Below are 71250 nucleotides of genomic sequence, written 5' to 3' on the forward strand. Positions count from 1 at the left end.
GATTTCACTTTTATTATACATTAATCACAACATGTCATATTAATAGTTGTGAAAGATGTTGTATTGCTAGACTTGATGGTAGGTCTAGTAGGATTGAAAAATCAATGCGCACCTTCCTAAGCACATAGCCTCGTACAAAAAGGAGCCAATAATTGCAACTAGAATTGCACTTATTGGACTAAAAGTAGTCACAAAAACATGTCTTTTTTCCTTATTATTAGTCTTTGAATGTAAATGGTGAGCCCTGAATTTACTCTGCCCTACGTAATTTCACTTGTGAGTATAAATGCAAGTCTTAAATAGGTCATATAACTAAAAGTACAATGATTATCTTTTAAATCATCCACGTAATGGGTTGGAGAAATATTCCTCTCCAAACTGGTTTTTGGAAGTAAATCTTAGAAAAAAAAAAGTCATAATAATTTTGGTGACAACAATAATGATGTTGATTACTATTATAACATTTTAGATGTTGAAAAATTTTATGTGACAAAACTTGCGTCAAAGATGGTTGCAATTTTTTCTGTTTGAGTCATTGATGTTGGTTTCTAGAGTTTGGAGTTGCAAAAAAGGTTCATTCGCGGAGGAAATTCGTGTAGAAGAATTCCAGTGGTTTTGGAACCAATGGAAAGTGGAGCATGATATTTGCTAAGATTGCATAGAGTGTCTATGTTATATAAAGGTTTTAATTGGGTTAAGATAGTTTGACCCCGGTTAATTAATTCAATTATCCAAATTGATTAATTAGGTCAAATTATATGCAAATTGTGGAGGCACCAAAAAATCTCCAAATAAACTAAGTGCAGCGAAAATTAAATTGACACGGTGTTTTGTTGACAAATGGGGAAAAACTTTCGCAAGGCAAAAACCTCACCAGGTGAATTTAAGGTCACCACTCCCAAGAATCCACTAATCAATAATTAAGCAGTTACAAGTATAAGGAATCTTACCACTACTCTAACCCATCCTAAAATACCAACCTACAGTTGAACCTTTGCTCCAATACCCAATTGGACTTGATCTTGTAATAAACTTCTTTCCTTTGTTACACAAATCTCCAATTTGTGACTAACTCCTTTGCACGGATCCCAGTACGTGACTAACTCCACAGCAACCCCTTTGATTGTTGTAGTTGATTTGCAACAGCTTCACATAGAAACACCAATAAGATCTTCAATGTTGGTGCTAGACAATTTGCTTGATTACAAAACCCAAAGGCGTACAAGAAATGCAACAACTCTTTCTTCTATAGAAAGAGGCTAGGGTTTCAAAAAGAAAACCTTAGGAGGGTTTTCTTTCTCCACCTCCATATTTAATTAGGAGCTTAATGGGCCTTTTGAATAGGCTCTCATATTCCAATTAGGTTTACACAAACCTTGGGCTTTTATAGTCCTATAAAGATTATGCAAACCCATAAACAAATAGCCTTTAGGAATCAAAACGTTGTAGATTATATTGGAAATCTCGTAAGCTCGATAGATCAAGACATATCGAGACAGATATCGAGCTTTAATAAATCTCAATAGATCGACAAGTATTGAGGAAGTATCGAAACCTGCTAATTCAGTTTTTCTTAAACAATTCTTGAGTAATCTTCATGTCTTCAATGTAACCACTTGTAGGATCATCTTGAACCTATTTTGATTTACTCAAATACAAATAAAGTGTGTTTTGTCATAAGATATACCAATTACATAAAAATATGAACCTAACAGTTTTGTATGTTCTAATTGATTATAACTATTTCTTTTGGCAGATTTTCTTCGGGGTTTGATCACCTGGAGTGATTTTATTTCTTTTGAATAGTTTATTTATTTGTTTTCCATTTCATAATTATCAACTGCATCACTGTTTGGGTACGTTATTATTGCTTTAGATTTGGTACGTTATAACTATGATTGGATTCTTGTTTTGATGGGTTCCAGTTAGTTCAACCGGTAAAATTTTTTATAATTGTATAAGAGATTTGAGGTTTAATCCTCGCCTACACCAAAAACTAATTGGTGTCTTAGTCTGATGATAGTGATAAAGAGCTATCATTAGGAACATACGCCATAAGTTGAAACTTTCTTAAAAAAAAAAAAAAAAATTTCTTGTTTTGGAATATCTATTATGAACATGCATATTTTATTCTATTAATCCACTGCATGACTACTGTTTGGGGTTTAAATCAAATTTTCCAATGACAACAAACCTGATCCACTTGTTCGTGCGTGTGCTCATTTTAAACTGAAATTGCAAATTAAATTAACGCCGATTAGACTCTTACTTGAAGAATAATGAAACCAGACCAGCCGACCGAACCTGCTAGTATCATGAGAGCACCTTTGATGACATCTTGCTTATTTGCTGCCTTAGTAGATTCTTGATGGCCATTTTCATTTGTAAATGGCAGATTCAACTTAGGTCCTTTAACCAGAGTCATAAGCATGGCTCCCCCAACCGTGACTATGGTCCCCAATACCTTTGCCTGGCCACGCCGTCTCCTAATATTTACTTTCTCAAGACTGCAAAAACATTCACAAATATTTGTAGCACTCCGTATATTTAATACAACATGTATATGCATGCTCAAACGTGAATGGGACTAAAGGAACCTCAACTAACAAAATTAGTCATATACACGTCTAACCACTTTAACCACTTAAGTCATTTTGAGTTTATAACTAAATTAGTCATATACACATTTAGTTATAACCACTTTAACCACATTTGCATTGTATTTTAGTTATAACCACTTTAACCACATTTGCATTGTATTTTAGTTATAACCACTTTAACCACATTTGCATTGTATTCCAAAATGACTAATTTAGTTATAAACTCAAAATTGAGGTTCTTTGTAATTGTTAATGTGGCTATTACCAATCTAGTATAAACCCGATATGGGACTCATCATACACTTACTTAACAAACACTTTATCAATAGCCAATTAATCTGGAACATCAAAATTATTGTGATACCACAAATTGGATTGTTTAAGTGTGTTGAGTCTCACATCAAGTGTTATTAATGGATTTTGAGTTTATAAGAGATTTCAAAGAGCCCCAATTGCAACTAAACTAGTAGTTTAGGGGTATTACGCATATGTGATTAGTGCTTTTCTCGAGCCATTACAAATTATATCAAACCCAATTTGGTAACCCCATATGGACTACGAAAATTTAAGTGGGAGAGATTGTGATTGATTTGGGTTTTGAGAAATTAACAACTATAAAAACTTAAAAAAGTCTTAATTGGTACTAGACTTGGATTAACAACTACAAAACTTCTTCATTGCGATTGGATAATTAACAATTACAAAATAATCTATATATATATATATATATATAAAACCGAAGCTTTGGAAGCTCCCACAATTTTCCACATCAGCATTAATTAAATTTTAAAAAAAACATTAATTAAATTATAAAAAATAATAATATGAAGCCCAAAATTTTTTCCAAAATCATAAAAAGCAAACCCGATACCCACAAACCCTACACTGAATCCTCTCTCTCTCTCTCTCTCTTTCTCTACCTTTCTCCCCAAAACCCAACTCTGAATTTCAATCCCAAACGCCATCTTCTTCTCCTCTCTCTTCTCTAAAACCTTCCCTAAAACCTTCTCTTCTCACTTCCCTTGGAAACCAAATTTAATCATCAATCTGTATCTCCTATATTCCTCCCCAACGCAAACCCTATACCTAAGGCAGCCAACGTGCTAGGCCTATGCAGGAGTTTCCTTGGTCTCCACTCTCAGCCTCTTTTCTCCATGGACGAATTCAACCACAGAGCTGATTAGGTTAAATAACTCCCCCTCTGTCATTCTCTTTCCTATTTGATTGATCTGCTTCTCAAGAAATTCTTTCTCTACGATTTTCTCTAAATCTTATTTTTTGAGCTTCGATTTCAGGTAATGATGATGATGCCAATTACTCAGTCCCAACGCCAACTGAATCCTAGCAGAGGTGTGGTTGCCTTTTCGGTTGTCACCGTTGGCATCACCAGGTCTATCTCTATCTCTCTTTTTCTAATTTTAGATTGTTTAATAAATAATGGAAACCCGTAGTCCTAATAGTTCTTCATTGCATGAGAAGAGAAAAGAGGCCAACCCCATCATCCTCAAAGTGTTCGACAAAATGCCTGGCTTGGAGGCATGGCTTATAAAGATAGCTTTTGACCTTAACATAGTCCAAGTTTGTTTTGGATTGTGTTTATCAGTGAATAACTAATGGACTAAGAAAGCTTAGTTATAATCTATAATCAATTCAATTTAGTAGATTCTTTTTTAATTCTCAAATATAAAATTGTTTGCTTATTGTCTTCCTTGATTTTGTACTCAACCGTATATCATGGTTTAGATTGATTTTATTAGGTATGCATTTATTTGTTTAATTGATTGAAAAAAAAAATTAAAAGTCTTTGTTTCTCCATAATTTATAAGATCCTTCTATAGTGGTGGCTATTTCAAGAGATGCTTGCCAAAGCATCCGACAACTATAATTATGAAAAACAATAACTCAGCCCTCAAAAAATGTTTGAATTTTGGCAGTGTTTAAATTTTCAATGTAGATTTAACAATGTTTCTTTCTCATTGTAATTTGTGATATATGTTAATGATGATTTTAGGGTCCTCCAACTCATGAAAGTATGCAAGATTTATGTTTCTTTCTCATTGTGTTTCTTCCAACCCAGATGGATACAAGAAGAGAGAAGTTTTGATGCTAAGGTTGACAGTCATAAGTGGAGAGATTCCTAATCCAATTAAGTTTCCAATATATATTCTCTTTGGATCTGCTGATTTTTCATACTTTACATTGTTTTTGGGCAGTACTGGTAACTGGTAAGTTCAAAATGCTCGTTTTCTTTTTTAGTAGCTTTAATCTTGTGCTTTCTCTGTCATATGTCTCTTCTGTTGTTGACCATTTAGCGAGGCCATTTATAAGTGAAATGAACCTTCTGTGTATTCTTGCATTGCCATCACTATGTTAGTTCTATTTTTTTTAGTGTATTACATCAATGTTGGTGTGTATCATATTTCTATGTTTCTTATTTTACTCATTGATTGTTTAGTGAAATATGATACCGAAACATTGAGCATGTGTGTGAATTTAATTAGTAATGTATATATGAAAAGTTAATTGTTTAATTTTCTTTTAGTGTTATTAGTGTGTGGTTGATGCATTGCTGTCTATATAAAAGGTTTTAATTCTGCATTGTTTTGGTTTGTGACTTTTAATATCTCCCCCAAATTCCGATACTTCCTACCCATGGACCTCTACATTTTTCAAGTATGTTGGCAAATACAAAACCCTATATTATAAATAGTGTTTTTTTAGAGATTATTTGTTACAATCGCAATTCACGGCTTAAAATTTGTATAGTTTGATAGGTGATTTTACTAATAGGCTTTGGCTTTAGGATTTATTTTATTTATGTCAAGTTCTATAAAAGGAGCATTGTGATTTGTTCCTATGATTTAATTTGTTGTATTGGTTGGTATGTGATTTTACTAATAGGTTTTGGCTTTGGGATTTTTGTTTCTAACATGCATTCGAATCTAAATAAATTAGGTTTCGTATGTCAAGTGCTATAAAAGGAGTAATGTGGGTTTGAAGGTTTTGTCTTGGTTATCTTTGTGTTTGTTCTCTATGTGTAAAATTTGGTCTATGGATCCAATTTGTTAAAAAGTTTTCTTCTTCAAAACGTTATTTTTCTGCACTATTTTTCTACATAAAATCTGCACTATTTTACATCTAAAATCTGCATTTTTTTTTACAACCAAAATTTGCACTGCACTGTTTCATAAAAATCTGCACTGCACTATTTCATAAAATCTGCATTGTTTTGAATAACTTTCTGCATTGTTTTTAAATAACTTTCTGTATTAAGTACTTTTTAGCACCTATGATATAACCAATTTTCTGTTTCGTATGTCAAGTTCTATAAAAGGAGCAATGTGGGTTTGAGGGTTTTGTCTTGGTTATCTTTGTGTTTGTTCTCTATGTGTTTGTTTAAATTTCTCAGCGAATATGTAGAACATATTGAGAGTGTGTGTGTGTGTGTGTGCCTTGGATGATCTTAATTTGAATTCCTTTGACATTGTTTCCTTCATATTCAAAATCAATAATGATTAGATTACTAGGACTCTCCTCTATGTGTTGGACTGAACTTTTTACTTTAGCTCCCAAATTTAGTAGCAACCCTCAATTGTATTTGGTATGAAGGGAGGTATTACCTATGTGATTGATAGGAAGTGTTTAGCCATTCCTAACTATGACTTGGATGATTTTTATGTTCTAAATGCTTTTGTTGTACTTTTTTCTCTGCATTTGTAGTTCTTTTCCGGCTACAGTTGGTTTATTTAATTTGTTCTATTCTATTAATGTTTCTTGAATGTTGGCTGAAAATTGGATTTTATTGTTTTGTAGATAGGTATTTGGCAATTTTTTATCTGGGTTATTTGGAACTGTGGATCCTTCTCTGTGTAAGACTCTTAATACGACAGCAAGATGAGAAAAGCCAGGTATTTACCAGTCTTCTCCTTTATTCTGTATTGTTTCTTGCATATTTATTGGTAATATGTTTCTAGAAAGAATTTGAAATTGGAATGTGATTTCATACTTCAGTTTCTTTGTTATCTTAAACTTGGTTTTATGTTTGGTTTAATTAGCAAAATTACAAATTTGATATTTCACTTCTATATGCTGTAATAGATTTCTCAACCTATTCTATTGACAGGCTTACATCAGTGGTATTTCAAATGAATGTGACAATAAGATGCTGATTCTACAAAGTTTCAAAAAGTTGGTGTTGAAAGCAATGTACAACTTACACCAACATCTGTAATCAAGGAAAATAAAAGGAGTTATTCAGTGGCTACTGTGAAGCAACAAAGGAAGAAAATACAAATAATACTTTAAACTTGGCTTTCAATTTATTTCAAATATTAATTAAGTAGTTCTTTAAATTTGTGTTTCATATATTTATTGGATAATTAAGGATGTTAAGGATTGGAATCTTAATTTTAATTTTAATTTAAGTTTGATTTATATTTTTCATTATGTAATTTAATGTTTTATATCAAGGATAGAAAATTCTGAGGCCGGAATCTTAATAAACAATCAAAGAGGAAGAGACAAATAATTGTTAACATCTACATACATAATAGCTTTCCCGTGCATCACACGGGTTAGCGACTAGTAATAATAATAATTGTGACTAGACTTTTTACAATTAAAAATCAATCACAACACTTCTACCTTTTTAACTTGTTTGGGAGAAGAGAATAGGGGGAATGGAATGTAAAGAAAATAATTTTAAATAATATTCTTTTCACTCGTCTATTGGGAGAGAAAAAAAAAATCCATTTCTTTCTATCATAAGTCCATTTTTTTATCTCTCCAAAATTAGGAGGAATTAAATGAAATGAAAATGTTTTATGAAATTGTACTGAAGTTTTTATAATAAATTTTTTCACTTAAACGCACAGCAATTTTTTTTAAAAAGAAATGGCATAATATTAATAATGATGATGATGATGATGATGGGTTAAAATTATTTTTTTCTATTCAAATCCCAAACATGATTATATTTACATTCACTTCATTTCCTTTAAAACATTTGAACAAAAAGTGGTAAAAACCGTCCACATTTGTTTAAAACGTAACTGAGGATGAATCAGACTACATTTAATTAAGGACGGAAATTTTTTATTTATCTTCTTAATTTGGTGGGGAATTCTTCTTTTACACTGTACTCTATAATATAAAATTAAATTGTAAAGACACAAAAAGTGGTAAAAACCGTACACATTTGTAAAAATTAGATATTATTTAGCTATTTAATTACCACATTTTGCAAAATCAAGTATTACGTCTACAACATTTTTACAACATTTATCACTTTTTGTGTGTCTACAATATTTTTTTTGAGAATATATTGTGTGTCTACAATATAAAGATAAATATGTCCTTTTAATTTTTAAACTTTGCCAATAAGAGTTTCGGTTAAGTGAGTCAGGAACAAACAGTGGCTGATCATTAATAGGACCAAGGGAGGCCTTGGCCCCCCTAAAAATTTTCAAAAAAATTAAGGACTTTTTTTTTTAAGAATTATCCTAAATGATTTGAAATTTTTTAAAAGAACCTTATCATTTTGGCCCCCCATATCCGACAATATACATATATATATAAGAAAGTCTAAAAATAAACATAACTTTCATTTAAATAGAAGAATAATACTAGAGATACAAACTATTTTACAAAAAATATTACAAATTACAAATGTAATTAGTGATTATTGGTAAATGAAAATGTGATATTAATGGTGGGTTTAAATAAAAACCAATAAACGGTTGGCCACATCAACATTTTGTAAAAATATTGTAAAATAAAGGTGTAAATGCACTTTTAGTCCCTACATTTTGACTTTTTTCCATTTTAGTTCCTACATTTTAATTTTACCACTTTTAGTCCCTAAACCAATTAACACGTGTTATTTTCGTCCTTTCTGTCAGTCAACCAATGGAAATAGCTAAGGAGGCAGCCGGAGGAATTAAAATAATATAAAATTGCCACATCACCCATGACACATTAGCATATAAATTTAAAAAATTAATTTATTAATTTTAACAAAATTAAAAAACATAAAAACAAAATTTAAACATTCAACATCTTTAAAATGAACACGTAGGTATTGTAACAATTACCTCTACAAATAAAAGGGAAAAATTTTTGATTTTCATCCCAACACATCTAAGGCTTACTTGTACCACAGCAGTAGAAAAATTGAAGGGCCAGCAGCTTTGTTGATTCACCACACCACCAAGTCCCCACACAATTGCAAAAAAATTTGCTTACAATGCTCTCACAAGTGACTCTCTCTCTCTTGCTCTCTCTGTCTCTATTAGCATTTGCCTTCTTCTTCTTCTTCTTCTTTTCCTCAATTCTTTCCTTTTCCCATTGCTTCCGCAGTTTTGTGTCTACAATATAAAAGTAAAAGTTCTATGTGACTAGACTAGACAAGAAAGAGTGAAAGACAAGCTTAAAGCTTCTGTAGGCCCCTTAACCCTGTACAGTGCACTTGTGTTGCTTTTCTTTTCATTTGCTTTCTTTTGATTTCTTTACTTTACTTTTCATTTGCTTTCTTTTTTATTTTCATTATAATATATTATTTGTTATTGTAATAATCAATATATTATATACCATATAACATTATAATTTATAAATGTACTTGATTAGTTTGATTAAAATATACAGTATATACTACTATATTAACATGTATTTAGCACTTCAAAAAAAAATTAACATGTATTTAGTTGTTGTTTATAACACATATTGAGTTATGAAATAATGTACATTACTATTTTAGATTTCATACACAAAAAGAAATTTATATATGGCCCTCCAAAGATAAATTCCTAACTCAGCCACTAGGAATAAATGTAATTTTTCTATTAGTTGTTAGAACCCTATACTCCAAACATGTTTAGAGCCAAACATTTTGCATGTAAAAGCTCCATTCCTGACCTCTATTGAAGAGTTTGTCGATTATATTATACACAATAAGGCTATGGTACCGGTGAACGAAGCTCAAGAGCGGCTTCTAGAGTTCCAAGATCACATTATCAGCTCTCAAGTGGTTCCTTCTCATCCAAGTTATGTGAAATGGATTGCTCCGGTAGAAAGGCATTTCAAAATTAATTTTGATGGAGTTACATTTGAAGTGTCCAACATGAGAGGTATTGGGGTCGTCATCCACAATCACAAAGGTCTGGTTATTGCTGCACTCACTCAAAAAATCCTTCTACCTCACTATGTGGATGTTGTGGAAGCTCTTGCAGCGAAGTCGTGCCATTTTGTTTTATAGGGAGATCGGACAGTCAAAAGTACTTTTTGAAGGCAATTCTTCATTGTTCCAGCATTGCAGAAAGGGTTGGCTCTGTTTACACAGTTTGGGCAGATTACTGATGATGCCATGGTGTTAGCTCAAGATGTGAAGGTTTGTAGCTTCAAGCATGTAGGGAGAAAAGGAAATGCAGTAGATCTTGTTGTTGAAATCAAGAATCCAAGCTCGAAGAAGGATCAACAATGGAGGAAAGCATGCAGAGACGGAGGAAAGCATGCAGAGAGAAAGTGAATCTTCTAGAGCTTCTGTGTGAATGATTTCGTATATTAAAATAACTGACTCTGTTCCTTTTATATAGCAGAAATAGAGGACCAAGTCAAGCTATACAATCAACCAATACAAAATGACAAGTGGCCTAACTAACTAAGTATAAAACTACTAAACTAATATCTACAAGATAATATCCACAAGATATTCTATGTGACAAATATCTACAAGACTAGATATTTACAACATATTCAACAATGTCATGCTAGTCTAAACTATCTAGTTGTACGTTGTAGCATGGGCAGTAGACATTTTAATAATCCCCCTCAAGATGAACCGTATATATTCATCAAGTTCATCTTGGAAAGAAGATAAAAGAACTGCCTCTGTCCAAGAGCTTTAGTGAAGCAATCTACTATCTGGTGCTTTGTTGGAATGTGGAAAGTCTTGATAACACCAGCTTGGATTTTCTCTCTAATGAAATGACAATCTACTTCCACATGCTTTTTTCTCTCATGACATACCGGATTGGCAGCAATGTACAGAGCAGCTTTGCTATCACAATACAGGTAAGCAGCTTGTGTATGATGCACCCCAAAGGTTTTGAACAAAGCAACTAACCATACAATTTCACTAGTTATTGTGGCCATAGCTCTGTACTCAGACTCGGCTGAGGATCTTGAGACAACTTGTTGTTTCTTGCATTTCCAGGAAATTAGAGAATCCCCTAGAAAAACACAAAAACCTGAAACAAATCTTCTTGTATCAATGCAAGCTACCCAGTCAACATCATAGTAAGCCTTTAGTTGTATACTTGAATCTGCTGAGAGAAACAAACCCTGCCCTGGTGTTTTCTTCAAGTATTTGATGATTCTATATGCTACTTGTAAATGAGGGACTTTAGGAGAGCTAAGAAATTGGCTCAATTTATGCACTGAATAGCATATATCAGGTCTGGTCAAAGTTAAGTAAAGAAGTTTGCCAATTAGTCTTCTATACTGTGACACATCTGAAACGAATTGACCAACAGAGTTGCTGAATTTTGCAGATGGCTCCATAGGTGTGCTTGCAGGTTTACTAGCCAACAAACATATATCAGCAAAAAGATCCAAGGTATATTTTCTCTGACATAAAGAGATACCTTTGGTAGTCCTAGCCACCTCAAGTCCAAGGAAATACTTCAATGTACCAAGATCCTTAAGCTTGAACTTAGTATCCAAAAGCTGTTTGAAAGAATTCACTGCATCCACATCATTGCTTGCAATCAAGATGTCATCAACATATACCAAAATGATAATGATAGAGCATCCCTGAACTCTAGTGAAGACTGAATAGTCAGATTTGGATTGTACAAACCCATGATCAACAATTGTGGTAGACAATTTAGCAAACCATTGTCTGCTAGCTTGTTTAAGTCCATACAATGACTTGAGCAATTTACAAACCTCCCCCTTGCTGCCAAAACCAGGTGGTGGATGCATGTAGACCTCCTCATAAAGATCACCATGGAGGAAAGCATTATTGACATCAAGCTGTGTCAAATGCCAACCAGAAATTGCAGCAAGAGCAAGTAAGGTCCTGACTGTGACAAACTTAACCACAGGAGAAAAGGTCTCAAAAAAACCAATGCCCTCAGTTTGAGTAAACCCCATAGCCACCAAACGAGCCTTATACCTCTCCACAGAACCATCAGCTTTCAACTTCACTCTGTAAACCCATTTACACCCAATGGGAACCTTACCAGGTGGAAGGGGACACATAACCCAAGTGTTGTTAGCCTTAAGAGCATCAAACTCAGCTTGCATTGCCTCTTGCCATCTAGGATCAAAGATGGCTTCAGCATAAGAATCAGGCTCCTTAGAAATAGAAAGGGAAATGGCAAAAGCTCTATGACAGGTAGAAAGTTTATCATAAGTCAAAGTGGATGAAATGGGGTAGAGAATACCTGAAGGAGCAGAAGCACTGGAATCAAGAGGTTGAGTAAGTGAAGCTGAAGCCAACACATGTGAAGAAGCTAGATTGCAATGATAATCAAGGAGATAAGAGGGTGCTTTGTGAGGTCTAGAAGACTTTCTTTAAGGCTGAGGTAAATGAGGAGAAACAGAAGTGGGAAGCACAGGTAAAGTAGGATCGGAATGAGGTTGCTCTAAGGTAGAAGGAGGAGAGTCAAGATCTGGAAACTCATCAGAAGGGGTTGCAATGTCTATGGTAAAAGCAGGAGTGAATTCTGCAGAAACAAGAAGAGTGAAAGATTCTGCAGAAACAGGTGATGAATGAGATTCAAGCACAACAGATTGGGATGGAAAGACTGAATCAGTGGGTGTTAAAAAAGGAATGGGGTTGGATTTAGAAGTCCAATGTTTAAAAGGAAAACATAACTCTTTGAAGACAACATCCCTGGAGACAAAACAAGTCCTAGAAGCCAAATCATAAAGCTTGTATCCTTTGGTACCAAAAGGATAACCAAGAAAAATACAAGCCTTGGCCCTAGGATCAAATTTGGACCTGTCTCTAGCCAAGGTAGAAGTATAACAAAGGCATCCAAAAGATTTAAGATGAATATATGAAGGAGGCTTACCTAGCAATATTTGAAATGGAGTGAGATCATGCAAAATAGGACTAGGAATTCTATTAATAAGGTAAGTTGCAGTGAGAACACAATCACCCCAAAACTTCAAAGGAAGATTAGCTTGAAACTCAAAGCTCTAGCAACAGCAAAAGATGCTGATGCTTCCTTTCAACCACTAAGTTTTGTTGTGGTGTTTCCACACAACTAAGCTGATGTATGATGCCTTTAGAAGCATAAAAAGAGTTTAAAGCAAACTCAAGTCCATTATCAGATCTAAGCATCTTAATAGGAACCTTAAATTGTGTAAAAATCATATTATAAAAGGTTTGAATCAAGCATGAAGTCTCAGACTTGTGTTTCATTAAGTAGACCCAAGTACACCTACTATGATCATCTACCAAAGTAAGGAAATACTTGGAGCCATTTAAAGAAGGAGTAGAATAGGGGCCCCAAATGTCAGCATGAATCAGATCAAAACAAGAAGAAGAAGAAGAAGAAATAGATGCAGGAAAAGGCAACCTTTTTTGCTTGGCTAGAGGACAAATAGAACAGTCAAAAGTTTTATTGATATTGCAATTAATGACATCTGGTACAAGAGAATGCAACAAGACTAATCTTTGTGGGGAAGGGTGACCTAACCTACAATGCCATAGGCTAGTGTTGTCAACATCAAATGTACAAGAATTGAAACAAAAGGAAGAGATTTTAGAAAGTTTAGCAAGTACAGTAGACACGGATTCAGGTAATGAAGCAGTAGACTGACTTCTTTGTAATGTGTAGAGCCCACCTTGCTTTTTACCCAACCCAATCATCTTCCAGTGCTATAAGTCCTGAATAAGACAAAATTGTGAGAGGAAGATGCAACAACGAGAAGAGGATTGAGTCAGTTTACTAATGGAGATTCAATTAAAAGAGAATGTGGGAATGCAAAGCACATTTTCTAACAGCAAAGTGGGAGAAACTTGAACAGTTCCAATATGTGAAACCTTAGCCATGTCACCATTGGGCAATCTAACAGAGATGTGAACTATGGAGGTAATGGAAGTAAAGGATTGGATGGAATGAATCATATGGTCTGTAGCACCATATCTAAAATCCAGTCACTGGAACTAATGTGAGTTGTGACTATACTGGAAGAAAAAACAGAATATTCTAAAGAAGGAGCTAACCAAATACCTGAAACCTCATGTCCCTGAAGAGCAAAGGAAGACTGAGTAGGCTGAGTGATGATGTTGGCAACTTGGTGTGTGTCAGAACCTCCTCCTGGTGTTGCTTGTGTACCAAAGTGACTGTGAGAATTCAGCAAGCCAAGTAATTATTGATACTCGGATCGGGTTAAGTTGACACTTTCATCAAGAGAAGCATCAGCTGTTACAACATTATTGGCAAAGGAAGCTGCTTGTGGAGCCTTATTTTTAAACTTGTAACCAGGGGGGTATCTGTGAAGCTTGTAGCACTTGTCAACAACGTGGCCTAAAACACCACAATGAGTGCATTGTAGTCTACTAGATTTAGCTTTGTTGAATGACCAGCCAGAACCACTAGTCTTGACTGCTAGAGCAGAAGACTCAATAGTATTCTTCTTGCCAACCTTTCTTTGTTTCTCATCTTGAATCAAGAGAGAAAACACCTTGCCCATGGGAGGAATGGGATCCATCAGTAGAATCTGCCCTCTAACTGTGGTATAAGTTTCATTAAGCCCCATCAAAAAAGACATAACACAATCTTCAGCCTGATGACCACAGGAGCAAATCCTATAATCTGAAAGTTCTTGCCACAGTGACTTAAAGTTGGTGTAATAGCTACTGATGCTCAAATCTTCTTGTGCGAAGGAGCATATTTCTTGTCTTAACTCAAAGATGCGTGGTCCATTGCCTTGAGAGAATCTGTGTTGCAAGTCCAACCAAACTTCCCTAGCTGTTTTGAAATAAACCACATTTGGTTGAAGATCCTTAGACACAGAACTGAATAGCCAAGATAGAACAGTGCTATTGCATTTGCACCAAGCAGTGTAAAGAGGATATTCCACAAATTGAGGCTTCAACAGAGAACCATCAATGAAACCTATTTTGGATTTGGCATCCAAAGCTATGAGAACAGCCCTACTCCAGGTGCTGTAGTTCTCCTCAATGAGATGTTGCACAACCAATGATACACCAGGATTGTCACTGTTTAACAAGAAATATAGGCTGGAAGAGTTCTCCCATGGCTGAATGGTTGGAACTGTGGCTGTGGTTCTTGGCGTGCTATCACTCATTTCTTCAGATCAAAGATCAAGAATTGATGAACTACAAACAAGGCCAGGAACAAATACTCCACAACTAATAATGATGAATTCTAAATCAGAATTCAACAAGAACAACAACAAAAGCCACAAAAATCCTAGAATTCAATAAGAACAGTAACAAAAGATTCAAAATTCTCAGAATGAGAATTGAACCAAGAATTGTATGTAAATCTTTGAAGAATTAAAGATTTCGACAATGAATTCAATCATAGAAACCCTAAGTCTCTATTATAAGAATCGAGAATTGAATTTTCAACGATCAAATCAAGATCCAAGTGAAATTCAATTATTGAAACCCTAATTTCTGATTTTAATTTGCTAAGAATTGCAAAGAAAATCAAAACATAGGGGAAAGAAAATTGTGCGCAAATCAAGAGAAAATACAAAGAAATTTCTACTCGATCTAAAAAAATGCACAAAGAAGAGAAAGAATTGAACGAGGAATTGAACTAGCAAATACAGAGTGTACCAAGAATGAAGACTCTGATCTAGTTCGGCTCTGATACCATGTTGAAATCAAGAATCCAAGCTCGAAGAAGGATCAACAATGGAGGAAAGCATGCAGAGACGTGAAGGAAATCATGCAGAGAGAAAGTGAATCTTTTAGAGCTTCTGTGTGAATGATTTCGTATATTAAAATAACTGACTCTGTTCCTTTTATATAGCAGAAACAGAGGACCACGTCAAGCTATACAATCAGCCAATACAAAATGACAAGTGGCCTAACTAACTAAGTATAAAACTACTAAACTAATATCTACAAGATAATATCTACAAGATATTCTATGTGACAAATATCTACAAGACTAGATATTTACAATATATTCAACAATGTCATGCTAGTCTAAACTATCTAGTTGTACGTTGTAGCATGGGCAGTAGACATTTTAATACTTGTGCTTGTACGGAGGGCAAATTTGTGTTTTGATATTTAGTCTGAATGTGGAGGATGTTCCCCTAGAAATTGATTTTTTGTTTCATCTGATTTAGCTTGTATTCGATTAAATGAAAGTTCAGACTTTCTTCTCAAAAAAAAAAAATATATATATATATATATATATATTAGTGGCTCTAATTATGTACATGTTTGAAAATTATTTATTTTTGGTAGCTTATTTGTATAATGTGTGACAACAAGCTAAAAATTAATTTATTTTTAAAAACCTGAAACTTATATTATTTGAAATAAAATTAAGACAAAAGGTAGTATGAGACCCACAAACAATAGATAATTTAAACAAAAAAACTAACTTATAATCGATTGCGAAAGCACACTTAAAGCAATAGAGAGAAGAGAGGCCATGCCATCTCTATCTTGCCCTTTTTTTAAAAAATTAAAGGTGATAATAGTTTTGTTCAGCTGTAATGACAACGCAATCCATCTCATAGTTAAAGGCTTAAGGTAGTGTTTTCATGGCGTGTTTGCATTTGTTGCTATATTTTATTATGATTGTTAGGACATATGTGATTTACTTGTTAGGAACATATATCACTATTTTATGTAATTGACTAATCTTTTGACAAAACGCACTTTACTTGTATTTGGATAGATCTAGGATGTGTTTAATACTTCAAGAAATTTTGTTTCAAGATCAAGTGTTAAAGCTATGCGAGTCTGTCCAAGAAACAAGCTGAAGAAGTGCCTATCATTAAAGCTCGACAGCTAGCCATCTATCGAGCTTAAGAAGCTGTTCCAGTCCCATGGCTCTACAGCTGCTCGATAGATAAGCATCTATCGAGGTTTATGAAAAACAGAGTTTCAGTTCTATTTTGACTCCAATCCGTGATTATGTGTTTGGGCTTTCTTTTCTCACAACCCTAGACATATAAAAGGATTATTTTAAGGGCTGTCAAAGTGTTCACAAGTTGCACAAATGTTGAGCAAAGTTTGTTCAAGAAAATTGTGATCGAAGACACAGTTTTGCCCTAGTTCATCATTCTTGTGAAGAAGTTGCTGTGTTTGTGCACCATAGGGTTTTGTGACCAAACTTCTTCTTGATCTTCATCGTTGGGATGAACTAAAGAAATTTGCAGCCAACAACCTTCTCTAGTTGGTGATTGAAGTCACGTATTGAGATCTGCGCAATTGGTTAGTCACATACTAGGAGCCGTGCATGAAAAGGAGAAATTGTCACTACAGAACAAGTCCAATTGGATATTGGGGTAAGGGTTTAACTATAGGTTGGTATAAGGTACTGAGATTCCTTTACTTGTAACCGCTTGTTGTGATAATAGTGGAATTTCGGGAATGGTGATCTTAAAATCACCCAGTGGGGTTTTTGCCGTATTGGTTTTCCCCATTTGTAAACAAATCACCATGTCAATTTATTTTCCACTGGATACTTAGTTTATTGGTGATTTGTTTGTGCTACCATGCGTTTGCATGTTAATTAACTTAATTAATTCACTTGGCTAAATTAATTGGTTAATTTATTATAAGGGGTCAATTCGTTTTTAGCCTATCAATAAAAAATATTATTATTTATTTATGGAAAAATACACTTTTTCACTTTAAACGATACCGCATTCTATTCTTGCCTCCTAAACTACAAAAATGTACAATCAGCCTTTAAACTAAAACTCGTGCAATGCTTTACTGCCTCTTGTCACTTTCTCAGTTAAATCTAACGAAATGTAGTATTAAAAGATCAATTTACCTTCAACCATCTATTTTGTAGGGAGAGGTAAATTGGTCTTTAATTCTCAATTTCATTAGAGACTTTACCCCAAAACAAATGGAAGGGGGTAAAATGCTTCGCTAATTTTAGTTTAAGGAGCCAATCATGCATTATAGAAAAAAAATAAAAATAAAAAATAAATAAATAAAATTGCTTTGGAAAAGTTTCAACTCATGTGACCTACAGCGCTTTACTCCCTTCTGTCACTTTCTCAATTAAATCCAATGAAATGTAGCATTAAAAGATCAATTTACCCTCAACCATCTATTTGGAGGGAGGAGTAAATTGGTCTTTTAATGCTCAATTTTGTTAGAGACTTAACCCCAAAACAAATGGAAGGGGGTAAAATGTTACGATGATTTTAGTTTAGGTAGCCGATCATGCATTACAGGAAAAAAAATGCTCTGGAAAAGTTTCAACTCATGTGACCTACAAATTGACCCAACTAGCCATTTTAGTGGTTTGGGTATAGGATGACCAATTTTTGTTCACGGGTCCAAAAATCTCTATCCATATATCTATATTTTTCCTTCAGATTCAAGAGGATTAATGAGTTTGGGTCTAATTTTTCCCAATCTTGTTGTTTTTTACTCTCTTTTTCTTTCCGATTCGGATAAATACATTTTGATGGGCTCAAGAAAAACACCCAATTACCCCCTGTTTTCTTTCCTCTATTTTTTCAATCTAACCAAACAAAGGAAAACTTAAAAACCTCATGCATTTTTTCCTTTGATTTTTTATTTACCCCCATTTCACCCTAACCAAACGAACTCAATCAAAAATCACTCTCTTCAGATTCTGTCCAGTCCAGTTTTTTTTTTTTTTTTTTTAAATACCTATAAACAAACATATTACACAAGCTTAGCATCCTGCACGTGATTTTTAGTCAACAAATCATATATGTAGTATGTACTTTCCTTCATTCATTGCCTAAAGAAGAAGTGAAACGTAAGGCCTGAATTCAATGCTGAGAAAGTAACGTACAAAACCAAATAATGGAGATGCAACAATCTTTTGGTAGAAATGGAGATGCAATTCGTGCACATACCTTAAAATTCAAGCCATATATATAACACTAGAGGTGCAAAAACAAAGTATTACAAATGATACAATCATACTAAGGGTCCATTTGGATACAACTTATTTTGCTGAAAACTGAAAACTAAAAACTGAAAATACTGTAGCAAAATAATTTTTAAATAGGTGAAAAATTACTGTTCACTCTTTTTTTTACTGTTCATATGCCTTGATGCACTGTTCATGTGTCTTGATGCACTGTTCATGTTCCATGAACAGTGCACCAGGCACTGGTCTTTAAAAAAAAAAGCGCTGAAAACGCGCAAACACAAGGAAACGTGAACGTGAACGTGGATCCAAACCCACACTAATAGTATGCTCGTCTGGCTGATTAATTAAAAATTTTATGTAAAAAAATATTTTACAAATATTATTGAAATTATTATTATAATAATTAGTGAGTCACTTGAAACTAAATTACCTACCCTACTACATACTCATTTGACCCACTTACAATATGTAGGGTACGTTTAGTACACTAAATGGGGATTACGACATGAATTGTAATCTTTATTATTGGTAATAAAGTGTGTTGTAATGTAATAACTAAACCTATTCATTAGTTTATGTAAGGACACGATTCGTGGCGGACCGTAACAGTGTCGGGTTCGCACGTAAAAATGCCCTAACAATATCATTTGTAGAGCGTGGGTTTGAAAGGCTAGGCCTTGATCGCCAGGCGGTGGGTTTTTCGTGGTATTCGTGCGTGTCTAGGTTATCTTCACCCATGGAGTCTTTCTCCTGGAGGTGGACTGGGAGACTCTGGTTTTTGGCCATTTTTCCCAGCCCCCCGGTTGGTGTACCTTCCTTTTTATTATATAGTCCGTCTTGGCTGATCCTGACCCTCCACTTGTAGGTCAGGCAGGAGCTTATTTCTGTATCCATCTCATCAACCGTCTCGTCTAACTTTCTATTAGTTGCATGGATCGAAGTTTACACCGTCCAAACGTCTTTTCTCATTAATCAGTTCTGGGTATTGGCAGGTGCATTTACTGAAGAGGGGACGCATTTTCCTTGATCCAATTTCACACCCTGCTTCCCTATGGGCCCCATTCCGTTCACATCCCCTTGAGGGGGCTGTTTGGGGATTGCGTCCACCATGATGTTGGTCTTCCCATTGAAGCTCTGGAATGCCGAGGACAGGGTAAGTTCTCAGCCGTTCCCCTTGCTACCCCAGCCACTGATCATTCGTCCTCGGCAAGATACCTCCTCGGCACGGGCCCTGGGCCCAGATAGAGTTTGGGCCGGATTGCAGACCTCTCGGACCCACAGTTTAGTTGTGAGTTATAACATTAGAATGAAACTTAACATTTATTTTAAGAAATATCTTACTTATACAATTATATTTCCTTAAAAATTGTTATTTTTAAATTCAAGAGAGATATGTGTTATTTTTTATGATTTTTTATTTTTATAATTGTTAGATGTGTATAGAAAGTTTTTTTATTTGGAAATATATTAAGTTTTGAAATTATTGCACTTACTAAGAAATAGCTAATACAACTTTTTAAAGAGGAATAATTATTCCTCATTTTGAAGAATAGCTATTCATAAGGAATGACTATTCATTATAATAAAAACATAACCAAACTAAAAAATAACTAAACTCTAGGAATAACTATTACATTACAATGTCTATTACAGTCTACCAAACATGCCCATAATTTGCAAGTTTTATTACATCAAATATAGGATTATGATAGATGATTAAAACAAAATAAAATTTTAGTTTTAATATCTTGAAATTTTAAGAAATAGATATTTATAGTTAGGGAAGAATTTTTACTTTCTTAAAACTTATCAGGTAATAGAGTTTTAGCTAAATTAAACTGTCTTAACAATAAATGAGATAAACAAATTTAATAATTAATGAAAGTGTAACCACTTGTCATGGAGAAAAAATAGCCACTTAGTGCACTACTACTATTAAAATCCAAATTTTATTATATAGCATTTTTTTTTTTTTTTTTTTTTTGAGAATCTATTATATAGCATATGATTTCACAAGGAATTGAACATTTTTCATATAGAAAACTCCAATTACAACAATAAGCATATAATATATCATATCCGCTATTTTCATGCAGTTCCATCGGTAGATTTTGTACTTGTCATATTGATGGCCATAAATTCTTGATTTGAAGTCGTCATCCGCTCATCTGCAGTAGCCGTATTTTGGGCAGTTGGTACTACTACCCTTTCAGCACCTGACTTCTGATCCTGGTTCTTGCCCCATAAAAACATATATAGGCCAACAATAATGACAATCGCTCCAATAACGCTAAAAATAGTTCAGATGCCTAAGTTAGTCCATAGTCATACAATATTTATAATTCTAAATCTTTTTCCAACAATTTTCTTTAACCAAATAAAGCGTATCAACTACAATAATTAAATAATGTGTTTTTTTGATGAATGTCCCAAATGAAACAAAAGATTTTGAATCAAAATTCTAAACACTTTTTTTCTCTATGCATAATTGTAATGCTAGGGACAATTTCTTTTTACAACTATTAATATGGCATATTATGATTAGAGCAACATTACTTTCTCATTATTGATACCACTTTTATTATGCACTAATCACAGCAAGTCATGTTAATAATTGTGAAAAATCTGATGCTGCTAGGCTTATTAGTAGGCCTAATAGGACAGAAAAATCAATGCGCACCTTCCTAAGAACATTGTCTCGACCAAAATGAAGGAGCCCATAATTGCAACTAGAATTGTGCTTAGTGGACTAAAAGCAGTCACGAAAACAGGTCCTTTTTCCTTTATTACCATTCCATAAATGTAAATGCTGAACGCTGTAGTTACTATGCCCTGCATAAAATTTCAGTTGAGAGTATAAATGCAAGTCTTAGACATAGCTAGAGCTTCAAAATATTTTTGAAAGAAGCATTGTGAAGAGAAAAGCACATCAAAAGAAAATGTAATTGAACGTAGAGTTTCTCACAGCATATACAACAGCTATGAGCTTAATATCAAAGCGCATTGACCAAGCCGTAAGGTTCCTCCATTCCATAGCAAAAGCCACTATGGTACTTTCTAGTGTGCCCATCAAACTTATTAAAGCTGCTAGGGAAAGCTCTGTGGGGTATGATTCCAGTGTAATTGCCTACAAAGCAACAATTATATCTCATCACTAATTAAGTCTAACTAAAACTTTTTTGGAATGCTAAGAACATCGTAGTTCAATTGGCAATTTTTAGTATTTCTAACGGAAACTTCTAGAGTGTACAATCCCCTTTTTTCCATCATTGTAACTATCAAATTATAAAATCAAAAAGGGAAAAAAAATACATTTTGGAAAGCCTTGTGCAAGAAGATCAAGTTGATTGTAATGTATAAAATTAGATTCATTTATCATACTCTGATTTTGGTGATTATTAAAAAAAAAATGGATAGAGTTTTCTTCCAAATTTTTGTGGTGATTTGTAAAACCATACATATGTTAAATATGACTCATTAAATATGTCATGTGACTGAAGTACAATGATTGTCTTTTGAATTGTTCATGTAATGGGTTGGAAAAATGTTCCTCCAAACTGGTTTGGAAGTAAGCTCTAGGAAAAAAATGAGTCATAATAACTTTGGCAACAACAATAATCATGTTGCTTACTATAATGTTTTAGATGTTTACAAAGGTCATGCGATAAAAATAAAAACTTGCGTGAAAGAATGGGTTGGAAAAATGTTCCTCCAAACTAGTTTGGAAGTAATCTCTAGGGTAAAAAAAAAAGAGTCATAATAATTTTGGCAACAACAATAATTATGTTGTTTACTATAATGTTTTAGATGTTTACAAAGGTCATGCGACAAAACTAAAAACTTGCGGGAAAGAGGGTTGCAAATTTTTGTGTTTGAGTCATTGCAAAAAAGGTTCATTTGTGGAGGAAATATGTGTAGAAGGTTTTGGAACCACTACGGTGGAAAGACAAGCAGGACTTTTGTTGAGATTGCATGGTGTTTATGTTACAAAGGTTTTGTATGTTCTAACAGATTGTGAGTACTGTTTCTTTTGTTTACTACTTTCATTATTATTTCTTTAGATTTGGTATGTTATACCAATAATTGAATTCCTCCAGTGTTGGAATATCCGTTTGGAACATGCATAATTTATTCAATTAATCCACTGCATGAGTGTTTGGGGTTTAAATTAAATTTTCCAATGGCCACTAACCTAATCCACTTGCTCGAGCATGCTCACTTTAAACTACTGAAGTTGCAAATTAAATTAAATTAATTAATGCTGATTAGACTCTTACTTGAAGAATAATGTAACCAGACTGGCAGAAAAAACCTGCTAGCATCATGAGAGCACCCTTGACATCTTGCTTATTTGCTGCACTTGCAGATTCTTGATGGCAATGTCCATATGTACATGGCAAATTCCACGAAGGACCTTTAACCAGAGTCATAAGCATAGCTCCTCCAATCGTGACTATGGTCCCCAATACCTTTGCCTGGCTACCCCGTCTCCTAATATTTACTTTCTCAAGACTACAAAAGCATCCACAAATATTTGAAGCACCCCGTATATTTAATACATCATGTATATATATGCATGCACAAACGTACGTGAATGCAACTAAAGAGAATTACCGTAAAATCCAAGCCATTGCAAATGTAAACACAGGAACAACATTGAACAATGCTCTTGAATAAGTTGCTGAAGTAAGCTTCACCCCCTCGTAGTACAAGTTCTGGTATGCTACAGGCCTGAGTAGTAAAAAATGATAGTTTAAGTGTAATCCAACTGGGCAAAAAAATATATATGTGTAAAATGTTTCGGTTGAAGCTTAAGACCAAAAGCTTAAATTCTTACCCCAATAAGGCAAGCAACATAATCTTGGCAAAGACAGAGTAGGTCAACTTTGCCCTTTTCTTCCTGTTAAGAGCATTAAATTAATGTGATTAGCTTTTTCATCTACATGTAATTGAAGAAAAGAGTAGAAATCCTGTAAATTTAATAAGAAGGGAAGAGATGGAGACCTATCGTAGAAAATGGCGAAAGGAGCAATGACCATAGTGGCGACGGCATATCGGTAGGCTATGAACACACGTGGATTCATTCCCTTGTTTAGGGCAAGCTTAGCGATTATGGACATCCCTGCATGGCCAAGTTGCACTAAAATTATTGCCACAAATGGCTTCACCTTCTTATACAATTGAGTCCTAGCCTCCATAGACATGTTAAGCTAAATCTCTCTTCTTTCTCTCTAGTCTCTAATGTGAAAAGGTTCAAGCAAAATGAAGTATGAAGTTCACTATATAGACACAGTCCTTTTTTTTCTTTTTCTCATGGATAAAAATCAATCATAATACTTCCACCTTTATAACTTGTTTGGGAGAGGGGAATTAAAAGGGGGAATGGAATATAAAAAATAATTAAAGAAATAAAAAATTATTTTCATTCCTGAGAGTTTAATAGGAGAGAAAAAATAAAACCTTTTTGTTATTTCTTTTTGTCATAAGTCTTTTTTTAATCCCTCCAAAATTTGGAGGAAATGATGGAAAGAAATATGTTTTACAATATTTTTTATTAAAGGAATGACATAAAACATATTTTTTATTAAAGGAATGACATGATGATGATGATGATAATGATGATGATGATGATGATAATGATGATGATAATAATAAGAATAATGTCATAAAATTATTATTTTTTCCACTCAAATCCCAAATATTGTTACTTTACAGTTCTTTTCAAACATTTAAACAAAAAGGAGGCAAGTATATAATTCTTGTGTGTTCTTTTTCTTTCTTTTTTTCCTATTCTATCAATGGCAGCTCCATGAAACTTTTTTCAATGGATTATTAAGGAATTTAAATTAAATAAAATTTAATAAAAAGCGAACTTAAATATATTGAGTTATCGACAAAATAATAACATGTAAATATATAAATTTTTACAATTTCCTTCAAAAACTTTTTATATTTTAAAATCGTTATATGATAATTCATTACCAGTTGTCATTATCTATTATCAATGTGAATCGGAGTTACAATTTTATTTTGCAGTTGTCATATCTATTTGTCATAGTTTTTATAAAAATATTGTAAGCTAAATGATAAAATTCAATTCAACTTCACAGTATTAATTACTGACCTATACTATCATACATAAACAATATACTAAGTAGCTACTTAAACAGTCAAATGCTTAAACGATCACTAACTTTACTTTTTTTTCTAGAATCACTAATGTAGGGGTAAGGGCCCAAGATCGCATATTAGGTCTTGGGCTTTATCCGAGGGGATAAACAGGTCCGAAGAGAAACCACAAATGATGAGGCATTCTCAGACCGAGACCTATAAGTAGAGAGCAAATTAGTGGTTGTCCGAGGAGTACATACTCCTCGGACTTAGTGAATATGGTTCAAAATATATAACCCAACAATTAAAGCAGCCTGCCGAGAAGGTTCAATGATAGAGACGTATTTCATGGGCATGAGAGAAGGAAGAGAACCTAAAAATATCTAAGAGAAGGCTGACACCACCGCATTAAATACACAACAATTACTTTACTAACCGTATTTATGTGGATAAGACTTATAAACAGTACTACATTGGCTACCACAACTCACAAAATGCCAAGGAAAGTGGCTGATGGGATAAGCACTCGAGTGGGGGTTCAAATAATCAACAAGCGGAGAGTAAAGATGACACCAAAAAATATATATAAGGTAGAAGACCCTTCATGGAGAGGGGATCAAAAAATAGAAAGAGAGAACACTGTAGCAATCAAAATTGTCTTAATATCCTACTGTGATCAATATACAATGATTGTGGTCTCCTCGGACTAAAAGTCCATTGATATCAACATCTCTTATCTGTGCTTGACTGCTATTTAATCCAATACTAGCCATTATCCAATTCGCTAGGTTTTAGTTCTTTGGCTCATTTTCTACAAATTCATTATTTCAGGCTCATTAAACCAAGACTCCATACATTTTGGATTTGGGCCTCAAATTGTGGCCTTACAACTAACTTTATAACAAAAATTTATTATAACGTGATAATTATACACATATATTTAACAAACCTTTTGTATTTTCTAATTATTAAATTATGTAAAATTATAAAGTTATATTATATTTATACTATACATGCACACATTCATATGAGAGAGAGAGAGAGAGAGAGAGAGAGAGAGAGAGAGAGAGAGAGAGATCTTTGTACTTTGTGTTGTTATTTGGTTTTGGGATTAATTGATATGTGTTGTTATATGGTTTTGGAATTTGCTAATATTTGTTATTTTTTTATTTTAGGCAGAACTGATTTGAGATTAGGGTGTGCGAGATTTAATTCAGGGTGTACAAAAATATTTTTATAGGTAAATTTAACTAGTGAAGTATATTTTATATGTGTATATATATATATATATATTTTTTTTTTTTTTTTTTTTCAGGTAAGAGGGTTCAAACGTGCTTGTAGCGCCGCCCCTGCATTAGTGTATTCTATCCGTTTCATATCATTGTTTATAAATTTCTTAAGTGTTAAGAATCTTGACACTCCCCGTAGTAAACCTGCAATCTTTTCCTCATACCACGCTAGGCACTGTGACTCAGCGCTATCTTTTCCTCATACCACGCTAAGCACTGTGACTCAGCCCTAACCAAGGAGAGGAGTGAGGACTCAGTGCACCAAGAAAACGTGTCCATATGCAATGTGGGGGATTAGTTGAATTTGCCTAAACGTAACTGAGGATGAATCAGAATTGAGTTTAATTATTGATGCAAGACATTATTTTTGCGTTTAATTTTCAAACTTTACCCATATATAAGAGTTTGAGTACCTCAAGATATTATAAGATCTATAAAGCTTCATTTCTGGAATCTAATGTTGAGTTTGCCGATTATATATTAGTGGCACTAATTAAAGCATCGGAAGAGGCCAAGCCATCCTCTGCAGCCTTTTTTTAACTAGTGGTGATAATAGTTTTTTAACTGTCTTTGTTGAATGAAAATGCCATCCATCTCATACTTAAAAGCAATGTCTTCACGTGTTCGCATTTGTTGCATTTTTTTTTTTTCTTTCCTTTTTGAGATATCTAGATAGTGGGGTAGGGCAGGAGGAGGATGATTTTGAACTATAGACATGGGAGGTAAGACATCATAAAAAAAATGCTAATTACCACTAAACGAATCATTTGAATCACGCTTATTGCGCTATTTCTAATATATATATGCTTAAAGGTTTTTTTTTTTTTCCTTCAAATTCCCATTTGTGTAATACACTTTTTTTTTTATATAAATTATAAAAAAAAAAAAAAAAAAAAGTTTCAATGACTCCCTAATCTTGGGTAAGATTCAAAATAAGATTAATAAAAAACTAGAAAACATTATGAATGCTAATTGTGGTTCCACTCAACTTATTAAAACGTAATTGGTGCCATACCACCTGAATCCACCAATCAAGCAATAATTCTCAAAAGCCAAATCGAAAAGTGCATCAAAGTTGGTGAATACTTATCAAAATAAATCACCCCCACTATTCAAGACGACAAATTTCGACATAACTAATAGCCAAAAGGGGGGAAAAGAAGACAGAAAGAGACCCCAACACTCACATAAAGAAAGTAAAAAATAAAAAATAAAAATTTGCCTTTAATTTGCCAGGTGTAGGCTAAGGGGCACTTGTTCAACACGCCCCTAGTTTTGTTTATAATGCATATGGAAACCTCTTTATCTGCCACCCAATAAAGAGCAAAACCACATTAGGAATTCAAGATTCTTGTCAGTTATTCAGATAATTTTTTTTTTTTTATCACCCCAGGTGACCTAATCTCATTGGATAATTTTTCCTTTTTATGCCACATGGCGTAATCTCATTGGATAGTTGCCCAGTCAACAATTAAAAAAAAAAGGACCAAAAATGAGGGTAAAAAAGGGACCCAATAACATCACTCCCTACACTTCCCGGGTTGGTCTTTGCCCAACACCCTCCTCTCTAATCACTTCAGAATTTTTGGACCCACATCCATATAAGTCTCTACACGGAGTGGGCTAGAAAACCCATGAAACCAAAAGCCCAAAAATTCCCTAAGAGAACCAAAGGGGCTAAAAGCCTCATTATTTTCAACAAATCATACACCACAATCTCCTACATATATCAACACGCACAACTCCCTTAAATAATCAAGTGAAAGGCTCGTGGATTGAGAAGTCTATCATCACACCACTTGAAAGAGGTTGTGCATGCAGGTTTAAAACTGAATCTTATATAATTTTCATGGTTGATATGGATTAATTAGCATTTTTATGGATATAATCATATGATCATGTATTAGATTAGATTTTAATTTCTGACAATATCACATGGTGGAGCATTTTTAAATTCAAGCATTGCATGCATAATGACATGTTAGATGAAAAGGTGCATAATATACCATAGCCATCAATTTCTGAAAATTGTAACTAAGGAATCAAAATAATTTACCTTTTTCGTTCTTTGTTTAGAATATAATTATGATGGTAGATTCTAATTAGTTCAATTAGCAAAGTCTTTGATAGTTAAATAAGAGATCTGGAGTTTAATTCTCATTGACACAAAAAACCGATTGGTATCTTGGTTTAATGATAAGGAACTATCATCAAAAACAGACGTCATAGATTAAAACAATCTCTCAAAACATAATTATGATCAAAGTTTCTTAAATTTCTTTTCTTAGCCAGGACTAAAGCCATATAATTTTTTATCTTTATTCTCCATCAATGTAATTCTTCAAATTATTCAATAAAATTGTATTTTCATAAAATTTTCTTATTTTTCTATAGTGAAATAAGTGGCATCTCTATACGCGTGCATAACACACGTAATTCACCGACAATTTCCAAGTCAAGCCAAAAAAGGGATCTCACAAATGGCACTCCTTTAAGTGCTGTCACTATGAAGCACCACAAGACTCACTCTAGCTGTGCCTAGGGCCCCACTCAAGCGGCCCTCTCAAAAATAAAATTTAAAAATTCTCTCTATTTCATTTAATTTTTTTCAACACATATTATAACCTACAATTTTTTTTTTTTTTTGGAGAAACATTATAACCTACATTTTATATATATACTATTTATGTTTTTTTAGACAAATTATTGAAAAAAATATTTTTAAATTTTTTATAAAATAATTTACAAATATTTTTTTAGTTGCACTTGGTGCACTTCCTTTAAATTGAAACCACGTCTAAAACTGGTGTAAAAACAAAAGTATTAAATGAAATATCTTTATAGAGTGAAACTTTTTCCACATGGAAGAAAACAATTCCAACTATATATTAGCATAAATGTACAATATCCGCTCTTTTCAATCGGTCCCATTTGTAGATTTAATACTTGTCACGTTGATGGTCCTAAATTCTTGATTTGAAGTCATTATCCTCTCATCCATTGTAACCACATTTTGGGCTGTTGGTATTATGTTTTCATTGCCTGACTTCGATCCTAGTTGATCCTTACTTTTGCCCCATAAAACCAAATATAAGCCAACAAATATGATAATTGCTCCAATAACCCTGAAAATAGTTCAATTATCTGAGTAAGACAAATATAGTATTTATTATTCCAAATCTTTTTTCGAAAATTCCCTTTAAGAAAATGAATCAAAATCATTTACAACAATTAAATAGTGTGTTATCTAATGAATGTACCAAATGACACAATATTTTGAATGGACATTCCAAGCACAATGTCAGCAAGTCATGTTAATAGTTGTAGAAAAATAGTCTCATTGGATTTAGTAGGCCTAGTAGGATATACATACCTTCCTAAGTACATAATCTCGGACAGAATGAAGGAGCCTAAAATTGCGACTAGAATTGTGCTTAGGGGATTAAAAGCAGACACAAAAACAGGTCCCTTTTGCTTCATTATTAGGCCTTGAATGTAAATGGTAAACCCTGAACATACTACACCCTGCATTAAATTTCAATTGTGAGTATTAATAAAAGTCTTAGACATAGCTAGCCTCACAAAATTGTAAGAAGCAATGCAAAGAGAAAAGACATCAAAAGAAAATGTAACTAAAGTTAGATTTTCTCACAGCGTATACAGCAGCTAAGAGCTTCGAATCCAAGTGTATTGACCAGGCCGTGGGGTTACCCCATTCCATCGCAACGGCTAGTATGGAACTTTCCAGTGTGCCCATCAAACATATCAAAACCGTTAGGGAAAGTTCTGCTGGGTATGATTTCAGCGTAATTGCCTACAAATCAACAATTATATTTCATCACTAATTAAAAGCTAACAAAAACGTTTTGAAATGTTAAATGTCTTGTTGCTTAATTGGTACTTTCTAGTATTTACAACATAAACATCCATGGCTCAAATCCACTTTTCCCCATTTTTGTAACTATCAAATTATTATTATTATTATTATTATTATTATATATATATTTTTTTTTTAAACATTTGGAATGTCTTGTGCAAGAAGAAGTTGATTGTAATGTTTAAAATGGGATTTATGTATGATACTCTAATAATCATAATAGTTTTGGTGATTATAAAACAAATGGACAAGGATTTCTTCCAAAATTATGTAGCGATTTATAAAACCATTTAAATGTATTAAATCACATAACTCATTAAATATTTCATATGACCAAAAGTGCTTGTGAATTGTCTTTTAAAAATGGGATTCATTTATCATACTCTGATAATCATAATAATTTTGATAATTATAAAAAAATAATAATAATGGATGTGGTTTTACTTCAAATTTATGTGACAATTTATAATATCATCCACATGTATTAAACCACGACTCATTAAATAAGTCATCCAACTAAAAGTCCACGTGGATTGTCTTTTTATTCACCATGTGGTGGGTTAAAGAAATGTTCATTAGACCCGATTTGGGGGTAAACTCTTTTATAAAAGAAAAAAATCATAATAATTTTAGCGGCAACAATAAGGGAAGATGTTGATTATTGTTATGTACGTTTTAGATTTTGACAATGAATTTGGTTAGAAATGCGTCAAGAGCTTGTTGAAGAATTTCAGTCAACGAAAGTAAGATTGCTCAAGTGAAACATTAAAGTAGGCAGAAATTTCACTCACTCACTTGAGTCTTGACCCTCTCTTGAGTAAGATTGTAAAAACATGTTTTCAAGTTATATTAGAAATCTATTTTCTGCCTAACCTTAACCTACCTATATTAAATCTCTTAAGCACGATATTTGGAGAGAGACCAGCCACACAAATCTGAAAATCTTTCTCCTTGAGCCCAAGAAAAAGAAAATCCTTTTAGTACTTTGTTCTTAAATGGAAAACCCATTGTGTGATTTATTCACGTTGAGCTTAAATAGTTTTTTTGAAACCACAGAGTTTTCTCTTCAGTAGTGAGTCCTTGTTGCTGGTTGTCGAAGTTCCAAGTTGCAGAGTATGTGTAGAAGAATTTTTAAGGTTCCGGAACCACTGCAGTGGAAAGGGGAGTGAGACGTTTGCTTCTTTTAGAGGATTTTCTGCGGGGTTGGATTCTCCAAAGTGATTTTTGCTTTGAAAAGTTTGTGTGTTGTTTGTTCACTACTTTCGTTATTATTGCTTTAGATTTGGTATGTTATAACTATAGTCAAATTATTGTGTTGGAAGATTTGTTTGGAATATAAGGGCTTGTTTGGTAATGTTGTTCTAGCAACGTTGTTTAAGTGTTGTGAAAATACGTGTAAGTAAAAAAAGTATTTTGGAAATACGTGTTGTATGGTTTAAATAACAAAAACTATTGTTTAAACAACACAACTAAACACCTCCTAAATTATTTATTCAATTAATCCAATGCATAAGGTTTTGGGGTTTTAAATTAATTTTTTTCAATGATCACTAACCTGATCCACTTGTCTGTGCGTGTGATCATTTTAAACTGAAATTGAAAATTAAATTAATGCCGATTAGACTCTTACTTGAAGAATAATGAAAGCAGACCAGCAGACACAACCTGCTAGCATCATGAGAGCACCCTTGATGACATCTTGATTATTTGCAGCACTAGTAGATTCTTGATGGCCATTTCCATGAGTCCATGGCAAATTCAACATAGGTCCATTAACCAGAGTCATAAACATAGCTCCCCCAACCGTGACTATAGTCCCCAATACCTTTGCCAGGCCACGCAGTCTCCTAAGATATACTTTCTCAAGACTACAAAAGCATTCATAAATTTGAAGCAACCCAAAATTTGTGTACATTATATATATATATATATGTATGCATGCAATGCAAGAACGTGAATGGGGGCTAAAAAGAGTTACCCTAAAATCCAAGCCATTGCAAATGAAAAGGCAGGAAGAACATTACAAATGGCAGTTGCGAAAGTTGCTGTAGTCATTTTCATCCCAGTGTAGTACAAGTTCTGGTCTATTACAGGCCTGAGTAGCAGAAAATGAAAGCATAAGTGAGAAAAATAATAGTAAAGTGTTTGTTTGAAGTTTATTTGCTTGATGGTCCAGATTCTTACTCAATTAAGCCGATCAATGCAATCTTTACAAAGATAGAGAAGGTCAACTTTGGTCTTATTTTCCTGTTAAGAGTAATAAATTAATTTTATTAGCTTTTTCATCTCGTTCAACATGTAATGCTGAAGAAAAGAGTTGAAACAAATGTAAACAATAAGAAGAGAGGAAATGGAGACCTATCCACGACAAGGGCGAAAGGAGCAACGACAACAGTGGCAACGGCATGTCGGTAGACTACGAACACATGTTGGCTCATTCCCTTGTTTAGAGCAAACTTACCAACTATGGCCATCCCTGCATAGCCTAATTGCAATAGAAATACTGCCAAAAATGGCTTCAGCTTGTTATACAATTGAGTTATGGACCCCATAGACATGTTAATTAAGCTAAATTTATCTTTCTTTCTCTCTAATGCAAATAGGTTACGAGCAAAATGAAGTTTCTCTTTCTTCCTCTCTAATGCAAAAAAGGTCACGAGCAAAATGAAGAATGAAAGTTCACTTTAAATACAGTTTTTTTTTTTCTTAGTCATTTTCTCATGGATACAAATCAGTCTTAACCATGGTTTTAAAAACCGAACCGGTCAAAGAACCGTTTTTTTTTTAATTTCCGGTTCAACCTCGATTTTTGGCCGGTTTTCCAGTTATTGACCGGTTTTGGAGCTTTTAACCAGACCGGATTGGCTTTCGGTTCCCGGTTGAACCGGTCGGACCAACCGGTCCGGTCCGGTTTTTAAAACAGTGGTCTTAACACGTCTTCCTTTCTTTATTACTAACTTATTTGAAAGACGGAATAGGACAAAGGGAATGTAAGGAAAAGAATTTTTTAAAGAATATTCTTTTCATTCCCTCGTTTTGGAGTATAAAAGAATAATGTTAAAACTAATTGCTTACTCATTACATCAAAAACTATAGCTAATAGTAAGAGTGTAATTTTATTCCTTTAAAGTGTGGCAGTCCAACACAGGCCAACTGAGACTTGACACAACCTAGCTTCTATCTCTAACACGATGCTGGACTTAGCCCACTAAGCCTCCACCCAACGGATAAAGTCTATTTTCTATGTCTTAAAGAATTTTTACCGAAATCCTTCTAATAAATCTTCTTCTTCTTTTTCCTCAAATGCATATATCACTATTTTTATTAGATAAAAAGCCACTTTTAGTCCCTACATTTTTAGGTGATTCCCATTTTAGTCCTTACATTTTATTTTTACTGCTTTTAGTCCCTATCCTGAAAAATGCTTCTCGTTTTGGTCCTTGCCGTTACATCAGAAATGAAAAAAAGCTGATGTGGCAAACGACAAGAATAAATAATAGTAAATTAATGTCCACGTGGCCTAAATTAATAATTAAAAAAAAATTTGGCATTAAAAAATGCCACATTAGCATCTAAATTAAAAAAATTAATTTATTAATTTTAACTAAATAAAAAAATTAAAAACTAAGAATTACATGAATTGAGATCTAACTGTGTCTTGAACAAGAACACAAACCTAAAAATTAAAATCCAAAAATTAAAAATCTCAAAATCACCAATTTCTCAAACCCAGCAATATCATCAAACCCTAGCCTCATAGTATCAAATCAATCCAAAAATACAACACAACTAATTCAAACAAAAAAAATCTCAAACTCAAAACATTGTGATTTTGAGATTTTTAATTTTTGGATTTTAATTTTTGGGTTTGTGTTCTTGTTCAAGACACACTTAGATCTCAATTCATGTAAATTTTAGTTTTTAATTCTGTTTTTAATTTTTTTTTATTTAGTTAAAATTAATAAATTAATTTTTTTAATTTAGATACTGACATGGCATTTTTTAATGCCAAAAAATATTTTTTATTATTAATTTAGCCACGTGGACATTAATTTACTATTATTTATTCCTGCCGTTTGCCACATCAGCTTTTTCCGTTTCTGATGTAACGGTAGAGACCAAAACGAGAAGCGTTTTTCAGGATAGAAACTAAAAGCGGTATAAATAAAATATAGGGACTAAAATGAGAATCGCCTAAAAATGTAGAGGCTAAAAGTAGTTTTTCGCCTTTTTATTAAAGTAATGGTGTATTAATAATGCTGTTATAAAATAATTCTTTTTTATTAAATTTCTTGACAAAGTTGGTTTACGTTCTGTTCATTTCTTTTCAAACATCTACTCAAGATAAAAGTAGATATTTAATTCATTTATGTTCATTTTTATTAAACTCAATTCTATCTCTCAGTTCATTCTTTACAATATCCTAAACATGGTGTGAGAGTATAGTTACTCCACTAAGTAATGCAGCAAACTTTTTCCCATATATAGAATGGTAGTCAGTATCATAGCTGAAGGACATAGGAAGTGGGGGACTCAGTGCATCAAGAAAACGTGTCCATTATGTGGGGGACTGGCTTCGGTTTCCTTTGCGTGAACGTAATTGAGGATGAATCAGATTGAGTCTAATTGAGGATGGGAAATTTTGGATTTGTATTTTTAACTATTTTTACTTCTTCGAATTAGAATTTATCAAGATATTCTAAGATAGAAGCTTTATTCCTGGCCTCAAATGTAATGTTTGCGGATCAAATGATGATCGATAATAGTTTTGTTTAACTGTTTCCTGGCCTCAAATGTAATGTTTGCGGATCAAATGGTGATCGATAATAGTTTTGTTTAACTGTTTCCTGGCCTCAAATGTAATGTTTGCGGATCAAATGGTGATCGATAATAGTTTTGTTTAACTGTCTTTGTTGAATGAAAATGCAATTCATCTCATACGCAAATTAAGCACTGTCTCCATGGTGCGGTTTGCATTTGTTGCGTTTTTTTTTTCTGAAAACACAATTATTATGAACTTTTATTATATAGTAACTACCTCAATATATTATACAACTTATATTATGTTTATATAATACAGCGTCGTATAGTATGAGATTTTATCATGTGATGTATTCCTAAAAAATGGAATTGAATTTCACATAATCAACATCACATAAATGCATATGGAACACTATGGCAAAAGAGAGCCTCAAGATGATAGAGAGAGAGAGAATATAGGAATGGCAACAAGGCAAGATGGGGTCAAGTCAAGGGTGCCGTATAATCTATCCCCTTTTTCGACCAAGGAATACCCCTTAGAGCAAAGTTGTATAAGATTGGAGTCAAAGCAAGGTAAAGGTATTTTGTTATTCCTAATGAAGTGGTTTCGACATTAGTGAGATAAAGATGAAACACTATGGCAAAAGAGAGCCTCAAGATGATAGAGAGAGTGAATATAGGAATGGCAACAAGGTGAGATGGGGTCAAGTCAAGGGTGTCGTATGATCTATTCCCTTTTTCAACCAAGAAATACCCCTTTAGAGCAAAGCTATATAAGATTGGAGTCAAAGCAAGGTAAAGGTATTTTGTTATTCCTAATGAGGTGGTTTCGACATTAGTGAGATAAAGATGAAAGAGAAAAAAGACATGTAGTCGTAAGACTACTAAAAGGGATATAATACAAGTGTTTTGAGAATAATAATAGAATATATAATAAAAAAATAAATTATAAATTAAATATGGATAAAAAAATATTAAATCATATCTATAAATAATGTAAATATATAGTACATAAAGCAAATATATACATGAGACGGAGCGAACAAACCTCATCTTCGCCACGACACCTCTTCATGGCATGGAAACTCATGTAGGGCAAAGAAAGATAGGACAAGTCAAGTAAGACAGAAAACCTTTTCCATCCCTAATTAAATGGCTATGGTTTCTTCAAGGTGGTTGGCTATGTTTGTGCCTTTTTTTTTATGTCTATCCCTTGCTATACTAAAACTTTAGGGATAGGATGTTTCAAGGTTATTAGGCTGCCCAAATAGATGCCCTTTAGAGCTTGCCCAAAGCATTTGCCAACACCTTTCATACACAACCTATCAAGCATCTTTCTTTCTTTTTTCTTTTTTTCTTTTTTCTTTTTTTTTTTTTTTTTTTTGATCCTTAACACAACAATATCATGTGTATATTTCAAATTAGAAGTCTATATTATGTGTATATTTCAAAACAAATATCTTCAATCTCAACAGATCTAACACTCTCCAAAGCTAATCATCATAAGCAAGGCTTATTTACAAACACAAACAAATATAATAATATATTCTTCTTTCAGAACCATAGTAGGATCAAGCCTTAAGATCTCTTGCCTGTTGTTAAGAGGAAAAAGCAAACTTGGACTTAAAGGAGTCTTTTCAGTTCTGTGCTTTTACAAGTTTTCTTATCGCTCCATATATCATGCCGCACTAAGTTTAATAATTTTTTTTTTAAAGAAGAAGCACTAAGTTTAATATGATCCTTATTTGAGCACTAATTCTCTCTCCCCTTTGTTTTTTTTTTTTTTTTTTTTTTTTGAGAAAACTCTCCCCTTTGTTTTATTTGCAACCATATGTTTACTTGTTTCTGCAAGGACCAATTCATGTGGCATTGAATGCAAGACGCAATTAAGATAGTTAAGCTAGGTGATTTGAAATTCTTGTAGGTTAGAATCTCATGTGACGAGTACCTCTTATATAATCGTAGATCCACAAGTATGACTCACACATACGTGAAAATCACCATATACAACCATTCGTCTTTTAAATTTTCTAGATTTGTAGTTTTTGTGACATCATATCTACAATATAATTTAGTGGCTAAATTTACATTTTCCTATATAACAACTTCAGTTTTTAGAACAATTGATAACATATTATACCTCTTTTCTGAAGACTTAAGATTTTAGGATAACTGGTAATTTATTAAGAGATTATACGATTTCGAAGTTAACATTATTGCAACTTTAAACAATTTTCTTTATGTAGCGTATACCCATAGATGCAGTTTCAACTTGTGTGAAAAAAAACCCTCGTTCCTTGGCTGAGGGGAAAACTGAAACGCCAGCATTGAGTAAAATGAATGGTCCAATCTTAGGAGAGACTAATATATATGGACCTTTGAATGCCATTTTTCTTCTTGAGAAGTAATTTTTGGAAAGAACTTCAAAAGTTTATTGGTTCACGCTGCAAGGCTTTCTGCACAAGCTCAGTCTGTTCCTTAACGTGAACTGAATAGAAACCGGTGGCTGAGGCAGCAGATGGAGCACGGCCAACATATTTGATATCATCTATAGTTCCTCTCCCCAGTGCTCTCACGGTAGTGTAGAGGCGGGGTGAAATGTAATAGAAAGCACCCATGTTCATTGGCTCTTCCTGGCACCAAACAATCTCGGCATCTAACAGAATACAAGAAGAATTAGTAAGCCTCATGAAGTCAACAGTACTTAAAGTACTCAATTAATGAAAAACAACAGAATGACTCAGCCACAAGAATGTGACAAATTCAACCATGCACTCCTTAGGTTTGCGCCCATTGAAATTTACCTATATTCTAGTATGTTCGTACTCCACGGTTGTTTCTCTGGTCTAAAAGATTTGCAAGGGTCCTGGATGATTATCTATGCCTATATAATACTATTTAGGTTAAATACATTTAAAAACCTTTATGCAGGGATGGTTTGAAATCAAACCACACACTTCCAAAAAACAATTCCATTCATACCATAAACCTCTTAGGTATGCCATTAATGGAAAATAATTAAGCAAAACGACATTCTGGGGCTTAGATAGAGTGAAGTAATATATGATAGGGCGTCATTTTGTTTTAGTATTTTTTTTTGTTAACAGTGTCACCATAAATTAGTGTATGGTTTGAATTGAAATTTCTTTGAAAGTGTAGGATTTAATTTGAAACTTCTAAAAGGATGAACTCTCCATTCCTAAACTATGGGGTTTAAAATATAATTTTCCTTGCTATTTATATATGGGGAGACAGCAAAATTTTCCTAAACTATTGACGGGATATTCCTTATTAAAACCTAATTGATTTTTTTTCTTGTTGTAAATTCAAACTACGTACTTGGATATCGCTTCAGCTCCCGCTGGATGAGGTCATATGGGAAGGGGCACAGCTGTTCCACCCTACATATTGCAACATCCTTAGCATCAGCCTTTTTCCGTTCCTCATCAAGCTCATAATAAACCTGCAACAAACAAATTTGCGTTTAAGTTAGCTCCTAACCAGAGAAAGAGAGGAAATTGAACTGATGGAAAAACCAAAACATCTGAAATCAATAAACTCCCAGGTAATATATATATATATATATATATATATATATAAGAAACCCAAACCCTATGCTTGCATGGAGGGAGGAGAGGAGAGTAGAAGTTGACCAAAAATGTACTAATTTTTAGTTCCAGCCACCTACTTCACTACTCTCCCACCATCTCCTTTCATTCCAAACATGCACTAAAGTAGTTTGACTATAAGAAGCTAAATATTTGTTTGCATTTATTAGAAAAATGAATAAAACCAAACATGCACTAAAGTAGTTTAACTATAAGAAGCTAAATATTTGTTTGCATTTATTAGAAAATTAAAAATAAAAATAAAAAAGAGAGGAAAACGCCAAAAAACCTACGATCAGATGGAGGGAGGGGGAAAAGGAAAGTAGAGGAGAGGAGAGCAGCGGGTGGCCAAAATATCCTAAATTTTTAGTTTGGGCCATCTTCCGCTCTACTCTCCTCTCCTCTCCCTCCATCCCTCTCAAATCCAAAAACCAATAAATAAATGAAACGCAGCAATCAGAAGCACAACCTTTCCAGAGCAAAGAACAAGTCGTCGAATACCCTCCTCAAGATCAGAGTGGTTGTTCTGGTCCTTTATGAGACGCTTAAATCTGGTGCCCTGTTTATCAAAACCTGCGTGGCCTTGGACATCATCAAACTCAGACAAATTTGATTTGCAGTCCTTGTGACGAAGCAAGTTTTTAGGAGCCATCACAATTAGAGGTTTACGGAATTCCCTGTGTATCTGGGTAATGAAACAGAAAATCATAAGAAACTTTTTATTTAAAAAAAAAAAAAAAAACACTAGAAAGTAATTCATATTCCAATTAATTGCACTCACTTGACGCCGCAAGACATGGAAGTAATTAGCAGGAGTTGTGACATTCACAACCTGCCAATTGCATTCCTGAATTTGCTTTCGAAGAGTTGAATCCATCTCAGGAATAACATAAGGATTGTCATCACTCATCTGCCATAAAATTTAAAAATATATATAAGCAAAAGAATATGCTAGAGAATGTTGACAAAAAAATTATGAAGAAAAATTCTTTATAAAGAGACATAACAGGAAAGCACTCAATATACATAAATTACGCAATGAACTCTTTGGGCAGAGTACCTGAAGAAAACGCTCTAACCGTGCGCTAGAATGTTCAGGGCCCTGCCCATCATATCCATGAGGAAGCAGCACAACAAGTCCAGTTTGACGAAGCCACTTAGACTCCCCACTGCTCAAAAACTGATCATATATAACTTGGGCCCCATTAGCAAAATCGCCAAACTGAGCTTCCCAGATTACCAATGAATTTGGATTTTCCATGGAGTAACCTAACTCAAATCCAAGAACACCAAACTCCGAAAGAGAACTGCACACAAAAACATATATTGCTTATGTAGGAGACATTAAAAGCACCAATTAAGGAAAATTTCTGTGTATCAAGAGCTATCCAGGAGTTCAGCAATCTTTAATGTTTGGGCTGATGGTTAGCTGTCTAGTACGGAAGTTTGGGAAACAAGTAGACACTGTCTCATTAACAATATCCATGTACAATCCATATGAAAGAATTTTCCTCAAAACCAGTTTGAAGGAAAGTCCCTTTGACCCACTATGTGGTAATTCAACTAACCATCCGAGTGTACTTTTAATTGGCATGTAACTGGTTTAAATCACTTAAGAAGTTATGTGATTAAAATACACGTGAATGATCTTTTGATCACCATGTAAAGGACTGGATCATATTTGAGGAAAACTTAGTCCTAATCTATATCAACATTTAAGTGCACATGAAAAAATACACATCATTAAATTGTTCAAAGGACCCTATCTAAGGAATAATATGATCTAATTTTATAACATTCTTTCTAACAAACAAGATAGTAGAATGTAGATGAAATGAATAAATATCATCCCTCAGATTATTTATCAAACAACTGCATACATTTTTATTAGTACTGACTGAAACAGCACAACATTATATAATTATTACAAGGACTTTTTAAGGTTTATAAAACCACAAAAATTAAGGTTGCAAATTCCTATATACATTGAAGCATGAGGGTTGACACAGAAAATATATAAATAAGAGGGGGGAAAAAGACTCCTCACTTACAATTAAGTATATAACAAATCAATAGGCACAATAACAAGCAAGATCGACAATATAGAGCCTCACACTTCAAATTGATCGACACTAAAGTAGACAATAACACATAACTCAAATATAATTTTGAGGTTATTTTTTATTACGGTAAGGGGAAACAAATTGCTTCTGCACTGTGATGCAAAAATCCAACAGCATCCCTACCACCATCAAAATATGGATGTGCATTCTGACATAAGGCACTCACATTCTGGAATGGCCATAAAATAGGGCAGTCATGGCTATAGAAGAAAGTATCAGACATTATAAATCGATTACATGAACAGCTAATCAGCTTCTTCTTCTCAACAGCAAAAGGAATTAGAAGCATAACACATAAAGCTCATACACAGAAGAACTTGCGGTGAACACAATTGTGAAACAAAAATAAGAATTTTGTTAAAAACAGAGGCTAATATTGTTTTAAGTTAATTACACAAGAAGAAAGTTACCACAGATTACCTGTTGCTAACAGTAAACATCTCCTCATTTTGGTTCATGATAACATGGTCCAGAGGGCAATATTTCTCCCCTGTTTCCTGATCATGAACTACTGAATGGCGATGACTAAATGTACCTCTTTCAACATCCTGACCACTCAATCGAACATGGTTACCTTCTACCAGCAAGGTAGCAAAAGCAAGTGCTTCCCCAACTGCCCAGTCTATGCCTTCACCTGTTTCAATCATTTGTGCACGTTGCTCATAAACCTTCTTTACTGCTCTGTGAGGCTTGAAATTATCTGGAAAACGTGTGATTGCTTTGCCAACAGTCTTCAGAATTTCTGGTTTTACCCTGTATATCAGCGAAGCAATTTTATTATTTTCATATACACACATACATACATCACTAAGTACATATATAAATACATTTATAGTCAGAATCATAGTAGAATTGAAAATTGACAACTCAACTCAACTTAATTAAGCCTTGATCCCAATTATATTGGGGTTCACTACCAATCCTCAACTAATTAGAATCAGCCATGTGTATTCTTTTCTCCATTCTATCATATCTCAAACCATATTTTATGCCTCTCTAATTATTATATCCTTCTTCACTACTTATAAATATGTTATTTCAGGCTACCCTCTAGCTCTTTCCACTCCCTCAACTTGATCAAAAATTAAAACACAAACATACCCAGTGTTTAGGATACGAGAAAGCTGTTCAGGTGATTTGAACCCAGTCCAATGAGACGAAAGCCAGTCCCTTCTTTGCGGAACATAATCTTTGCTAGCCAAGAATTCTTCATTGAGGATTGTATTGACCTTATTGTGTATCTTATCAATGTCTTCCCTCATCACCTGCCCGGATTCTAGAAGTTTGTTTTGGTATATCTCAAGAGCTGATGGATGATTCCGGATAACCTGTAGCACTCAATCAAATTAGAAATCAAAGCAATTTGGTTGACTAAACTCTAAAGCAGCAATGAGTAATCTATGTGAACCATAAGCAGTGAGAACAAGTGAGGATCATCTTGGAGGGAAAAAAAATATCAAAAATTCAGTAAGAATGTAACTCAAATCAAACAAGAACAAAAAACTTTGGAAAAACTGTAGAGAAAGGGCTAACCTTGTACATTTTGGGCTGTGTGAAGGATGGCTCATCAATCTCATTGTGCCCAAAACGACGATAACACACTAAATCAACCACGACATCTGAATGGAAAGTCTGACGCCACTCAGCTGCAAGCTCACAAACATGAACAACTGCCTCCATATCATCAGCATTTACATGGAAAATTGGGGCATCCAAGGCTTTGGCAACATCAGTGCAATACTGTGAAGATCTCCCCGCCCTTGGATCAGTTGTGAACGCAACTTGGTTGTTCACCACTATGTGTATAGTGCCACCAGTAGTGTAGTTTGGGAGAGCACTAAGATGTAGAGTCTCATATACTACACCTTGTCCAGCAAAGCTACCATCTCCATGAATCAAAACACCCATATTCTTGGTCCTGTCCTCATCATTTGAGTAATATTGCTTTGCTCTAGTCTTTCCAACAACAACTGGGTCCACAGCTTCCAAGTGGCTTGGGTTTGCAACCAAAGACAAATGTATTCTCTTTCCACCTCTAGTTGGCCGATCATAAGAAGTTCCTAGGTGATACTTAACATCACCAGTTCCTGTATAAAGCCCGATTTCATCCACAGGCTTTGTACCACCACTAAACTCACTAAATATCTGACGCAGTGGCTTCCTAACCACATTACCCAATACATTCAATCTTCCTCTATGAGGCATTCCAATAACTATGCTCTCAACGCCAAGGTCAGCTGCCCTATCAAACATCTCCTTCATGCCTGGAATCAAAGTCTCCCCACCTTCAAGCCCAAACCTCTTTGCTGTTGTCCACTTAGTAGCCAAGAAGTTCTCAAACTGTGTACTCCATATAAGCCTATCAAGCATTACCTCACGGCGCTGCCTGTTGTATTGCATTGGTGTGGGGGTTTCAATCTTCTCTCTTAACCAATTGCATTTATCATGATTTGCGATGTGCATGTACTCAAACCCAATGCTCCCACAGTAAGCCTGCTCAAGTCGGGTCAATATGGATCTAAGGGTCTGTACAGGTCGGTTCTCAGACAGAAACCCAGACTCCGTCCAAACACCCAAAAAGAATTCTCTATCAAGATCAGCTTCTGTGAACCCATAAAGAGCAGGGTCCAATTCTGCTGGGATTTCTCGTTCTTCCAAACCCAAAGGATCCAACTTGGCTTTCATGTGACCATTAACCTGGTAAGCCCTCACAAGCAACAGCAACCTCATACTCTCTTGAATTGTTTGGCCTGAGACTCCAGGGGAAGTGGCAGCATGCCCCACAAAATTCCTAAAGAAATTGTCCCACGACTCATCAACACTACTTGGGTCAGCTTCCCAAGCCCTTTGAAGCTCCTCTAAGTAAACACTGCTTGTCCCATCTAGGAAGCTGTCAGTTAGCCTAGATAAGGGCACAGGACGAGGAACAGGTGCCGCCTGCGCCTTTGATCTAAATACAGTGGTGTGAAAATATCGATTCTGTGAGGGAAGGATCCGTGTTCTTGTTGCATATGACCCACCTTGAGATAGTGTTCTCCTAATAGCAAGCGTTGCTAAACCAGACCCAGCTCTAAACCAACCCATCTCTATCAGTCCAAACTATCACAGAAACAGCAGTGACTAAGTTTCTCAAAGCTCAAGGATGAACATCTAAATGTCTTTGACAGATACAAACCCTATTTAACCAAAAAAAAAAAAAAAGAGGTAAATAAATGACATAGAGAGTTTCTGATATTATCAACTTCATAGATACGCAATAAATGAAGATCAAAATTACATCTCTCAAAAACATTCCAATAAAATGACATAATCATAAGCACCCATTGAATTTCAACTCTTGCATTCAAAATATGTCATATACATATATAATCAACTTTTCATTTAACATGATAATAGCTAGAAACCAAAACCACCAAAAATTATGACATTAAGATAACATAAATTATATATTAATTCAAAAATAACCCATTAATATAAAACATGTGTCACTAAGAAGCAGAGATACGAACACGATACAACACAGGACACATCAACACAACAATCCTTGAAAAATTAGTACACAACACGGCGGAATTAGTAGGATACACCAACTAACATCTAAAATGAATCTAAAAGGCAATAATAGGTAGCAAAGAAGTGCAATGACAGCCACAAAATGATGCTTTAGAGTCCATGTTCCAGTAACCACATAACCCACATAACCACGTAACCTATCGTGTCCGTGCCGTGTCCCAGTGTTAAAAAAAAAAACTGATCGGACACTCCGCGGACACGCAGGCAGCCGTGTCCCACCCAGCTTCTTAGATACAGCTAATTCCAAAGTTTCGGTTTAATTTTCAAGCACATGAAAATTTAGCGCTGCGATATTACATAAACGTAAAAAGCAAAATCCGAAAGAAAAGAGTTTCTCAGTAGATCAGTAACAACTAGTTCAGAAAGTTTCAACGGAATTGAGAAGCTAAAAGACAGAGTTAGAGAGTGTTTGGGAAGAAAGAAAATGCGTACCGGAAAATGCGAGAGATAGAGGAAAAGTTAGAAACTGTGAACGCTGAAGACTCAAATCTGAGATGAGGCCAATGTTAATGATGGCTGCTCTTTTTATGCTTTTCTTTCCCATACATTCTCTCCAACGGTCCAACCTAGTAATATTACATTCCTTTTTTATTGGTAATGTCTTTTTATTCAATTTTTGGAACCCTTCTTTTCTTCATTGGTGGGCTACTCTTTATTCATTAAATATAAAATTGTTTTTTATTAGAATATAATTTTTTTAAAAAAATTATTTATATTGTTATTAAATTGATAGTTTTTTTTTTTTAGGGTGAAATTGATAGTTAATTAAATTAATTATCATGTCCATTTTTTTAAAATATTTTAAGTACAAGTTACATTTCTTTTTCCATTTTGACATAATGGTGTTTTTTATTCAAGATTAATATTCAATTTTTTTTTGTATAAAAATATAATTGTTGTTATCTTCTATATATATTGATAATATTCTATACTATATATATATATATATATATATATAATTGGAATAAAATCTTTAGTATACGGTATGCACTTTTATAAATTCCAAAAATAATATTTTTGCCTTCTTTTATAATAATTCAATATATATTGATAATATTCTATATATATATATATATATATATATATATAATTGGAATAAAATCTTTAGTATACAGTATAAAATCTTTTGACCCTTCGCCCGCCCGCCACCAGTGGAAGCAAGCTAGCCTCCTATGTTGGTTGCCACTTTCCCCTTTTCATAAGAAAAAGGTAAGAATTCAAGCCCAGAAAGAAAAGGCCCCTTACGTTTAGATAACGCCTTCTATTATATAATTAGAAAGCAACCTTTCGCGCAGCTCAAGCTTACTTTCTAAGCAAACGTGGGCTTGGGCTCGAAAGCAACAAGCAAGGGATTGAGCTTTAGAAAGCCGTTGCACGTTAGCACTTTAGAAAGATTGCAGCTAGCGCACCCTTATTAGTCAAGCTTTTATTTGAAGCCAGCTGAAAAACGGATGCGCGCTACTAGTGCGGCTCGCTTCGCTTTTGTTGCGAAGTGGGTGCTTGCCCTTACTTGGGTTGGGGGAAGAGGGCATTTCCATCGCGAAGGAAGGATTCAATCCAGCCACAGGTTCCCCTACGGCTACCTTGTTACGACTTCACCCCAGTCGAAGACCCCACCGTGGTATGCGCCAATAAGACCACCAAAAACCTTTGTGGCGCCAAGCTGAGGCTATCTCTTTCCTAGGTTTGGCTAAGGCTTTTATAAATTCATAAAATAATATTATCACCTTCTTTTATAATAATTCTATATTATAGTGGGTGAATTTTTTTTTTTTTTTTTAAAGATTATTACAATAAGTGGTGAAGGGAAATTCAATCTATTGATCTTCTTATAATACCAATAAAATATAAGGCTCTTTTTTTATTTTTTGAGAAACAGTAACCATTGGTATTAAACTATTAATTATTAAACTGGGAAATCATCATCAACAAAATATAAAATATCTAGTAGAACATATTCCATCCAAACTAGTAAGGGAAAAGAGAGTCTAGCTCTTTGTACTAAAGCATGGGCTACAACATTGCCTTGTCTCCTAACATGAGAGAAAGAATGAGTTCGTAACAAACTTGTAATAAATTTAGTGTCTTTAACAAGATGTCCTATACTCAAGAGAGAAAAGTTTCCCACAAAAAGGGCTTTAATAACAAATTCAAAGTCGCCTTCAAATATAAACTACGTAAAACTAAGCTCTACGGTGAATTATCTTAATTGTGACAAGTACTGTCTTAATTTGTGACAAGTATTGTTTAATGAAGCTAACTTGATTACATTAGCTTCATGAAATTTTTTTAATCAGGTATTGTCTTAATTTTATTTATTTATTGACTGCTTGTGGATGATAATCGTGTTAGGATGAAAGTCTATGAGTTGTCACCATCAAAATAACTTGAATCTTATGTCATGTTTTCATATAATGATAATGTTTCTAATTATAGGAACAACTCTGAAATTTTCATATAATGATAGTGTTTCTAATTATTGAAACAACTTAGAAAATAATATATCTTCGCCTATACAAATAATTAATTAATAATATAATAAAACTCCAATATATTCTGAATTGAACAGTCTAGAACTAACAAATTATAAAACGTAAAAACAAAAACACAAATTTTGTAAAAGTGATTGAATATAGATAGAGATAAAACTTTGAAGAGTGGATGTGTTGATCAGTCTCCTTGTAGTTTATTTTTCGATAATGTTAGGTATAGGTCAAATTTTTTTACTTAATTGCATTACTCTCATATTAAGAGAGAAGACAATAAGAAAGCCCATAGTCTGACTTGCTGTTCAAGTGCCAAGTTTTTTAGTTTGAATTGAAGATATTCCGTCCTAGTCTTTTTCTGTACTCCAAGCTGATTTAGCCGGTATTTCTTAATTTTAATGCAGTTCTTTTTCTCAAAAAAAAAAAAAAAAAAAAAAAAAAAAAAAAAAAAAAAAAAAAAAAAAGAAAAAGAGATAGAGATAAAACTTACAATAAATATATAATTAAAAGTCTATGGACAGAAAAACCATCGCGTAATTTGCCTCTAGAAAGCACAAAGTACCGACCAGATTTTTTCAGAAGCTTCTTTCTTGTTGTACAAGCCAAATAAATATAATCAAAGTTGAAGTTCTCTTTTCTTTTTTTTGCTTTTTTTGAAGTGAAAGATAGAAAAGTCGTAGTTCTTTTTTGCTTCTTAATGGTGTCACATGCAATATGATGCATTCCAAATGACTAATGTTAAATGAGAAAGTTCAAACTTTTTTGTGGGGTCCGAAATAGAACTTGCTATATCCAGTTTGGCTTTTCAAAAATTCATGTGAGGAAGCAAAATAATTCAACCTGGCAAAGAAAGCTAACCAAATATTCTATCTAAAGAACAATCCAACTTTGAAGAGGTCACTTATGCAACAAATAAAAGTACTTCAGGGAAGTTCTGGGGGGGATGGATTACAAGTTCAGCAAATATAATTTTTCCTTGACTTGATTATAAATTTCTTGATGAATTATACTCTAAAGAGAAAGTAAAATTCAAAGGGGGAGTTGTACAATATTGCCATTACATCCTCATCAGAATTGCTTATACACCCTAATGAGTGCCACTATCAGAACATTCCCACAATTTCTAATCATGAACAGCAACTTGACCTTTGTGCAGTTTGACCACCACCGTCTGTCTGTTCCGGTTTTTTAACCTCAAGGTGTGATTTTGGCTGAAAGCACCAGACAAGATAAGGAATACATTAAAATTTATTGCTTTTTAAGAAAAAGAAACTAGGATTCCCATATTTGATGGCACAGCTCTACCGCTTTTTAGGAAGAGAAAGAGTGGATCACATAGAAAGTCAGAAAGGAATAGGAAAACCAAAAAAGGCGCACACTTGCGTACCTCATCCCTGGAATCAGTCTCTGCAAGCCTTCGCTTAATATCTCTTGCTATTGAAAAGAAGACCTCCTCCACATTCATATTTGTCTTTGCACTCTGCAGAACATATTCTTTTGTTTATGAGCCAAACAGAACTACTGGTACTTGAAATGTAGATTACATCTTGATAGCATATTTCCACTTACAGTTTCAAAGAACTTGATGCCATACTCATCAGCAAGAGCCTGACCCTTAGAGGTAGGCACAGCCTAAGAAAAGAAAGAGAATTATCCTTTATAGTTAACAATATAAAACGTAGGCATGCACATGAATACAAACAGAGATAGAGAGAATGAAGAAAGGATCAGATACAAGCCCAGTCAGTACACAAGCTTTTTAGGCTGGAGGGTCACATATCAATCCACAAGTCATCCTTCTCTCATACTTTTAAGGTGGTTGCAAGCAGGATTGAATAGACTGCATCAGTTATGCAAGTCATGCAACAGAAAAGCAGTTGTGTGCTCAATCAATGAACTTAGGATCCAGCCCACCGGCTGAAAAGACAGCATTTGCTGCAAGATGATTAATCACAAAACACCTACCCTTTTGCTTTCATCCATGTCAGCCTTGTTCCCCACCAGTATCTTATTAACATTGTCAGATGCATGTTGTTCAATGTTGCGAATCCAGTTCTTAATGTCTGAACAAAAAGAGAAAATAGCTCCATAAAGAATTGAAAGAGATATAGAATTAATTTCAAAAGCTTTGAAAATAAAAGAGGAACCACAACAATCACTAACTATAAATGAAAATATACAAAAACAAATTGCACTTGACCGCAACAAAAGGTGACAACAATACATACATATTATAGTAAAATACAAAATATCTAACAAGATTGGCTGATAAAGCCGCCAAACTACAAATACTATAAACATATCAAACATGGCAATTGCTATGAGAAGTCCAAACGTTGAGAACAAGACAAGAAGAGAAGTTACTGTTGAAAGATGACTCGTCAGTAACATCATACACCAGCAAAATACCCATGGCTCCTCGGTAGTAAGCTGCAAAAGATCATAAAGTATATAAGCAAACTCCTTTACAATCTAAAGAAAATGCAACATGCAATTTAGATAAAAATGATATAGTTGAAAATGAACCATCCTCACAAGTATATATCAGACCTCCCATTTTATATGCCAGTAAGCACATATGTCTAGGAACCAACTACAAGTTGGGACTTCATCAAAAGGTCTGATATCAACCAGATGGCATCATGACACCTGAGCTTCTACATTTGCATTTCAGGGTTTAAGAAGTCCTTTTCTTAATTCTCTAATTAAAGGCTGGGTAGGTTTACGATGTCAAGGCTTGAATATGAATAGTGACTATATTATCAAAGGAAACACCATCTGCAAATAATGATACAAACAACCAAACAATATACCAACTTGAAACCAAAGAGGCAATAAGCAAAAACCCAAAACACAAACCTGTAGTGATAGTTCGAAACCGCTCTTGACCAGCTGTATCCCAGATTTGCAATTTAATTCGTTTGCCATCAAGCTCAACAGTTCTTATCTTAAAATCAATCCTATCAACAAAAAAGATTTAATATTAAAATCACAATAAATATTACGACAGATATAAACGGGGCTTCTAAAATATTTCCACCACAAACAACCAATGCTTGTCTCCAATAAGAATAGATACAAACTTTTTATTTTAAATATTGGTTTTTGAACCACAACCACCCTAAACCTTGTAAATATTGGTGGAAGAATGTCCTTATTGAGCCAGGGGCAGTGCCACCTTATAGCCAGGGTGGTCCTGGCGGTGGAGAAATTATAGAGTTCTCTGGTGGATCACGTCACTTGTCCACCATTCCACTAAAAAATTTCCACCTGTTTAAATTTGCTAAGTTAGTAATTAATTTCTATTTAAAAAAATTTTCTAACTAACAATTTTAAATAAGTGGAAATTTTTTAGTGGAATGGTGGACCACATCACTTATCCACCATGTGTATCTTATAATTTCTCCTGGCAGTGCCAACTTATGGCCAGGGTGGTCCTGGTGGTCCCAGGACCACCCTGGCCTGAAAAAAAAATAATAAAATAAATAAATAAATTTATACATTATAATTTAAAATTTTATATTATACAACTAATTGGTCAAGGTCACATAAATTTAGCTTTTTTCATTGTACAACTACTTTTCTTTTTTCTTTTTCTGATAATTTTGATTAGAAAAAAATAGTAGTTTTAGTTAATTAAGTGAATAAACTTAAAAAGTCACTTAATTTTTATATAACATCAATTAATTCATTATATATATATATATAATAATAAACTTTTTATTTTTATGATTATAATTAAACATGTGATTGTCCATTCTAAGGAAATTTGATTAAATTTACAATAAAAATGTCACTAAATATTATATTTTTACATTTTGCTATCATATTATTAGTAATAAACTTATTATATTTTTATTTATATAATTTAAAATTTTATTAATTATATTATTTATGACATCACCGGTTCAACCATCGGTCAGATCTCGGTCTGACCAAAAAACCAATAACCAGTCCCTTTTCCGATTCTTTCACCTATAAAACCATGGAACCCCCCCTTAAAAAAATAAATAAATAAATAAAAACTCTAGAAAAAAAATATATAATAAAATCACTAACAAAGCCCAAACCAAATGCCAATAGAAAAGCCCAATACAAGATCAATCTCATCTCAGACTAAGACTATCACTACTCCAACACCAACACAATTAAGTTTTTTATTTAACAAATATTAAAAAAAAAAAAAAAAAAAAAATTCCTCAGTGCCTTGCGGATTCACAAGTTATTAAACAATTTAAACTAAAACTAAATCAAACCTAAAGGCTAAAAGGAAATAAAAAAAACTCACTTACTCTCCCCAGCCATCGCCGTCCATTCATGTTCAGCAACACTAACAACAACCACAACTGAACTCCACAAGCTTTATGTTGTAAAACTTTATGTATTTGCGTGTTTTTTAATTGTTGTTGTTGTCAATATATAAATTTTTCTTTTTATTAGATTGTGTAATTTATGCTTGTTGAAGAACACCCTAGAAAAAATTCCTGGAGCCGTCACTATATTGAGCTATAGCTTATTGGCAAGAATAAATTCATATGTAACTACACAAGTATGTAAACACAAAAACATACACATATATACATATGCATCTATGTACGTTTGTATGTATGCATATATGCATGTTTATATGTATGTATTTATGCATGCATGTATATGCAAGTCCTAAGTCCTCAAGCCATCACAGCAAGGTGCATGTAAGTCTAGACCCTCAACAAAAGAGATGTCTTGAATAGCTATCTGAAATTTGAATTTATTTTCATCAGTTTATTGAGGTCTATTATGCCAGCACATAAATAGGATGAAACAAAACGTCAATAATCATCCAAGTGTCATTAACTTTTTTCCCACATAAGGAGGCCCCACAATTAATTACCCATGATACTCATTTGGCACTCATTATTGCATGAAGAAAGTTTGCTACAACACTTCAAGATATAAAAACTCCATAGTTCCGAGGGATACAAACCCAATGGTGGTAATAAAACTGGTTGTGAAGGAACCATCAGAAAAGCGCAAAAGCAAACAACTCTTGCCCACACCTGCAGAGATTTGATAAGCATGTCAAATAACAAAAAGGGGGAAAAACAAACAAACCCTCAAAAATATAACCTAGCATGTTACTTTTGGCCATTTTTCAGGAATTTGAGGTGCTTTATTTGGTTCTAAGTTTTTCTTTTTGGTAAAATGCATATATATTCCCAACCTTGCCCATAGGCTAGATATCCCCAAATCCCTTCCATTAAATACAACATGGGTAATTAATTGTGGGGAATCTTGGAGTTTGATCCTTGGCCACATCCATGGGAAGCTTACAAGATGCCACTAGGCCAAGCGTCCATTGGCAATTTGAAGTGCTTTGTATTGGCATATAACTCAAGTGCCTATGACCAGCTTAAAAAGGAGGCATGTCCACCAGAAATCATCCCTAAATTTAAACAATAGCTATGATACTTTGTGCAGATATGATGCTAAGCCGACAAACTAAGGAATCATTTCCTAGGATGGTAGAATGTCAAGTAATATGAACTAGGTTAAATATGCATGATAAAAAAATGAATGATATATGTAGAGATTTGTATGACATTTGATGAGTCTATAACCAAAAGATCAAGATTAGGAATCCATGACACCCAACCAAGTAACAAAATAAAACCAATAACCCGCATAACAAGATATGATAATTTAACAAGAGAAGGCATTTGCATGATATGTTGCTTGGAAAGAAGAAGACTCAACAAACAAATAAACCTCCAGCATTAAACATAACCACCATCCACTAGGAATGAAAAGTATAGATATGAAAACAAACATGAAGCTGAACATAATTTCCAATTCTGCAATAGAAGATAGCATGTAATTTCTTTAATTGTCAAGTTACACACAACCAATGAGTCTTGAAACCACAACCTCACTCTGTACCTAGCACTTACAGGGGAAGAAAGTGCCAACTGAGCTAGAACTCACTGATAGAAGATATCATATCATATACATGATGCTAATAACTTGTACATAACTCGTACATAACTCATTATATATGTGTGTGTATATATATAAATCATCATATATTACACTCATATCATGATTCATGTCACTCTCTCTCCACCTTACAATCCGAAAAAATTGTCTTTGGAGGAAACCCATCAAAGTTAAGCCCCACAGATTACCCATTTGTGCTGGCCAAGTTCTATACCAATTGCTTTCTCTACTTTTTGTGTTAATTGAGCTAAAGCTCATTGGCCCATTGCTTCTCACTAATTTTATTCATTAAAACAAAAACAAAAAACACCATAGCCCACTACACATGAAGCATGTAGGAAATTATAGCACAAAACTGGACAAGACCAAATATTAACCAAAACCCATTTCTCAACAATTATAAAATTTCCATATCGCATTGAAACCAACAACCTAAATCCAATCAAATAGCAATAGAGATCACATACCCATTTGTTCACATACCAGATCAAATGCAGTAATGCACCCATAATCATAACGACCAAAACAAAAAGGATTATAAGAAGATCTCATAGTTTATAGCTTATAAAAACAAAAACAAAAACAAAAACAAAAACTAACCACTGTCGCCAATAAGGAGAAGCTTGATGAGGTAATCGTAATCGGCACGAGCCTTTGCTGGTGGTGCAGCCATCGAGTTATCACCAAGCCCCCAAAACTCACAAACTCTCTCTCTTTCTCTCAGAGCAAAAAATAAAAACCCAACTAGAGAAAAAGGAAAGATATAATTGCAAGCTTTAGCAAGTGGTCGGTGACATATTCAGAGGTGATCCAATAGTTTTTATATGGTTTTTTGAGTATGGGTTTGGGTGATTGGGGGGGTCTGAGTTCTGTCTCTCACATGTGTCTCTCTCTCCGTGTGCAATATGTATGGTTACGTGTGTCTCTGTTGTATTGTTCTAACTTCTAAGAAGAGGAGTGGACTCGGGGTTTTGCGTCCTGTGGTCTCGGATGTACACGAAGATTTCTCGCCTGATTGCAAATCTAGCAGCGACCTGAATTAAATGAACTCTATCCAACAAATTTTTTTTTAATTGATTAAATTAAAGGACCAACCCATACTGTTCGGGTTTCCCTTTTTATGTCCTTCAAAAAAATTTTTAGGTTACTTTACCAAGTAAGTTTGTTTAAATTTTAATTATTTTTTTTATGATTTAATGGTATAAATTTTGTTATGTCAGTATTTCACTGACAATAATCTTAATTGTTTTATTTGTAACATTATTTTATTATTTTAAGAGAATTATTAGTGGAATGCTGACATGACTGAATCTAAACTCTTAAATAATAAAAAAGTTATTAGAATTTAAAGAAATCTATTGGTAGAATACCCTAAGAAATTTAGAGAATTTGAGTCCATATTTGAGATATTTAATATAATGGGTTACTCTAATTTGTTGTTTGCCCTTTTTTGATTTATTTCCCAAAAATTCCTACCAGGATGATGAATCCTACTGTAGGTGCCTTTGCATGAGCTTTAGTAAACTAAATATGAACTAGTACCATAGACACTTTGACCGCGAAAGAAGCAATTCACATAGAGATTTGACGCCACTCACTAAATTTTGAGGTTAATAAAATTTGTAAATCAGTGATTCATACTTGGAGAAGAATCAACAAAATAGCTAATAGCAGAAAAACTGATTTAGGTTCAATTAAATCCTCCTCAAAATAGTATCTAACTCGATTGTATTAGGTCTTAGAAAGCTAAACCTATTGTAAGCTAGTGGAGTATGAAATGTCAATTCAGCAAGCCCTCGATTAGCAAAAGCCAGTTCAATTGAACTTGTTGTCCTCGCCTATGGTGCATGACAAAGAGCTCACTAGATCAATGCTAGATTTGACGAAGATTTCACTAGAGCTAGAAAAATCTCGAACAAATAAGAGTGGTATAGGTCAATTAAGATCGTTTCTCCAAACAAAAGAACCATTTGATGAAGCGTGAATTCGTCAGTCAAAGTGGGCAGATGGAACTCCTTGTCGGTGCGAATGTATCCTCTATAAGGGTCACCGGTGTGGTGTCTGCCACAACGCCTCCAATGCCAAAGTTAGAATAAAAAAACACCTTATGAAATGAAAATAGAAGAACAAGATAAAACTAGTGTGCTTTCTCAAAGTGTGAATGTATGTACCTTCTGTTGACAATGTGAGGGCTTTATATATGTGGCTTTGGGTGCTAGCCGTTGTGGTTGTTAATGCCTTTCCTAGTAACGCCTCTTGTCCAATAATGGGGCTTTTAATAGGTTCCCAACGGTCTGCCTAGCTGATTTGGTAACTGCCCAAGTCATTGATCGACTACATTGAATGACTCCCCTACCTTCATCAGTGATGACTGGTTTCTTCGTCACTCAGGACGCCTTCATCATAAGTGTTATCTTCGTCATGAGTGTTAGCTTCGTCTATGGAATGTAACCTCGTCATTCCCATCACCACTAGTCAACTCAATATCATTGAGTCTCGATCTTTTATACCCCTCATCGACCGATCCATTGCTTGGATCAAATCAATTTTGGTTTGAATGGATCCAAGTTAGGCAAGTTTGTTAGGTTTGATTCAAGTTAGATAGTCCTAATGAAGGTGAACACAACAACAGTAATATAAGCCTTTTGTGGGCCTTACGGTTGTCGACATGGATGGTAATTTCATTCAATTTGTATTGCATGGATTTTCCTTGCCCAAAAAGGTGATAACAAGGGCAAGGCTAAAAAATTTTCATTGTAACCATTAGGAACTTTGTATATTTACTCTATTTAATGAATTATTGGGTATAACGAGACGTCATCTTATTGTATAATTCAACTATTTTGCTAAGAAATTTGTGGTTTCTATTAATGCTAAATATTTAGTTCATATTACACAATATTATTGATTGGAAAATACTTTTAAGTTTGTGTTATTATGTTAGTACATTGAATTTTGTAGAAATGTTTTATCAAACAATGCGGGGTGGTGCACCTATGATTTGACACTGTCTTGTCTCATTGCCATTCTAAGTCGTGGATTCACAATCATAAGGCTTTGTTTGGTATCACAGTAGAAAGTAAATATTTAATTGTAAAGCTTTTGCGGTAAAATTTTTTAACATCTAAAGCACTTTGAAAACAAAATTGATAAAGTGCTCTAAAGTTGTTACCCATGTTTGGTAACTAAATTGATAAAGAGTTTTTGAATGTGACAAATGACAAAAGAGAAACCTAAATTAATAGTGAGTTTGCAATAGTGGCACAGTGGTTGTTGGAAGGGAGACTTTGTGAGAGAGAGAGCAATATTGTAAAACAACCACACACGCGATATATACACACACACACACATATATATATATATATATATATATTTTAATATATTTTGGTTGAGGATGCATATATATATATATATATATATATATATTTTAATATATTTTGGTTGAGGATGCATATCTCACCCGAGAGATCCTTTAAAAGTGAATAGCCCAGCCTCAATTCCCAGTCCATTTAGTTTGCAAGACGGGTAAAATCTATCCCATTTGAGGTGGGGCCAATACTCGTCTATGCAAATTTTCATTTTTATTTGGGATTATTCTGTTTATTTTTTAGTGTGAATGGAGCTCATATTTTTGAAACGATCATCAACTATTTTAGAACTTAATAATCTGAGAGTGACAAACACTTCTAGGCACTAACCAAACTAAAAAAAGAAAAAGAAAAAGTGACTGTTGAGTTGGAAAACATTGATTAAAGGCATTTGAAGGTGTCAAATGTGACTATCAAATGTTAGGAACGGCCCATACGGCTATATCCAAACTCGAAACACCGAAGGTTCTCAAAAGTGCCGATGTACTAATTATATAAAATAAAATAAAAAAAAAGTGCCAATGTACTGCGTATGATTCCAAACTTGATATATGTCACTTTCGTGGTTGTGCTTAGAAGTATATACCGAGAAGATCCTCTAAAATCCCATCTTCCTACACCTACAAAAAGGCCACTAAAAGGAACAAACTTTTCTACTTTCAATGAGTTTCATAAACTTGTCTTTCATCATGTTCATCAAGTCCCTTCACTTTGGTATCAACTGTAATTTCTGTCGGTATCATATGGATTTAGAGGCTGGTGGTAGCAGCAACAACAGCGAGGATGATGACGAAGATGACAATAAAGAGACTTATCCAGAAAGTTAGCTCCTCACGGGAAACTTGCACCACAGGGCAACTGCGATCTTTGGCAATATCACATGTAAACTTACTTTGACACTGAGATGATAAATAGTCTTAAATGTTGTTATTACTCAACCCATCTTGAAGGTGGATTTTGTACTTTTGTATTCCTATCCTGTAGTATTGGATTTTGATGTTTTATCTTCAACCTGTCTGAAAGTATTATGACATCTTTTACTTCGTTTCTCTTGATCTATGAATCGTTTGAATTATTTCTGATAGCAATATCATCAATATTGATACAAGGATTATGATTAGAAAGCTGTACAAAATTTTCCTGCAAACTTAGTTGCTGGCCGGAATATGTAACGGTTAAAACATAGATCTCGTTTCATCATTCTCAGAGATAAAAGTTGTTTTGATTCTTTTGAATTGTGAAAATTCCATAATATAAATATGTAACGGGCTATTAACTAATTAAAAGGCTAGGCCTCAACCCATGACCCTGTCCATGGGCAATGTCCTCTTTGTCTTTAGCTGGGTTATCGGGTTGAGCTTAATAGGCTATCCATGAGTTTGTGTTAGCATATTATTTTATTATTTTTATAAGGAAAGAATCAATTTTTTTATAAGAGAATAATCAATCTACTATTTTTTTTAAATAAAAGAATTAAAGAATTTAATACTTAATTACAATTTTTTTTACAGTCAAATCTATTTAATTTTTTGTTTTGTTGATAGAAACCTATTTTATTTTTTTATTAAAGCTTTAAATAGTTTTTTTTTTTTTTTTATCTTTAATAAAAAAAAGTCAAATGATTAATTCAAATTTGTTAGACTACTAGAAAAATATATATTTAGCAAACTAAGTTTAGCATAATTACTTTGAGTATCTTAGTTAAAATTCCTCAATAATATCTCAAGATCAATCATTCATACATTTCTTATATATTTTTGTTATGAATTATGAGTTATTGGACTAGACCAACGGGTTAGACCAACGGACTGGACTACTGAGCTAGCCCACCGGGTATCTATGGGCATAAAAACTAGCCCACCGCCTGACCCACTAGGCTAATGAGCTACCCATAGGTCTCAATAACAAAAGGTTAGGCAACCCATTAGCCCGATGGGCTGTCGGTTTTCTAGATCGGACTATAAACTATTTGATGACCTCAATATGCATGCCAAATTTCAAAAAAAATAAATAATGATTTGATTCTGAAACTCATGGTGTGTGTAATTTACTAATCTTAAAAACTTCAATTTTTAAAAAAAAAGTGTTGAAATTTATCGATGAGTTAGTTATTGGTCTCAAAATCTCAATCATGTTGATATTTTGCAACGGTTACCGTACAGCTTCTGAGAGATCAACTTGAACCATTTTTATTTTTATTTTTTTGAACTTTGAATATGATATGATCGAGTGAAGCTTGTGTTCAGTGCATTTGAATTGCAATAAACACAAATGCAAGCTGTATCCGATATTAAATGTGTTTGGATACCAATGAAAAATTAAAATTATTTTACTATTCAGCTTATTTTTCCTATTACATCCCACTGCACTTTTTGATACTATTCATGAGCTTTACTATACTATTTTAACTAACTTTTACCTTTATTTACAGTTCTTTCAATATCAAATTTTCAGTTTAAGCAAAATGAGCAAAATTCATACAAGCCCCAAATATCATTCTCAATGGCGTTGGGTAAAGGTCATCACAACCTAATGGAAAGATAATCAAATATGGTAGTCTAACTAACCATCGCACTGGTTTTTAGATAAAGGTCAGCACACAAAAGGCAACATTTGAGTCTTCATTAATGCGGGTATAAAACTGACCCACATTTTAACCAAAAAAGAAAACATTAATAAAATGAAACACAGAACTATCCTATATCAAATGAGTAATACACCAAAAAAACTCCTCTCAAGCAGAAAATTTCGGTTCATTCTTGACACAGCCTAGTAAAAAAATCCAAGCACTTTACCACCAACATTCTTTCTCCTGGCCTCTTCATGATCCATGATACCAGCAGAAGTAGTCAACACAATATAACCAAACTGCAGATTTAAGAAATATGGTAAGATCAGGAGAAAAAAAAAACCATCTATAATACCTAAGAATAAAGAGATGTCATGCGAATAGAGGCCCATTTTTAACAACCTATGAAATCTGATAACGCATTTGATTTTTTGGCCAGGTGCAAACTTCATAAATTTAATGACCAGTATTAACCTTTCATTTGAAGATTATAATCACCCTAAACCAGACATTTGTATTACTGTGTCATTTGATGAAAGAATAAATGACACAACAATATCACATTGAAGTTGGAATTTAACTACTAGTAAAAACCAATCAAAAGCCATCAGGCTTGAAAGCTTGCAGTAATAATGAAATAGCAAATTTCCCTGAAAAATAATATACAAGAAGAATGTGATGTGCTAACCTGTCTTGAGGGGAGCAACCTTGCAGTCCAACCTTCAATCTCTTTGACTCCCACATCAAAACGAGGACTAATAACGCCACATTTGTTGAGCCTCCCATTCAGTTCAACAACAATTTTGCCAGCCCTATGGTCATCAACATACTCAAACTCGCCAATGTAACCTATTGAACAACAGCAAGAAGATTAAAAAAGATATATTAAAGTGTCTATGACTAAAAAACAAAAATTTGAAGTGCCTAATGTTAGCATACCATGCTTCTGCATAACCAAAAGAAATTTGATTATCACTTTTGAGGATGGCCTGATCATGACCTGGCGCTTCCCCCGTTTCTCGGCATTGTACATGCTCTTAAGAGCATCATTCAAAACACTCACTCTCACCATTGCTGCAGCTACATATTTTAATAACCGTGTCAATTGCTAAAACAAAGCTTTAGCACACAAAACTATATCCTAAAGAAGCTGAGGAAAAAAATAAAAAATAGAAAAGATCTCTGAATTACCCCCCTTGAACTCTTGCTAGTCAACAAGAGCAGCAAGTACAAATCATTCAATAAACTTTTTGTCCTAGTCCTATCTCCTATCTTAAATTTTGGGAAAAATAAATGAAAATAAATCATGCCAATTTTATGTCATTTTAAAAAATCACAACCTCATTACCCTTAACCAAAGAATCCATCACATTTTGACAAGGGTCATCCCAGATGGGCATAGCAACCTCATTCTAAACAGTCAGAATCCAAGTAATCACTAAAGCAACCCTCAAATCTAGCTATTACTATATTAAAGAAACACAAACAAACACACACACACACACACACACACAAACATAGACCATCAAGCAAGAGCAAAAAACCAGCAAAACGAATTGCTACTAAAGCCACAAGCTTTACATCATATAGCAAACCCAAAGCCATGCCTCATACAATTTAACTACTCTGACCATAACTATGCAAAACCAACATCTAGTTGCTGACATAAAATACTAAAACCCAAAAAAGATAAACAAATCAATAAATAAAAGCATAGTTTACTTCCTTCTTTTTTCAGTTTCTAACCCACAGATCAGCAACCCATTTCCTATTCGATTTTCCAACAATTCTTCTAGCAACCAAACAGTCCTCAAACGCACACAGTATTAGCTAAAACCAAAAACCCAGAAACAAGAAACGAGCAAATAAACCAGAAAATGAAACAAAACTCATAGGTTACAAACACACATACACACATATAAAAATAAAAGTACAGATCGAATCGAAATATTGAAACATAAATCATAGAAGGGAACGTAGAAACATGAGGAATTTTATTTTTTTTGTTTTTGTTTTTTGTTTGGTTTTATCTCGTACCGTAGGTAGATGCAAACTGAAAGAGCTGAGCAGAGGCGCCTCCGAAAGAGCAAAGTGTTTTTAGGGCTTTTGAGAGAGGGAGCTAATGTTTGGAAACCCTCGTGCCTATATTTGGTTTGGAAAATACACTGATTTACTAATTTACCCTTGACCTAGGGCTGACTCCAATGGACTCTTCTGTTGGGCTTTTTTAAATGGTTTGCAACTGTGACCCAACCCAAGCCCATATTATAACTGAATTAAAATGTCTAGAATCAGCCCAACTTTTTTTTTTTTTTTTTTTTTTTTTTTTTTTTTTTTTAATTTTACTGTTATAACAGTGAATTTATTTGAAGTTGGTCTGGTATTTTTTTCCCTTTTAAAAGAGAAATGATTTTCCAAATAAATTATAATTTTATTCTGTGTTACTGGTCTATTTTCTTATTGACTTAGTAATTTTTAGTTATAACAATATTTGGGGATTGGTTAAAAACTCAAAATTCTTTGTTGATTTTCTTAATTCACATCATTCTAGATTATGGCTGATTTAGAAACACAATCCAAGAGTATTAAGATTAACTGTTCCAGCCTAACATTGTTTTTGACTTTTTCTGTGGATTTGCTTGGCTTTGTTTGCAGTTTCACTAGATTTGTAATTTTTTATTGGTTGGTTGATGAAAGTAATTTATCTCATTCATATAAAGAACCTGCTAAGGAAGTGAGCCTTCTCTTCCTTCTCTTCCACTAAAGAGTAGTAGTTTCTCTCTCGTATAGGAAGCTAGGGCCTCACCCCCTTCTTGCTGTACAATTGTAGAATTGAAGTACCTTCCAAGGAAGGCAGTTGTTGTTCCCTACAATACCAAGTGTATTGTTAGGGCTTGTTGGTTATTCTTTCTGGGGTAGGGGAAACAGTGTGTGATACTATCTGACTTTTCTCATCATCCTACCATAATGGACGAGATTACGCAAGGTTGGAGTAGCCTTTCTCTCCTAGATAGAGAGGGAGATGATATGAAATTAAAGAAGAAATGCCCAGCAGAAGAGTTCTCTCTTGTGGCCAGATTTCTTACTAGCAGAGCATTGAGCATGGATGCGGTAGCAAGAACTTTTACACCTCTTTGGAGAACACGTAATGGTTTCCAAATACGGAATTTGGGTGATCATAAATTTCTTTTTATTTTTGATAACAAACCAGATGCGGAGAGGGTGCTGCAAAACGAACTATGAGGTTTTGACAAGCATCTAATTGTGTTCCAGCGTTACAATACGGATATGGTCCTCGAGGATTATAGTTTGAATGAAGCTTCGCTATGGGTTCAAGTACACAACATCCCAATGGGTTATATGGATAGGGAGACAACAGAAGAGATATGATCTACTATTGGTAAGGTGGTGAAGTCTGCAAGTTCCAAAGACTCTGGGGGTGATGGCTTCATTAGGGTTAGAGTGATTGTGGATGTAACCCAACCTTTATGCCGAGGAAGAGTTGTGACTCTCGAAAATGGTACGAAAACCTGGGTCTCATTTAGGTAGGAACGAATTCCAAACTTATGCTATTGGTGTGGATGCCTGGATCATGACGACAAAGATTGCGAGGTTTGGGTTCAAAGTGAAGGGAATATGGAACTGAGCAAGAAGAAATTTGATTCCAGTATACATGCGAAATCGATTTACCCATCTAGCAAGAACGTGGTCCATGTACCAGGCTACTTTGAGGGAATGAAGAAAAAACCAGTAAAACCATCACCTATGAGCAACAGTAGGCCACCAGCACTGGTGCAGAAACCAGTACCTTGGCCCTCAACTCCAGCACCGCCTGAGAAGGAAAGTGCGTATTTTGGGGATAACATTACTACAGAATTTACTAATTCCTCAAATATAGCATATTGTGATCCCGTGATTGGCTTAGTCCCTGCAAATCCGGACAACGGTAAAGAGGATTTTTTGGAGAAAATAAAGGAGATTGATAAGGATATGGAGAGATTTGAATTATCAGAGAATGATGTTATTAAATCCAACTCTAAGTCAGCAACACCTCCCCTGAATGGGCCAAATTTGAACCCAACTGATCTTATTATTAAGCCCACAAGATGGACACGGGTTGCCAGACCTTTTACCTCTCAAGAAAAGAGTCGAGCTCTAGAAACATTAGGGAAGCATAGCAACTCACTCCCAACGGAAGAGAACCCGATACAGAAAAGCAGAACTCAGGATGCAAACCTTGACTGTGACTATGTTTCTTCAACGGCGGTGGCTGATATTCAACCCTACCAAGAATTATGAGTTTGTTATGTTGGAACGTGCGGGGGCTTGGGAACCAACACACAGTTCAGGAGCTTACAAAGTTTGTGCAGGCGCAAGATCCCTCTGTCCTGTTCTTGGCCGAAACTTGGGCGGATAAAGCTAGGCTAAAAAAACTTTTTGATGAACTGTAGTACGATGAGTTGTGAGTGGTAGGTCGTGTTACAAGAGTAGGTGGTTTAGCTCTCCTTCAGAAAAGTTTAGTAGACATTGATGTAGACTCGGCTTCTCTAAATCATATTGATGCCATCATTAATAAGGGTAAGGATGACGCATGGAGATTCACGGGCATATAAGGTTTTCCTGAAACTTGTGGAAAAGCAGAGACGTATGAGTTGTTAAGAGGTCTGAATCAAAAATTCTGTTTAACATAGATTTGCGTTAGAGATTTTAATGAAATACTCAGAGGCCATGAGAAACTTGGCAGAGTACCAAGGAGGGAATCAGAGATGAGAGCCTTTCGTGACATGGTTAATGAGTGTAGGTTTATGGACTTGGGCTTCGCTGGGCATAAATTCACATGGCGAGGCAGAAGATTAGGTGGGGTAGTGTTAGAAAGGCTTGATCGGGCTTTTGCAAGTACTTCTTGGCTGGAACAGAACCCAACAACTCGAGTGCAACACATTAGAGTCCACTCGTTGGACCATAACCCAATCATCATCAGACTGGAGGGTATTATAGCATGCCGGAATAAGCTGTTTCATTTTGAACAAATATGGTTGAAGGAGGAAGGGTGTGGGGACACAATCAAGGCGGCTTGGGAAGGTGCTTCGGATGTCAGTCCTATGCCGATGGTTTCGCAAAAAATTAAGGAGTGTGGGGTTCATTTGACTAAATGGAGTAGAAAATCTTTTGGAAGTATAAGACAACAACTAAAGGAAAAAACAAAGAAGTTTATCAAGGCTGAGTGGGCAACAGCTAGTGGGTCCGATACTTCTACTGTGAGAGCACTTTAGTTGGAGGTAAATGACCTATTGGAAAAGGAGAGTTTGATGTGGCAGTAAAGGGCAAGATCTTTATTCCTAAAGTCGGGTGATTGTAACACTCACTACTTCAGATAGCCAAATTGCAGAGATAGTGATCAGCTTTTATGAGTCTTTGTTCACTTCATCGCAACCTTCTGACATGCACACAGTGTTAGAGGTAGATGAACCCAAGGTAACAACAGATATGAACTAGGAGCTTATTAAAGATTTCCCTAAGGAGAAAGATGAACTTGCTTTAAAACACATGGAACCTTTGAAGGCATAGGGTCCGGATGGTATGCCTCCTATCTTTTTCCAATCCTTTTGGTCTATGGTGGGTGATGATGTTACCTATGCTGTGCTTGATTGTCTTAATAATTTTCATATCCCACATGATCTTAATCATACTTTTGTGACTCTCATCCCTAAAATTAAAAGCCCTGAATTTATTTCCGAATTCAGACCAATTAGTTTGTATAATGTTATTTACAAATTGATGTCTAAAGTTCTAGCCAACCGCTTGAAGAAGTTGCTGCCTTCTCTTGTTTCTGAGAATCAGAGTCCTTTCCAGGTAAGGAAGGTTATTACTGATAATATTTTGATAGCTTTTGAAACTCTCTATTATATGAAGCACCACCAATCGGGTAAAATAGATTTTATGGCTCTTAAACTCGACATGAGTAAGGCTTATGATCGAGTAGAGTGGGGCTTCATGGAAGGATTACTAAGGAAGATGGGTTTTCATGAGAAATGGGTTGCTTTAATGATGGAGTGCATTACCATTGTTTCATACTCTATATTAATTAATGGGGAACCTACAGGTACCATTCACCCCAACAGAGGTATAAAATAGGGTGATCCTCTCTCACCTTATTTTTTTCTCCTTTGCATTGAAAGTATCCATGGATTAATCAACCAAGCTATGTTATCAGGGAACATTAGGGGAATTTCCATTTGCAGAAATGGCCCAAGACTTACCCATTTATTTTTTTGCAGATAATAGTCTCTTGTTTTGTAGGGCCACTAGTCAAGAATGTTAGCATATTCTAAATATCCTTTTGGCTTATGAAAGAGCATCCAGACAGCAGCTAAATATAGATAAAACAACTCTATTTTTTAGCAAAACTATTCTACAAGTGATGCAAGAAACTATTATTACAATGCTAGGTGTGCTTGAGATCAAGCAATATGAGAAATATTTGGGTCTCCCCTCCTTTGTGGGTCGAAGCAAAAAAGCTAGCCTTCTCTATATAAAAGAGCGAGTGTGGTAAAAAATTAGGGGGTGGAAGGAGAAACTACTTTCTCAAGCTGGTAGGGAGATTCTTTTGAAGGCAGTGGTCCAAGCCATTCCAGCATATTCTATGAGTTGTTTTAAACTACCCACCACATTATGCAATGAGATTAAGATCATGATTTGCAAATTTTGGTGGGGTCAAAGAGGTGATAGGAGGAAGGTTCATTGGGTGAAATGGAGCAAACTTTGTAGGACTAAGAACGAAGAAGGTATGGGTTTTCATGAGTTGCAAAAATTTAATGATACTTTGTTGGCCAAACAAGTGTGGAGATTGGCGTCAAATCAAAACTCTCTATTTTTTAGATTCTTTAAAGCCAAATTTTTTCCAAATGGATCAGTTTTGTTTGCCAAGGAGAAAAATGGATCCTACGCATGAAGAAGCATACTAAAATGTGTGAAGTCATTATGAGGGGTATGAGGTGGAGGATTGGTGATGGGTCTTCAGTCCAAATCTACCAAGATAAATGGTTTACTAGCAGCTGAACATGGCAGGATCATCTCTCCCATTTCGGACATCACTTCAGATGCCTTGGTCTTCACTTTGATTGATCATGATCTGTGCATCTAGAGAGAGGACGAGATTGACATATTATTTTTGCCAATGGAAGCTTCTATTATTAAAGCTATTCCCTTAAGCTTTTGTAGTAGGTGTGACACGATATTCTGGCCAAGGAATCATGATGGGGTCTATTCTGTCAAGTCTGGGTATAAAATGATCATAGAGATGGAGAGTGTGAGTGAAGAAGCACCTAGTTCAGCTTCTACAGGAGTGATGAAGAGCACATGGAATGGAATTTGGAAGTTGGAGGTCCTAAATTGTATTCATCTACTCATGTGGCATGCTGGGACTAACTCTTTACCTACAAGAGTTAACTTGGCCCATCGCAAGATGATGACAGAGACTACCTACCTCCATTGCAAGCTAGGACCCGAGGACACACTACATGCTCTCAAGACATGCCCACTTTTATCCATGGTATGGTGGGTATCTTTTGCCGAATTGGTTGATGCTACTAACTCTGTTTCTAGCTTTCTAGACGTTATTCAGCTTGCACAACAGGACAGGTCTTGCTTTGCTTTGTTTGCCTTGACGACTTCATTGATTTGGATGTGAAGAAACAAACTCCGCCTAGAGGAAAATGCGGTTCTGTTAGTAAAGATCAATTCCATGGCTTGCGAGGCACTTCAGGAGTACCATCAACTTCATCCCATTCACGCCAAGATCCCGCATACAACGAGATCAGTAAGGTGGCGTCCTCCACCGGCAGGTCTACTCAAAGTTAATTTTGATGGGGCGTTTTTTGCTGAAGAAAACACTGCTAGTCTTGGTATTATAATCCGTAATGATAACGGATTGGTTATGGCAGCTTTAACACAACATATTCCACTACCTGCTTTGGTAGATGGTGGAAGTGCTAACAGTGTGCCAAGCTCTTTGGTTTGCAAAGGAGTTGGGTTTTCGAAGCTTGATAGTTGAAGGTGATTCAAAAGTTGTTATTAACTTGATCAATGGTGACAATATGGCCCAATCTGAGGTTGGGCATATCTTACAAGACATTAATTTTCTTTGCTTTTTTTTTAGTTTTGTATATTTTCGCCATATTAAGAGGCAAGATAATTGTATGGCTCATAGACTAGCCAGAAGAGCTATATCTAGTCCTTTGGATGTTTGGATGGAGTCTGTTCCTCCAGACACGATTAATGCTTATAATTTTGACCTTTGTTTCAATGATTAATGATAATCCCTAATGATAGGGGTTTCTCCAAAAAAAAAAAAAATCTTATTCATTCAAAAAAAAGAGGGAGGGGGGAGGGGGTTGTAAGAAAAGTACAGAGAATGAATGCCTTCAAAAAGAGTAAATATAAAGACACCAGTGTGGTGTCAACCACCAATGCTTTGATGTTTAAGACAACAATATTTTTGTTTTAGCAAGGAGGATGAATATTTTTCTTAATGATTTTTTTCTTGGTGTACCTCTAATTAATTCCCTCTCTTCCTTGTTAAGGTTGTTTCTCTACAATTAATTGTGGTCATTTCCCTTAATTCTTGTTGCCATGATTAATTATTAGCAAATAACAATCAATCTATAACTATTGACATTGATCTCTCTTTCTTTTATTTTATTTTCTTTTTTTTCTTTTTTTCTTTTTTTGATGAACGAAATGGGTGAGCAGGGCAACCATTGTGGCAGACCCCCATGAGTGTGACCATGGGGCACTCATCTACTAGAGAATGTTGGATTGAGCCATAGTTACACTATCCGGGGTGACAACAGACTTCACCCTAACCCCACGAAAAGGCTAGTACCCTTGAGCTAGCTGTAGGAGGGAATTCCAACATTCCGTCCATTGGGGTTTGAACATGGGACCTCAAGCAATACTGCATTCTTGCATTCGCGCCAAGACCATTAGACCACCCTTCTCGGTGGTCTATTGACATTGATCTCATAGCATAATTGGGTTGTAGTTTTTATTGGGCTTTCATGCTAAGGATTTGAGGTTATCATATTTTTCTGGTTTATTCCATATAGTTCATCTTACAAGCCAGCCTTTCCGTGTTAAAATTGAGTAAGTGACGTGACCTTGCCATGGCCAGCTGAACAAGTTATGTGTGCTCTTATATACCGGGCTTATCCATATCAAGTGAGTTTCCTGTCAAGACGTAATTCTTACTTTCTTAGTCTAAATTTGCCTGCAAAAGATTTTAAATTAATATAACTACTAATGATAGTTCAAGTATTAACACTAAGACTGCAACAATTATTTTGATTGCATGAGAGAGAGAGAGATTTTGATTGATTGAGGTAGACTTAGACCGTCCTACTTAGAAATATATCATCTTAAATTAGTATATTTGCATGGAAGAGACTCTCATTCGGTCTTGGGCATAATAATAATAAATATTCTAGTCCATGTAGATTCTCTAAGAATAAATACAAATTTTGCAGGGTAGGTGTACAATCTCCATACAAAACTCAATTAAAAAGTAAGCTCTCAACCCCACATAGACAACAAGACCTAACTGACAAACTCATTTGACCTCTCAAAATTCAATATGGTCAACCTTACACTTAATATATGAAATTTATATCTGCAATATTTGCTTTTGATGTTGATTCTATCTCTTGATTAAAGCTGATGCAATCCTGAGGTTTGTCTCTAAAATTGGTAAACAATTGGATTGTGCACAAAAAGTAATTTACAACAAATTGGTAAACAATTAGTAAAATTTTACAACAAATTCTTAGTAGTAAGTTATTATTGGCTTATATTGGTAGACAAAAAATAATTTTAATGACCTGTTCAAGTTATAACTAATAACTATCTGCCACTTAGAATTTGTTGTAAAATTATTATAGATGAAACAATTATATATTTGCATTGAGGATTACTTCTTTGATTATTTTCTTTACTTTTTTAAGGCAGGATAGTGGCACATCCTCAATTGCCCTATATATTCCACATGTCATTATATTGTGCATTGGAGGATAAATGTTACCTCATCATGCACAATTGGTTGAACTTTGAATTAAGTTTATAGACTGAAGAAATGATTAAGAACAGCATAAGATGTATTTGAGATAACATCTTTGAACCGTGTTTAGATTGATTGATAGATACATTATTATTAATATCATAATATGTGGGCATTATTATACACGTTTGGCATTCGAGAACATACTACATAATCAAGACAAAGAGAAAACTTGCTTGTTGACTTGTAAGTTTTAATGTAGTGAATAATTTAAAATTGCGATGAAGTTATAGTTTAATACAATTAATTGATTAATATTGTTGGAGGGTTTTTCTTTGGCTTGTTTAATGTCAACTATGGCGTTTACAGCGATGGATACTAACATTCAAAAAAACTAATAAATACTCGATGTGGGACTCAACACATGTCTGCACAATATATACTCAAATAATTCAAACCAATCAAGATCTATACAATTTAGAATATCACAATTACCTTCACACTTGTTTAAGAAAATTACGCTTAAAAATCTGATGCATCAAAATCCAAGTGAAAATAGTGGGTCTTATACATTTTGTATGTAATCATGAACACTTTTGTGCAAGTGTGCTATAAGAATTTTGGGCTTGACTAAACTCAAAAATCTATTTCTTGTATAGGTTTTTCTTTTAGTAACTAAATCAGAGAGAAAATTAACACAAGAAAAGTTGGGAGTTAGCCAAAATTTTGGAAATGTGATTTCAGCTTCATTTTGAGACAAATTTGCAATCAATGGATGATTGCCTGGCATTAAACTATTTTGTAGTTTCATCTAGATTTTGAGAAAAGAAGAACTTGTCAAATTAAGTTGACATTTTGAACGAATCTAGAATGATGATGGTGCAAGTAACATATTTTTTTTGTATAACCATTCTGCGTGCAAGTAAAATTTCATGAGTAGGTCATATTGGTCAACCCAAGATGGAAAAGGTCTAATGGTGAAGCCATGGCACAAGCAGAGACAAGTAACTAGGTTCTAGCAATGAAAGACAAAAAAAGAGCTTTTCAAGTTTTTTAAAGAACTGAAACTCTAATCAAAATCAATGTGTATGTGATGTGAATATCCTATATCAAGAAATGAAAATTTATATTTGTTTTAATGTCTTGGCCGTCTATAAGTCAATGTAGATGGTGCAAGGGATTGGAGAAGTTTTGTTCTGGTAATGAGGGAAAAGTATGTCCACATCATCAGAAAAGCTTTTCCCTTGAAATTTCCTTTCTTGCACTTCATTTTAAAAGATAAAAAAGTAACTATTGTGATAAAAAATAAAAAATAAAAAATTTCCTTTCTTTTTCTTGATTTAGGAAAAAAAAGTTAGTGAACTTGAGAAGTAAGACATTCCATCTAATTAATATTTCATTTTCTTGTCTACTACATTCTGCACATTTTTCAGCATCTACCAAACATTTTCCTAAATCATTAAGTGGATGCAGGATCGAACCTGAAGGAGGAAAAAAGATTTCCATTGAATAAATGTTTGTATTTTGACAGACTAATTAATTTGTATGTCTTACCTCTCTAGTGCCGGGCACTAGTTCCATAGGTACCTTATGCTCCAATTTAAAATTGAAATACACACACACTTAATAAGAGCCTTTTGTTTTAGACTTTTAGTGGCATTAACTTGGGTTTAGAGCATTCACATCCGAACTGCCAAATGGGATATGTAGGACAGATTTAGCATTAAAGCCCAAAAACCACCCAACACCCGAATTTGTAAAAGCTTAGAATTGCAAAAAAATTCGCAATACTGCTATAGTACCATCGTAAATTTACGTTGGTACTGTAGCAGCATTGTAAAATAAAATAATAATTTTTTATTCTCACTTATAAATATCTGCCACTTTCTCTCTCTTCACATTGTCTCATCTTCTCTCTCTCTTCAGAACATTCTTGGTCTCACATCTCTCTCACAGTGGTTCATTTTTTCTGGCGTGGTCGTGGGTCTTGCGAAGTGGGTCGAGATGGTGGTTCGGCAGCGTGGTCCTAGTGAAATGGGTCGAGATCGACGTGGTGGTTGATCAAGGGGGTCAAGATCGTCGAGCAGTGGAGATCGACGTGGTTTGTGGGTTTTGATCAAGCAATGGAGATCAGGTGGGTCATGGGTTTTGATCAAGCAGTGGATTCCGCATGGTTGGACTTTGGATTTTGGATTCGGATTGGTTGGTTTAGGTTGGTTTGGTGGTGGTGTGGTGATTGATGATGGTGGAGATGGGGGTTGCCGTGGTTGTGGTGGTGGCAGTGGCAGTGGTGGGCAGAGGGCAGTGAGCATGGTGGTGGCTTGGTGGTGCCAAGTTTGTTTGGTTATTTTTTAATGGGTTTGTGGTTGGTTTTTGGTTGGTTTGTGGTTGGATATTTGCTGGGTTTGTGGTGGGTTTGGTGTCATGGTGATTGCTGTGTGGTGGTGATTGGGTTGCTGTGTGGAGGTGGTGCGGTTGAGAGGGTGGTTGCTATGTAGATGGGTGAATTGGGTTTTCTCTGTGGTACTTGACCACTGGTTGAGAGAGAGGAAGGGAGACAGAAATTAGAGAGAGAATAAAATATATTTTATTGTATAATTTATATTATTTTAATGTGTTGTATTGTAAAATAAAAATTGGGATGTTGGGTGTATTGTAAAATGGTATTGTATAATTAATAAAGTAGCTTTTTGGGATGGTAAAATAAGATAGGATGTAAAATCTAGATGCAAATGCTCTTAAATCCCTTCTCTTGTTA

General features: G+C 34.4%; 6 protein-coding genes and 1 long non-coding RNA gene across 8 annotated transcripts; 2 read left to right on the forward strand and 5 right to left on the reverse strand.

The window, feature by feature from the left end:
• Positions 1 to 3922: 3922 nt before the first annotated feature.
• On the forward strand, positions 3923 to 6763 carry LOC115955306. The gene is made up of 3 exons (XR_004084090.1): positions 3923 to 3990; positions 4678 to 4825; positions 6724 to 6763. It is a non-coding gene; the product is annotated as an uncharacterized LOC115955306 (long non-coding RNA).
• Positions 6764 to 20788: 14025 nt separating this feature from the next.
• On the reverse strand, positions 20789 to 23904 carry LOC115957143 (WAT1-related protein At2g39510-like). Its single transcript, XM_031075367.1, has 7 exons — positions 23705 to 23904; positions 23538 to 23600; positions 23315 to 23431; positions 22978 to 23212; positions 21666 to 21827; positions 21381 to 21532; positions 20789 to 20990 (listed from the first exon to the last, which is right to left on the reverse strand). The coding sequence occupies exons 1-7, from the start codon at positions 23902 to 23904 to the stop codon at positions 20789 to 20791; spliced, it is 1131 nt and encodes a 376-aa protein (XP_030931227.1).
• Positions 23905 to 29017: 5113 nt separating this feature from the next.
• Positions 29018 to 32535, reverse strand: LOC115957144 (WAT1-related protein At2g39510-like). The gene is made up of 7 exons (XM_031075368.1): positions 32336 to 32535; positions 32162 to 32224; positions 31956 to 32072; positions 31608 to 31845; positions 29753 to 29914; positions 29474 to 29625; positions 29018 to 29225 (listed from the first exon to the last, which is right to left on the reverse strand). Exons 1-7 carry the CDS (start codon positions 32533 to 32535, stop codon positions 29018 to 29020), a joined length of 1140 nt encoding a protein of 379 aa, XP_030931228.1.
• A 4364-nt stretch (positions 32536 to 36899) lies between these two features.
• On the reverse strand, positions 36900 to 44615 carry LOC115955350 (2-oxoglutarate dehydrogenase, mitochondrial-like). The gene is made up of 9 exons (XM_031073457.1): positions 44475 to 44615; positions 42003 to 43645; positions 41571 to 41797; positions 40890 to 41222; positions 39407 to 39653; positions 39128 to 39256; positions 38816 to 39031; positions 38078 to 38201; positions 36900 to 37394 (listed from the first exon to the last, which is right to left on the reverse strand). Exons 2-9 carry the CDS (start codon positions 43551 to 43553, stop codon positions 37162 to 37164), a joined length of 3060 nt encoding a protein of 1019 aa, XP_030929317.1. The 5' UTR covers positions 43554 to 43645; positions 44475 to 44615; the 3' UTR covers positions 36900 to 37161.
• A 2747-nt stretch (positions 44616 to 47362) lies between these two features.
• LOC115957452 (ras-related protein RABE1c-like) lies at positions 47363 to 53441 on the reverse strand. Its single transcript, XM_031075695.1, has 8 exons — positions 53105 to 53441; positions 51495 to 51567; positions 49388 to 49488; positions 48893 to 48958; positions 48494 to 48591; positions 48098 to 48160; positions 47916 to 48008; positions 47363 to 47739 (listed from the first exon to the last, which is right to left on the reverse strand). Exons 1-8 carry the CDS (start codon positions 53175 to 53177, stop codon positions 47656 to 47658), a joined length of 651 nt encoding a protein of 216 aa, XP_030931555.1. The 5' UTR covers positions 53178 to 53441; the 3' UTR covers positions 47363 to 47655.
• Positions 53442 to 58346: 4905 nt separating this feature from the next.
• LOC115957532 (40S ribosomal protein S15a-1) lies at positions 58347 to 60578 on the reverse strand. 2 transcript variants are annotated; one of them, XM_031075799.1, is made up of 4 exons: positions 60479 to 60578; positions 59381 to 59521; positions 59130 to 59290; positions 58347 to 58740 (listed from the first exon to the last, which is right to left on the reverse strand). In XM_031075799.1, exons 2-4 carry the CDS (start codon positions 59511 to 59513, stop codon positions 58642 to 58644), a joined length of 393 nt encoding a protein of 130 aa, XP_030931659.1. In that variant the 5' UTR covers positions 59514 to 59521; positions 60479 to 60578; the 3' UTR covers positions 58347 to 58641. The 2 variants fall into 2 exon arrangements, with proteins under 2 accessions (XP_030931659.1, XP_030931660.1); XM_031075800.1 differs by having other exon boundaries at positions 58408 to 58740; positions 59381 to 59515; positions 60479 to 60557.
• Positions 60579 to 65741: 5163 nt separating this feature from the next.
• On the forward strand, positions 65742 to 66494 carry LOC115957145. Its single transcript, XM_031075369.1, has 2 exons — positions 65742 to 66082; positions 66134 to 66494. The coding sequence occupies exons 1-2, from the start codon at positions 65742 to 65744 to the stop codon at positions 66492 to 66494; spliced, it is 702 nt and encodes a 233-aa protein (XP_030931229.1).
• The last annotated feature ends 4756 nt before the right edge of the window (positions 66495 to 71250 follow it).

This window comes from Quercus lobata, chromosome 8 (genome assembly GCF_001633185.2).
Source record: "Quercus lobata isolate SW786 chromosome 8, ValleyOak3.0 Primary Assembly, whole genome shotgun sequence".
Classification (NCBI taxonomy): Eukaryota; Viridiplantae; Streptophyta; class Magnoliopsida; order Fagales; family Fagaceae; genus Quercus; species Quercus lobata.

What these genes read in the sequence shown, in the direction of transcription:
- LOC115957143 (XM_031075367.1), bottom strand. Translation starts at nt 23,904, where the DNA reads ATGTCTATGGAGGCTAGGACTCAATTGTATAAGAAGGTGAAGCCATTT. An exon ending in CTGGTTACATTATTCTTCAA is followed by an intron (nt 21,828 to 22,977) that starts GTAAGAGTCTAA and finishes GTTGCTTTGTAG; the next exon opens with GCAATTACACTGGAATCATA. An exon ending in GAGACAATGTTCTTAGGAAG is followed by an intron (nt 20,991 to 21,380) that starts GTGCGCATTGAT and finishes AACTATTTTTAG; the next exon opens with CGTTATTGGAGCGATTGTCA.
- LOC115957532 (XM_031075799.1), bottom strand. Translation starts at nt 59,513, where the DNA reads ATGGTGAGAGTGAGTGTTTTGAATGATGCTCTTAAGAGCATGTACAAT. An exon ending in TTTGGTTATGCAGAAGCATG is followed by an intron (nt 59,291 to 59,380) that starts GTATGCTAACAT and finishes GTTGTTCAATAG; the next exon opens with GTTACATTGGCGAGTTTGAG. An exon ending in GGTTGCTCCCCTCAAGACAG is followed by an intron (nt 58,741 to 59,129) that starts GTTAGCACATCA and finishes TTAAATCTGCAG; the next exon opens with TTTGGTTATATTGTGTTGAC.
- LOC115957144 (XM_031075368.1), bottom strand. Translation starts at nt 32,535, where the DNA reads ATGTCTATGGGGTCCATAACTCAATTGTATAACAAGCTGAAGCCATTT. An exon ending in GCATTGATCGGCTTAATTGA is followed by an intron (nt 32,073 to 32,161) that starts GTAAGAATCTGG and finishes TCTGCTACTCAG; the next exon opens with GCCTGTAATAGACCAGAACT. An exon ending in CTGCTTTCATTATTCTTCAA is followed by an intron (nt 29,915 to 31,607) that starts GTAAGAGTCTAA and finishes GTTGATTTGTAG; the next exon opens with GCAATTACGCTGAAATCATA.
- LOC115955350 (XM_031073457.1), bottom strand. Translation starts at nt 43,553, where the DNA reads ATGGGTTGGTTTAGAGCTGGGTCTGGTTTAGCAACGCTTGCTATTAGG. An exon ending in GGTTAGAGCGTTTTCTTCAG is followed by an intron (nt 39,257 to 39,406) that starts GTACTCTGCCCA and finishes ATTTTATGGCAG; the next exon opens with ATGAGTGATGACAATCCTTA. An exon ending in GGAGCTGAAGCGATATCCAA is followed by an intron (nt 37,395 to 38,077) that starts GTACGTAGTTTG and finishes GTATTCTGTTAG; the next exon opens with ATGCCGAGATTGTTTGGTGC.
- LOC115957145 (XM_031075369.1), top strand. Translation starts at nt 65,742, where the DNA reads ATGGAGAGTGTGAGTGAAGAAGCACCTAGTTCAGCTTCTACAGGAGTG. An exon ending in CAGCTTGCACAACAGGACAG is followed by an intron (nt 66,083 to 66,133) that starts GTCTTGCTTTGC and finishes TTGGATGTGAAG; the next exon opens with AAACAAACTCCGCCTAGAGG.
- LOC115957452 (XM_031075695.1), bottom strand. Translation starts at nt 53,177, where the DNA reads ATGGCTGCACCACCAGCAAAGGCTCGTGCCGATTACGATTACCTCATC. An exon ending in AGTTTTATTACCACCATTGG is followed by an intron (nt 49,489 to 51,494) that starts GTTTGTATCCCT and finishes TTTTGTTGATAG; the next exon opens with GATTGATTTTAAGATAAGAA. An exon ending in GCATCAAGTTCTTTGAAACT is followed by an intron (nt 48,009 to 48,097) that starts GTAAGTGGAAAT and finishes TATGTTCTGCAG; the next exon opens with AGTGCAAAGACAAATATGAA.